This window comes from Pelecanus crispus, chromosome W (assembly GCF_030463565.1).
Source record: "Pelecanus crispus isolate bPelCri1 chromosome W, bPelCri1.pri, whole genome shotgun sequence".
Lineage (NCBI taxonomy): Eukaryota > Metazoa > Chordata > Aves > Pelecaniformes > Pelecanidae > Pelecanus > Pelecanus crispus.
The window spans coordinates 20,168,261-20,237,057 of record NC_134675.1 but is presented as its reverse complement, the minus strand read 5'-3'; positions in this window follow the sequence as shown (position 1 = coordinate 20,237,057).

The following is a 68,797-nucleotide window of genomic DNA, read 5'->3' as shown; positions in this document are numbered from 1 at the left end:
CAGCGCTTTCGCAGCATAACACACACTGGTGAACTGCACTTGCCTTTCCTCCAGGCACTTCGAATACACATTCTCAAGCTCCCTCTCATTCTCGGCAGAGAGCAGCTCCCAAAGTGCAAACGACCAGCGATTTCTCCACACGATAGGTCTAAAGGCTTAGTGCTCTTGCTGTTCCTCCCCTTCCCTTACCAGCGCTTGCACAGCTAAACACACACTGCGGATCTGCCCTTGCCTTGCCTCCCAGCACTCCCAATACACATTCTCAAGCTCACTCTCACTCTCGGCACAGACTAGCTCCCAAAGTGAAAACGTCGGGCAATTTCTCCCACCCCTTATTCTAAGGCCTTAGTTCTGTGAAAGCGCTGGCACGGGACGGTGAGGAGCAGCAAGAGCTTCCAGTGCGGGCACCTGTGGTGTGGGAGAAAGCGCTGGACGTTTGCATCGTCGCAGCAGGGCTCTGCCGATCGGGACAGTGAGACAGAGTGCTGGCAGTTCTAGGAGCTGGGCAAGCTGGGAGCCCCAGTGTGTATTTGGCTGTAAATGAAGTGGCAAGCGAAGCCGAAGAGCAGCAAGAGCTTTGGGGGCTTTCACCTTTGCTGTGGGAGAACTCGCCGGACGTTTGCAGTGTCGCAGCAGGGCTCTGCCCATCGGGCCAGTGAGACAGAGTGCTGGCAGGGTTCGGAGCTGGGCAAGCACGCAGCTGCAGCGTGTGTTTGGCTGTGAAAGCGGTGGTGAGGGAAGGTGGGGAGCAGCAGCTTTCTGTGCTGTCCCCTTTGCTGTGGGCAAAATGGCTGGACGTTTGCACTTTGCGAGCCAATCTGTGCCGAGAGTGAGAGTGAGCCTGAGACTGTGTATTCAGAGTGCGTGGAGGAAAAGCAAGTGCAGTTCACCAGCGTGTGTGTGTGTCTCGCTATGAAAGCGCTGGCAAAGGAAGGTGAGGAAGAGCGAGAGCTTTCCGTGGTGGTACCTTTGCTGTGGGAGAACGAGCTGGACGTTTGCAGTGTCGGAGCAGGGCTCTGGCCATCGTGAGAGTGAGAGAGAGTGTTGGCAGCGTTCGGAGTTAAGCAAGGACGGAGCGCCGCTGTGCGCGATCGGCAGAGCCCTGCTCCGACACGGCAAACGTCCAGCTCGTTCTCCCACACCAACAGCGCCAGCACTGAAAGTGCTTGCTGCTCCTCACCCTGCCTTGCCAGCGCTTTCGCAGCATAACACACACTGGTGAACTGCACTTGCCTTTTTTCCAGGCACTTCGAATACACATTCTCAAGCTCCCTCTCATTCTCGGCAGAGAGCAGCTCCCAAAGTGCAAACGACCAGCGATTTCTCCACACGATAGGTCTAAAGGCTTAGTGCTCTTGCTGTTCCTCCCCTTCCCTTACCAGCGCTTGCACAGCTAAACACACACTGCGGATCTGCCCTTGCCTTGCCTCCCAGCACTCCCAATACACATTCTCAAGCTCACTCTCACTCTCGGCACAGACTAGCTCCCAAAGTGAAAACGTCGGGCAATTTCTCCCACCCCTTATTCTAAGGCCTTAGTTCTGTGAAAGCGCTGGCACGGGACGGTGAGGAGCAGCAAGAGCTTCCAGTGCGGGCACCTGTGGTGTGGGAGAAAGCGCTGGACGTTTGCATCGTCGCAGCAGGGCTCTGCCGATCGGGACAGTGAGACAGAGTGCTGGCAGTTCTAGGAGCTGGGCAAGCTCGGAGCCCCAGTGTGTATTTGGCTGTAAGTGAAGTGGCAAGCGAAGCCGAAGAGCAGCAAGAGCTTTGGGGGCTTTCACCTTTGCTGTGGGAGAACTCGCCGGACGTTTGCAGTGTCGCAGCAGGGCTCTGCCCATCGGGCCAGTGAGACAGAGTGCTGGCAGGGTTCGGAGCTGGGCAAGCACGCAGCTGCAGCGTGTGTTTGGCTGTGAAAGCGGTGGTGAGGGAAGGTGGGGAGCAGCAGCTTTCTGTGCTGTCCCCTTTGCTGTGGGCAAAATGGCTGGACGTTTGCACTTTGCGAGCCAATCTGTGCCGAGAGTGAGAGTGAGCCTGAGACTGTGTATTCAGAGTGCGTGGAGGAAAAGCAAGTGCAGTTCACCAGCGTGTGTGTGTGTCTCGCTATGAAAGCGCTGGCAAAGGAAGGTGAGGAAGAGCGAGAGCTTTCCGTGGTGGTACCTTTGCTGTGGGAGAACGAGCTGGACGTTTGCAGTGTCGGAGCAGGGCTCTGGCCATCGTGAGAGTGAGAGAGAGTGTTGGCAGCGTTCGGAGTTAAGCAAGGACGGAGCGCCGCTGTGCGCGATCGGCAGAGCCCTGCTCCGACACGGCAAACGTCCAGCTCGTTCTCCCACACCAACAGCGCCAGCACTGAAAGTGCTTGCTGCTCCTCACCCTGCCTTGCCAGCGCTTTCGCAGCATAACACACACTGGTGAACTGCACTTGCCTTTTTTCCAGGCACTTCGAATACACATTCTCAAGCTCCCTCTCATTCTCGGCAGAGAGCAGCTCCCAAAGTGCAAACGACCAGCGATTTCTCCACACGATAGGTCTAAAGGCTTAGTGCTCTTGCTGTTCCTCCCCTTCCCTTACCAGCACTTGCACAGCTAAACACACACTGCGGATCTGCCCTCGCCTTGCCTCCCAGCACTCCCAATACACATTCTCAAGCTCACTCTCACTCTCGGCACAGACTAGCTCCCAAAGTGAAAACGTCGGGCAATTTCTCCCACCCCTTATTCTAAGGCCTTAGTTCTGTGAAAGCGCTGGCACGGGACGGTGAGGAGCAGCAAGAGCTTCCAGTGCGGGCACCTGTGGTGTGGGAGAAAGCGCTGGACGTTTGCATCGTCGCAGCAGGGCTCTGCCCATCGGGACAGTGACACAGAGTGCTGGCAGTTCTAGGAGCTGGGCAAGCTCGGAGCCCCAGTGTGTATTTGGCTGTAAGTGAAGTGGCAAGCGAAGCCGAAGAGCAGCAAGAGCTTTGGGGGCTTTCACCTTTGCTGTGGGAGAACTCGCCGGACGTTTGCAGTGTCGCAGCAGGGCTCTGCCCATCGGGCCAGTGAGACAGAGCGCTGGCAGGGTTCGGAGCTGGGCAAGCACGCAGCTGCAGCGTGTGTTTGGCTGTGAAAGCGGTGGTGAGGGAAGGTGGGGAGCAGCAGCTTTCTGTGCTGTCCCCTTTGCTGTGGGCAAAATGGCTGGACGTTTGCACTTTGCGAGCCAATCTGTGCCGAGAGTGAGAGTGAGCCTGAGACTGTGTATTCAGAGTGCGTGGAGGAAAAGCAAGTGCAGTTCACCAGCGTGTGTGTGTGTCTCGCTATGAAAGCGCTGGCAAAGGAAGGTGAGGAAGAGCGAGAGCTTTCCGTGGTGGTACCTTTGCTGTGGGAGAACGAGCTGGACGTTTGCAGTGTCGGAGCAGGGCTCTGGCCATCGTGAGAGTGAGAGAGAGTGTTGGCAGCGTTCGGAGTTAAGCAAGGACGGAGCGCCGCTGTGCGTGATCGGCAGAGCCCTGCTCCGACACGGCAAACGTCCAGCTCGTTCTCCCACACCAACAGCGCCAGCACTGAAAGTGCTTGCTGCTCCTCACCCTGCCTTGCCAGCGCTTTCGCAGCATAACACACACTGGTGAACTGCACTTGCCTTTCCTCCAGGCACTTCGAATACACATTCTCAAGCTCCCTCTCATTCTCGGCAGAGAGCAGCTCCCAAAGTGCAAACGACCAGCGATTTCTCCACACGATAGGTCTAAAGGCTTAGTGCTCTTGCTGTTCCTCCCCTTCCCTTACCAGCGCTTGCACAGCTAAGCACACACTGCGGATCTGCCCTTGCCTTGCCTCCCAGCACTCCCAATACACATTCTCAAGCTCACTCTCACTCTCGGCACAGACTAGCTCCCAAAGTGAAAACGTCGGGCAATTTCTCCCACCCCTTATTCTAAGGCCTTAGTTCTGTGAAAGCGCTGGCACGGGACGGTGAGGAGCAGCAAGAGCTTCCAGTGCGGGCACCTGTGGTGTGGGAGAAAGCGCTGGACGTTTGCATCGTCGCAGCAGGGCTCTGCCGATCGGGACAGTGAGACAGAGTGCTGGCAGTTCTAGGAGCTGGGCAAGCTCGGAGCCCCAGTGTGTATTTGGCTGTAAATGAAGTGGCAAGCGAAGCCGAAGAGCAGCAAGAGCTTTGGGGGCTTTCACCTTTGCTGTGGGAGAACTCGCCGGACGTTTGCAGTGTCGCAGCAGGGCTCTGCCCATCGGGCCAGTGAGACAGAGTGCTGGCAGGGTTCGGAGCTGGGCAAGCACGCAGCTGCAGCGTGTGTTTGGCTGTGAAAGCGGTGGTGAGGGAAGGTGGGGAGCAGCAGCTTTCTGTGCTGTCCCCTTTGCTGTGGGCAAAATGGCTGGACGTTTGCACTTTGCGAGGCAATCTGTGCCGAGAGTGAGAGTGAGCCTGAGACTGTGTATTCAGAGTGCGTGGAGGAAAAGCAAGTGCAGTTCACCAGCGTGTGTGTGTGTCTCGCTATGAAAGCGCTGGCAAAGGAAGGTGAGGAAGAGCGAGAGCTTTCCGTGGTGGTACCTTTGCTGTGGGAGAACGAGCTGGACGTTTGCAGTGTCGGAGCAGGGCTCTGGCCATCGTGAGAGTGAGAGAGAGTGTTGGCAGCGTTCGGAGTTAAGCAAGGACGGAGCGCCGCTGTGTGCGATCGGCAGAGCCCTGCTCCGACACGTCAAACGTCCAGCTCGTTCTCCCACACCAATAGCGCCAGCACTGAAAGTGCTTGCTGCTCCTCACCCTGCCTTGCCAGCGCTTTCGCAGCATAACACACACTGGTGAACTGCACTTGCCTTTCCTCCCTGCACTTGCCTTTCCTCCAGGCACTTCGAATACACATTCTCAAGCTCCCTCTCATTCTCGGCAGAGAGGAGCTCCCAAAGTGCAAACGACCAGCGATTTCTCCACACGATAGCTCTAAAGGCTTAGTGCTCTTGCTGTTCCTCCCCTTCCCTTACCAGCGCTTGCACAGCTAAACACACACTGCGGCTCTGCCCTTGCCTTGCCTCCCAGCACTCCCAATACACATTCTCAAGCTCACTCTCACTCTCGGCACAGACTAGCTCCCAAAGTGAAAACGTCGGGCAATTTCTCCCACCCCTTATTCTAAGGCCTTAGTTCTGTGAAAGCGCTGGCACGGGACGGTGAGGAGCAGCAAGAGCTTCCAGTGCGGGCACCTGTGGTGTGGGAGAAAGCGCTGGACGTTTGCAGTGTCGCAGCAGGGCTCTGCCCATCGGGCCAGTGAGACAGAGTGCTGGCAGGGTTCGGAGCTGGGCAAGCACGCAGCTGCAGCGTGTGTTTGGCTGTGAAAGCGGTGGTGAGGGAAGGTGGGGAGCAGCAGCTTTCTGTGCTGTCCCCTTTGCTGTGGGCAAAATGGCTGGACGTTTGCACTTTGCGAGCCAATCTGTGCCGAGAGTGAGAGTGAGCCTGAGACTGAGTATTCAGCGTGCGTGGAGGAAAAGCAAGTGCAGTTCACCAGCGTGTGTGTGTGTCTCGCTATGAAAGCGCTGGCAAAGGAAGGTGAGGAAGAGCGAGAGCTTTCCGTGGTGGTACCTTTGCTGTGGGAGAACGAGCTGGACGTTTGCAGTGTCGGAGCAGGGCTCTGGCCATCGTGAGAGTGAGAGAGAGTGTTGGCAGCGTTCGGAGTTAAGCAAGGACGGAGCGCCGCTGTGTGCGATCGGCAGAGCCCTGCTCCGACACGGCAAACGTCCAGCTCGTTCTCCCACACCAACAGCGCCAGCACTGAAAGTGCTTGCTGCTCCTCACCCTGCCTTGCCAGCGCTTTCGCAGCATAACACACACTGGTGAACTGCACTTGCCTTTTTTCCAGGCACTTCGAATACACATTCTCAAGCTCCCTCTCATTCTCGGCAGAGAGCAGCTCCCAAAGTGCAAACGACCAGCGATTTCTCCACACGATAGGTCTAAAGGCTTAGTGCTCTTGCTGTTCCTCCCCTTCCCTTACCAGCGCTTGCACAGCTAAACACACACTGCGGATCTGCCCTTGCCTTGCCTCCCAGCACTCCCAATACACATTCTCAAGCTCACTCTCACTCTCGGCACAGACTAGCTCCCAAAGTGAAAACGTCGGGCAATTTCTCCCACCCCTTATTCTAAGGCCTTAGTTCTGTGAAAGCGCTGGCACGGGACGGTGAGGAGCAGCAAGAGCTTCCAGTGCGGGCACCTGTGGTGTGGGATAAAGCGCTGGACGTTTGCATCGTCGCAGCAGGGCTCTGCCGATCGGGACAGTGAGACAGAGTGCTGGCAGTTCTAGGAGCTGGGCAAGCTCGGAGCCCCAGTGTGTATTTGGCTGTAAGTGAAGTGGCAAGCGAAGCCGAAGAGCAGCAAGAGCTTTGGGGGCTTTCACCTTTGCTGTGGGAGAACTCGCCGGACGTTTGCAGTGTCGCAGCAGGGCTCTGCCCATCGGGCCAGTGAGACAGAGCGCTGGCAGGGTTCGGAGCTGGGCAAGCACGCAGCTGCAGCGTGTGTTTGGCTGTGAAAGCGGTGGTGAGGGAAGGTGGGGAGCAGCAGCTTTCTGTGCTGTCCCCTTTGCTGTGGGCAAAATGGCTGGACGTTTGCACTTTGCGAGCCAATCTGTGCCGAGAGTGAGAGTGAGCCTGAGACTGTGTATTCAGAGTGCGTGGAGGAAAAGCAAGTGCAGTTCACCAGCGTGTGTGTGTGTCTCGCTATGAAAGCGCTGGCAAAGGAAGGTGAGGAAGAGCGAGAGCTTTCCGTGGTGGTACCTTTGCTGTGGGAGAACGAGCTGGACGTTTGCAGTGTCGGAGCAGGGCTCTGGCCATCGTGAGAGTGAGAGAGCGTGTTGGCAGCGTTCGGAGTTAAGCAAGGACGGAGCGCCGCTGTGCGCGATCGGCAGAGCCCTGCTCCGACACAGCAAACGTCCAGCTCGTTCTCCCACACCAATAGCGCCAGCACTGAAAGTGCTTGCTGCTCCTCACCCTGCCTTGCCAGCGCTTTCGCAGCATAACACACACTGGTGAACTGCACTTGCCTTTCCTCCAGGCACTTCGAATACACATTCTCAAGCTCCCTCTCATTCTCGGCAGAGAGCAGCTCCCAAAGCGCAAACGACCAGCGATTTCTCCACACGATAGGTCTAAAGGCTTAGTGCTCTTGCTGTTCCTCCCCTTCCCTTACCAGCGCTTGCACAGCTAAACACACACTGCGGCTCTGCCCTTGCCTTGCCTCCCAGCACTCCCAATACACATTCTCAAGCTCACTCTCACTCTCGGCACAGACTAGCTCCCAAAGTGAAAACGTCGGGCAATTTCTCCCACCCCTTTTCTAAGGCCTTAGTTCTGTGAAAGCGCTGGCACGGGACGGTGAGGAGCAGCAAGAGCTTCCAGTGCGGGCACCTGTGGTGTGGGAGAAAGCGCTGGACGTTTGCATCGTCGCAGCAGGGCTCTGCCGATCGGGACAGTGAGACAGAGTGCTGGCAGTTCTAGGAGCTGGGCAAGCTCGGAGCCCCAGTGTGTATTTGGCTGTAAGTGAAGTGGCAAGCGAAGCCGAAGAGCAGCAAGAGCTTTGGGGGCTTTCACCTTTGCTGTGGGAGAAGTCGCCGGACGTTTGCAGTGTCGCAGCAGGGCTCTGCCCATCGGGCCAGTGAGACAGAGCGCTGGCAGGGTTCGGAGCTGGGCAAGCACGCAGCTGCAGCGTGTGTTTGGCTGTGAAAGCGGTGGTGAGGGAAGGTGGGGAGCAGCAGCTTTCTGTGCTGTCCCCTTTGCTGTGGGCAAAATGGCTGGACGTTTGCACTTTGCGAGGCAATCTGTGCCGAGAGTGAGAGTGAGCCTGAGACTGTGTATTCAGAGTGCGTGGAGGAAAAGCAAGTGCAGTTCACCAGCGTGTGTGTGTGTCTCGCTATGAAAGCGCTGGCAAAGGAAGGTGAGGAAGAGCGAGAGCTTTCCGTGGTGGTACCTTTGCTGTGGGAGAACGAGCTGGACGTTTGCAGTGTCGGAGCAGGGCTCTGGCCATCCTGAGAGTGAGAGAGAGTGTTGGCAGCGTTCGGAGTTAAGCAAGGACGGAGCGCCGCTGTGCGCGATCGGCAGAGCCCTGCTCCGACACGGCAAACGTCCAGCTCGTTCTCCCACACCAACAGCGCCAGCACTGAAAGTGCTTGCTGCTCCTCACCCTGCCTTGCCAGCGCTTTCGCAGCATAACACACACTGGTGAACTGCACTTGCCTTTCCTCCAGGCACTTCGAATACACATTCTCAAGCTCCCTCTCATTCTCGGCAGAGAGCAGCTCCCAAAGTGCAAACGACCAGCGATTTCTCCACACGATAGGTCTAAAGGCTTAGTGCTCTTGCTGTTCCTCCCCTTCCCTTACCAGCGCTTGCACAGCTAAACACACACTGCGGATCTGCCCTTGCCTTGCCTCCCAGCACTCCCAATACACATTCTCAAGCTCACTCTCGCTCTCGGCACAGACTAGCTCCCAAAGTGAAAACGTCGGGCAATTTCTCCCACCCCTTATTCTAAGGCCTTAGTTCTGTGAAAGCGCTGGCACGGGACGGTGAGGAGCAGCAAGAGCTTCCAGTGCGGGCTCCTGTGGTGTGGGAGAAAGCGCTGGACGTTTGCATCGTCGCAGCAGGGCTCTGCCCATCGGGACAGTGAGACAGAGTGCTGGCAGTTCTAGGAGCTGGGCAAGCTCGGAGCCCCAGTGTGTATTTGGCTGTAAGTGAGGTGGCAAGCGAAGCCGAAGAGCAGCAAGAGCTTTGGGGGCTTTCACCTTTGCTGTGGGAGAACTCGCCGGACGTTTGCAGTGTCGCAGCAGGGCTCTGCCCATCGGGCCAGTGAGACAGAGTGCTGGCAGGGTTCGGAGCTGGGCAAGCACGCAGCTGCAGCGTGTGTTTGGCTGTGAAAGCGGTGGTGAGGGAAGGTGGGGAGCAGCAGCTTTCTGTGCTGTCCCCTTTGCTGTGGGCAAAATGGCTGGACGTTTGCACTTTGCGAGCCAATCTGTGCCGAGAGTGAGAGTGAGCCTGAGACTGTGTATTCAGAGTGCGTGGAGGAAAAGCAAGTGCAGTTCACCAGCGTGTGTGTGTGTCTCGCTATGAAAGCGCTGGCAAAGGAAGGTGAGGAAGAGCGAGAGCTTTCCGTGGTGGTACCTTTGCTGTGGGAGAACGAGCTGGACGTTTGCAGTGTCGCAGCAGGGCTCTGGCCATCGTGAGAGTGAGAGAGAGTGTTGGCAGCGTTCGGAGTTAAGCAAGGACGGAGCGCCGCTGTGCGCGATCTGCAGAGCCCTGCTCCGACACGGCAAACGTCCAGCTCGTTCTCCCACACCAACAGCGCCAGCACTGAAAGTGCTTGCTGCTCCTCACCCTGCCTTGCCAGCGCTTTCGCAGCATAACACACAGTGGTGAACTGCACTTGCCTTTCCTCCAGGCACTTCGAATACACATTCTCAAGCTCCCTCTCATTCTCGGCAGAGAGCAGCTCCCAAAGTGCAAACGACCAGCGATTTCTCCACACGATAGGTCTAAAGGCTTAGTGCTCTTGCTGTTCCTCCCCTTCCCTTACCAGCGCTTGCACAGCTAAACACACACTGCGGCTCTGCCCTTGCCTTGCCTCCCAGCACTCCCAATACACATTCTCAAGCTCACTCTCGCTCTCGGCACAGACTAGCTCCCAAAGTGAAAACGTCGGGCAATTTCTCCCACCCCTTATTCTAAGGCCTTAGTTCTGTGAAAGCGCTGGCACGGGACGGTGAGGAGCAGCAAGAGCTTCCAGTGCGGGCTCCTGTGGTGTGGGAGAAAGCGCTGGACGTTTGCATCGTCGCAGCAGGGCTCTGCCGATCGGGACAGTGAGACAGAGTGCTGGCAGTTCTAGGAGCTGGGCAAGCTCGGAGCCCCAGTGTGTATTTGGCTGTAAGTGAAGTGGCAAGCGAAGCCGAAGAGCAGCAAGAGCTTTGGGGGCTTTCACCTTTGCTGTGGGAGAACTCGCCGGACGTTTGCAGTGTCGCAGCAGGGCTCTGCCCATCGGGCCAGTGAGACAGAGCGCTGGCAGGGTTCGGAGCTGGGCAAGCACGCAGCTGCAGCGTGTGTTTGGCTGTGAAAGCGGTGGTGAGGGAAGGTGGGGAGCAGCAGCTTTCTGTGCTGTCCCCTTTGCTGTGGGCAAAATGGCTGGACGTTTGCACTTTGCGAGCCAATCTGTGCCGAGAGTGAGAGTGAGCCTGAGACTGTGTATTCAGAGTGCATGGAGGAAAAGCAAGTGCAGTTCACCAGCGTGTGTGTGTGTCTCGCTATGAAAGCGCTGGCAAAGGAAGGTGAGGAAGAGCGAGAGCTTTCCGTGGTGGTACCTTTGCTGTGGGAGAACGAGCTGGACGTTTGCAGTGTCGGAGCAGGGCTCTGGCCATCGTGAGAGTGAGAGAGAGTGTTGGCAGCGTTCGGAGTTAAGCAAGGACGGAGCGCCGCTGTGTGCGATCGGCAGAGCCCTGCTCCGACACGGCAAACGTCCAGCTCGTTCTCCCACACCAATAGCGCCAGCACTGAAAGTGCTTGCTGCTCCTCACCCTGCCTTGCCAGCGCTTTCGCAGCATAACACACACTGGTGAACTGCACTTGCCTTTCCTCCAGGCACTTCGAATACACATTCTCAAGCTCCCTCTCATTCTCGGCAGAGAGGAGCTCCCAAAGTGCAAACGACCAGCGATTTCTCCACACGATAGATCTAAAGGCTTAGTGCTCTTGCTGTTCCTCCCCTTCCCTTACCAGCGCTTGCACAGCTAAGCACACACTGCGGATCTGCCCTTGCCTTGCCTCCCAGCACTCCCAATACACATTCTCAAGCTCACTCTTGCTCTCGGCACAGACTAGCTCCCAAAGTGAAAACGTCGGGCAATTTCTCCCACCCCTTATTCTAAGGCCTTAGTTCTGTGAAAGCGCTGGCACGGGACGGTGAGGAGCAGCAAGAGCTTCCAGTGCGGGCACCTGTGGTGTGGGAGAAAGCGCTGGACGTTTGCATCGTCGCAGCAGGGCTCTGCCGATCGGGACAGTGAGACAGAGTGCTGGCAGTTCTAGGAGCTGGGCAAGCTGGGAGCCCCAGTGTGTATTTGGCTGTAAATGAAGTGGCAAGCGAAGCCGAAGAGCAGCAAGAGCTTTGGGGGCTTTCACCTTTGCTGTGGGAGAACTCGCCGGACGTTTGCAGTGTCGCAGCAGGGCTCTGCCCATCGGGCCAGTGAGACAGACTGCTGGCAGGGTTTGGAACTGGGCAAGCACGCAGCTGCAGCGTGTGTTTGGCTGTGAAAGCGGTGGTGAGGGAAGGTGGGGAGCAGCAGCTTTCTGTGCTGTCCCCTTTGCTGTGGGCAAAATGGCTGGACGTTTGCCCTTTGCGAGCCAATCTGTGCCGAGAGTGAGAGTGAGCCTGAGACTGTGTATTCAGAGTGCGTGGAGGAAAAGCAAGTGCAGTTCACCAGCGTGTGTGTGTCTCGCTATGAAAGCGCTGGCAAAGGAAGGTGAGGAAGAGCGAGAGCTTTCTGTGGTGGTACCTTTGCTGTGGGAGAACGAGCTGGACGTTTGCAGTGTCGGAGCAGGGCTCTGGCCATCGTGAGAGTGAGAGAGAGTGTTGGCAGCGTTCGGAGTTAAGCAAGGACGGAGCGCCGCTGTGCGCGATCGGCAGAGCCCTGCTCCGACACGGCAAACGTCCAGCTCGTTCTCCCACACCAATAGCGCCAGCACTGAAAGTGCTTGCTGCTCCTCACCCTGCCTTGCCAGCGCTTTCGCAGCATAACACACACTGGTGAACTGCACTTGCCTTTCCTCCAGGCACTTCGAATACACATTCTCAAGCTCCCTCTCATTCTCGGCAGAGAGCAGCTCCCAAAGTGCAAACGACCAGCGATTTCTCCACACGATAGGTCTAAAGGCTTAGTGCTCTTGCTGTTCCTCCCCTTCCCTTACCAGCGCTTGCACAGCTAAGCACACACTGCGGATCTGCCCTTGCCTTGCCTCCCAGCACTCCCAATACACATTCTCAAGCTCACTCTCACTCTCGGCACAGACTAGCTCCCAAAGTGAAAACGTCGGGCAATTTCTCCCACCCCTTATTCTAAGGCCTTCGTTCTGTGAAAGCGCTGGCACGGGACGGTGAGGAGCAGCAAGAGCTTCCAGTGCGGGCACCTGTGGTGTGGGAGAAAGCGCTGGACGTTTGCATCGTCGCAGCAGGGCTCTGCCGATCGGGACAGTGAGACCGAGTGCTGGCAGTTCTAGGAGCTGGGCAAGCTCGGAGCCCCAGTGTGTATTTGGCTGTAAATGAAGTGGCAAGCGAAGCCGAAGAGCAGCAAGAGCTTTGGGGGCTTTCACCTTTGCTGTGGGAGAACTCGCCGGACGTTTGCAGTGTCGCAGCAGGGCTCTGCCCATCGGGCCAGTGAGACAGAGTGCTGGCAGGGTTCGGAGCTGGGCAAGCACGCAGCTGCAGCGTGTGTTTGGCTGTGAAAGCGGTGGTGAGGGAAGGTGGGGAGCAGCAGCTTTCTGTGCTGTCCCCTTTGCTGTGGGCAAAATGGCTGGACGTTTGCACTTTGCGAGCCAATCTGTGCCGAGAGTGAGAGTGAGCCTGAGACTGTGTATTCAGAGTGCGTGGAGGAAAAGCAAGTGCAGTTCACCAGCGTGTGTGTGTGTCTCGCTATGAAAGCGCTGGCAAAGGAAGGTGAGGAAGAGCGAGAGCTTTCCGTGGTGGTACCTTTGCTGTGGGAGAACGAGCTGGACGTTTGCAGTGTCGGAGCAGGGCTCTGGCCATCGTGAGAGTGAGAGAGAGTGTTGGCAGCGTTCGGAGTTAAGCAAGGACGGAGCGCCGCTGTGCGCGATCGGCAGAGCCCTGCTCCGACACGGCAAACGTCCAGCTCGTTCTCCCACACCAATAGCGCCAGCAATGAAAGTGCTTGCTGCTCCTCACCCTGCCTTGCCAGCGCTTTCGCAGCATAACACACACTGGTGAACTGCACTTGCCTTTCCTCCAGGCACTTCGAATACACATTCTCAAGCTCCCTCTCATTCTCGGCAGAGAGCAGCTCCCAAAGTGCAAACGACCAGCGATTTCTCCACACGATAGGTCTAAAGGCTTAGTGCTCTTGCTGTTCCTCCCCTTCCCTTACCAGCGCTTGCACAGCTAAGCACACACTGCGGATCTGCCCTTGCCTTGCCTCCCAGCACTCCCAATACACATTCTCAAGCTCACTCTCACTCTCGGCACAGACTAGCTCCCAAAGTGAAAACGTCGGGCAATTTCTCCCACCCCTTATTCTAAGGCCTTAGTTCTGTGAAAGCGCTGGCACGGGACGGTGAGGAGCAGCAAGAGCTTCCAGTGCGGGCACCTGTGGTGTGGGAGAAAGCGCTGGACGTTTGCATCGTCGCAGCAGGGCTCTGCCGATCGGGCCAGTGAGACAGAGTGCTGGCAGTTCTAGGAGCTGGGCAAGCTCGGAGCCCCAGTGTGTATTTGGCTGTAAGTGAAGTGGCAAGCGAAGCCGAAGAGCAGCAAGAGCTTTGGGGGCTTTCACCTTTGCTGTGGGAGAACTCGCCGGACGTTTGCAGTGTCGCAGCAGGGCTCTGCCCATCGGGCCAGTGAGACAGAGTGCTGGCAGGGTTCGGAGCTGGGCAAGCACGCAGCTGCAGCGTGTGTTTGGCTGTGAAAGCGGTGGTGAGGGAAGGTGGGGAGCAGCAGCTTTCTGTGCTGTCCCCTTTGCTGTGGGCAAAATGGCTGGACGTTTGCACTTTGCGAGCCAATCTGTGCCGAGAGTGAGAGTGAGCCTGAGACTGTGTATTCAGAGTGCGTGGAGGAAAAGCAAGTGCAGTTCACCAGCGTGTGTGTGTGTCTCGCTATGAAAGCGCTGGCAAAGGAAGGTGAGGAAGAGCGAGAGCTTTCCGTGGTGGTACCTTTGCTGTGGGAGAACGAGCTGGACGTTTGCAGTGTCGGAGCAGGGCTCTGGCCATCGTGAGAGTGAGAGAGAGTGTTGGCAGCGTTCGGAGTTAAGCAAGGACGGAGCGCCGCTGTGCGCGATCGGCAGAGCCCTGCTCCGACACGGCAAACGTCCAGCTCGTTCTCCCACACCAATAGCCCCAGCACTGAAAGTGCTTGCTGCTCCTCACCCTGCCTTGCCAGCGCTTTCGCAGCATAACACACACTGGTGAACTGCACTTGCCTTTCCTCCAGGCACTTCGAATACACATTCTCAAGCTCCCTCTCATTCTCGGCAGAGAGGAGCTCCCAAAGTGCAAACGACCAGCGATTTCTCCACACGATAGATCTAAAGGCTTAGTGCTCTTGCTGTTCCTCCCCTTCCCTTACCAGCGCTTGCACAGCTAAGCACACACTGCGGATCTGCCCTTGCCTTGCCTCCCAGCACTCCCAATACACATTCTCAAGCTCACTCTCGCTCTCGGCACAGACTAGCTCCCAAAGTGAAAACGTCGGGCAATTTCTCCCACCCCTTATTCTAAGGCCTTAGTTCTGTGAAAGCGCTGGCACGGGACGGTGAGGAGCAGCAAGAGCTTCCAGTGCGGGCACCTGTGGTGTGGGAGAAAGCGCTGGACGTTTGCATCGTCGCAGCAGGGCTCTGCCCATCGGGACAGTGACACAGAGTGCTGGCAGTTCTAGGAGCTGGGCAAGCTCGGAGCCCCAGTGTGTATTTGGCTGTAAATGAAGTGGCAAGCGAAGCCGACGAGCAGCAAGAGCTTTGGGGGCTTTCACCTTTGCTGTGGGAGAACTCGCCGGACGTTTGCAGTGTCGCAGCAGGGCTCTGCCCATCGGGCCAGTGAGACAGAGTGCTGGCAGGGTTCGGAGCTGGGCAAGCACGCAGCTGCAGCGTGTGTTTGGCTGTGAAAGCGGTGGTGAGGGAAGGTGGGGAGCAGCAGCTTTCTGTGCTGTCCCCTTTGCTGTGGGCAAAATGGCTGGACGTTTGCACTTTGCGAGCCAATCTGTGCCGAGAGTGAGAGTGAGCCTGAGACTGTGTATTCAGAGTGCGTGGAGGAAAAGCAAGTGCAGTTCACCAGCGTGTGTGTGTGTCTCGCTATGAAAGCGCTGGCAAAGGAAGGTGAGGAAGAGCGAGAGCTTTCCGTGGTGGTACCTTTGCTGTGGGAGAACGAGCTGGACGTTTGCAGTGTCGGAGCAGGGCTCTGGCCATCGTGAGAGTGAGAGAGAGTGTTGGCAGCGTTCGGAGTTAAGCAAGGACGGAGCGCCGCTGTGTGCGATCGGCAGAGCCCTGCTCCGACACGGCAAACGTCCAGCTCGTTCTCCCACACCAATAGCGCCAGCAATGAAAGTGCTTGCTGCTCCTCACCCTGCCTTGCCAGCGCTTTCGCAGCATAACACACACTGGTGAACTGCACTTGCCTTTCCTCCAGGCACTTCGAATACACATTCTCAAGCTCCCTCTCATTCTCGGCAGAGAGCAGCTCCCAAAGTGCAAACGACCAGCGATTTCTCCACACGATAGGTCTAAAGGCTTAGTGCTCTTGCTGTTCCTCCCCTTCCCTTACCAGCGCTTGCACAGCTAAGCACACACTGCGGATCTGCCCTTGCCTTGCCTCCCAGCACTCCCAATACACATTCTCAAGCTCACTCTCACTCTCGGCACAGACTAGCTCCCAAAGTGAAAACGTCGGGCAATTTCTCCCACCCCTTATTCTAAGGCCTTAGTTCTGTGAAAGCGCTGGCACGGGACGGTGAGGAGCAGCAAGAGCTTCCAGTGCGGGCACCTGTGGTGTGGGAGAAAGCGCTGGACGTTTGCATCGTCGCAGCAGGGCTCTGCCGATCGGGCCAGTGAGACAGAGTGCTGGCAGTTCTAGGAGCTGGGCAAGCTCGGAGCCCCAGTGTGTATTTGGCTGTAAGTGAAGTGGCAAGCGAAGCCGAAGAGCAGCAAGAGCTTTGGGGGCTTTCACCTTTGCTGTGGGAGAACTCGCCGGACGTTTGCAGTGTCGCAGCAGGGCTCTGCCCATTAGGCCAGTGAGACAGAGCGCTGGCAGGGTTCGGAGCTGGGCAAGCACGCAGCTGCAGCGTGTGTTTGGCTGTGAAAGCGGTGGTGAGGGAAGGTGGGGAGCAGCAGCTTTCTGTGCTGTCCCCTTTGCTGTGGGCAAAATGGCTGGACGTTTGCACTTTGCGAGCCAATCTGTGCCGAGAGTGAGAGTGAGCCTGAGACTGTGTATTCAGAGTGCGTGGAGGAAAAGCAAGTGCAGTTCACCAGCGTGTGTGTGTGTCTCGCTATGAAAGCGCTGGCAAAGGAAGGTGAGGAAGAGCGAGAGCTTTCCGTGGTGGTACCTTTGCTGTGGGAGAACGAGCTGGACGTTTGCAGTGTCGGAGCAGGGCTCTGGCCATCGTGAGAGTGAGAGAGCGTGTTGGCAGCGTTCGGAGTTAAGCAAGGACGGAGCGCCGCTGTGCGCGATCGGCAGAGCCCTGCTCCGACACGGCAAAGGTCCAGCTCGTTCTCCCACACCAATAGCGCCAGCACTGAAAGTGCTTGCTGCTCCTCACCCTGCCTTGCCAGCGCTTTCGCAGCATAACACACACTGGTGAACTGCACTTGCCTTTCCTCCAGGCACTTCGAATACACATTCTCAAGCTCCCTCTCATTCTCGGCAGAGAGCAGCTCCCAAAGTGCAAACGACCAGCGATTTCTCCACACGATAGGTCTAAAGGCTTAGTGCTCTTGCTGTTCCTCCCCTTCCCTTACCAGCGCTTGCACAGCTAAACACACACTGCGGATCTGCCCTTGCCTTGCCTCCCAGCACTCCCAATACACATTCTCAAGCTCACTCTCACTCTCGGCACAGACTAGCTCCCAAAGTGAAAACGTCGGGCAATTTCTCCCACCCCTTATTCTAAGGCCTTAGTTCTGTGAAAGCGCTGGCACGGGACGGTGAGGAGCAGCAAGAGCTTCCAGTGCGGGCACCTGTGGTGTGGGAGAAAGCGCTGGACGTTTGCAGTGTCGCAGCAGGGCTCTGCCCATCGGGCCAGTGAGACAGAGTTCTGGCAGGGTTCGGAGCTGGGCAAGCACGCAGCTGCAGCGTGTGTTTGGCTGTGAAAGCGGTGGTGAGGGAAGGTGGGGAGCAGCAGCTTTCTGTGCTGTCCCCTTTGCTGTGGGCAAAATGGCTGGACGTTTGCACTTTGCGAGCCAATCTGTGCCGAGAGTGAGAGTGAGCCTGAGACTGTGTATTCAGAGTGCGTGGAGGAAAAGCAAGTGCAGTTCACCAGCGTGTGTGTGTGTCTCGCTATGAAAGCGCTGGCAAAGGAAGGTGAGGAAGAGCGAGAGCTTTCCGTGGTGGTACCTTTGCTGTGGGAGAACGAGCTGGACGTTTGCAGTGTCGGAGCAGGGCTCTGGCCATCGTGAGAGTGAGAGAGAGTGTTGGCAGCGTTCGGAGTTAAGCAAGGACGGAGCGCCGCTGTGCGCGATCGGCAGAGCCCTGCTCCGACACGGCAAACGTCCAGCTCGTTCTCCCACACCAATAGCCCCAGCACTGAAAGTGCTTGCTGCTCCTCACCCTGCCTTGCCAGCGCTTTCGCAGCATAACACACACTGGTGAACTGCACTTGCCTTTCCTCCAGGCACTTCGAATACACATTCTCAAGCTCCCTCTCATTCTCGGCAGAGAGGAGCTCCCAAAGTGCAAACGACCAGCGATTTCTCCACACGATAGATCTAAAGGCTTAGTGCTCTTGCTGTTCCTCCCCTTCCCTTACCAGCGCTTGCACAGCTAAGCACACACTGCGGATCTGCCCTTGCCTTGCCTCCCAGCACTCCCAATACACATTCTCAAGCTCACTCTCGCTCTCGGCACAGACTAGCTCCCAAAGTGAAAACGTCGGGCAATTTCTCCCACCCCTTATTCTAAGGCCTTAGTTCTGTGAAAGCGCTGGCACGGGACGGTGAGGAGCAGCAAGAGCTTCCAGTGCGGGCACCTGTGGTGTGGGAGAAAGCGCTGGACGTTTGCATCGTCGCAGCAGGGCTCTGCCCATCGGGACAGTGACACAGAGTGCTGGCAGTTCTAGGAGCTGGGCAAGCTCGGAGCCCCAGTGTGTATTTGGCTGTAAATGAAGTGGCAAGCGAAGCCGACGAGCAGCAAGAGCTTTGGGGGCTTTCACCTTTGCTGTGGGAGAACTCGCCGGACGTTTGCAGTGTCGCAGCAGGGCTCTGCCCATCGGGCCAGTGAGACAGAGTGCTGGCAGGGTTCGGAGCTGGGCAAGCACGCAGCTGCAGCGTGTGTTTGGCTGTGAAAGCGGTGGTGAGGGAAGGTGGGGAGCAGCAGCTTTCTGTGCTGTCCCCTTTGCTGTGGGCAAAATGGCTGGACGTTTGCACTTTGCGAGCCAATCTGTGCCGAGAGTGAGAGTGAGCCTGAGACTGTGTATTCAGAGTGCGTGGAGGAAAAGCAAGTGCAGTTCACCAGCGTGTGTGTGTGTCTCGCTATGAAAGCGCTGGCAAAGGAAGGTGAGGAAGAGCGAGAGCTTTCCGTGGTGGTACCTTTGCTGTGGGAGAACGAGCTGGACGTTTGCAGTGTCGGAGCAGGGCTCTGGCCATCGTGAGAGTGAGAGAGAGTGTTGGCAGCGTTCGGAGTTAAGCAAGGACGGAGCGCCGCTGTGTGCGATCGGCAGAGCCCTGCTCCGACACGGCAAACGTCCAGCTCGTTCTCCCACACCAACAGCGCCAGCACTGAAAGTGCTTGCTGCTCCTCACCCTGCCTTGCCAGCGCTTTCGCAGCATAACACACACTGGTGAACTGCACTTGCCTTTTTTCCAGGCACTTCGAATACACATTCTCAAGCTCCCTCTCATTCTCGGCAGAGAGCAGCTCCCAAAGTGCAAACGACCAGCGATTTCTCCACACGATAGCTCTAAAGGCTTAGTGCTCTTGCTGTTCCTCCCCTTCCCTTACCAGCGCTTGCACAGCTAAGCACACACTGCGGATCTGCCCTTGCCTTGCCTCCCAGCACTCCCAATACACATTCTCAAGCTCACTCTCACTCTCGGCACAGACTAGCTCCCAAAGTGAAAACGTCGGGCAATTTCTCCCACCCCTTATTCTAAGGCCTTCGTTCTGTGAAAGCGCTGGCACGGGACGGTGAGGAGCAGCAAGAGCTTCCAGTGCGGGCTCCTGTGGTGTGGGAGAAAGCGCTGGACGTTTGCATCGTCGCAGCAGGGCTCTGCCGATCGGGCCAGTGAGACAGAGTGCTGGCAGTTCTAGCAGCTGGGCAAGCTCGGAGCCCCAGTGTGTATTTGGCTGTAAATGAAGTGGCAAGCGAAGCCGAAGAGCAGCAAGAGCTTTGGGGGCTTTCACCTTTGCTGTGGGAGAACTCGCCGGACGTTTGCAGTGTCGCAGCAGGGCTCTGCCCATCGGGCCAGTGAGACAGAGTGCTGGCAGGGTTCGGAGCTGGGCAAGCACGCAGCTTCAGCGTGTGTTTGGCTGTGAAAGCGGTGGTGAGGGAAGGTGGGGAGCAGCAGCTTTCTGTGCTGTCCCCTTTGCTGTGGGCAAAATGGCTGGACGTTTGCCCTTTGCGAGCCAATCTGTGCCGAGAGTGAGAGTGAGCCTGAGACTGTGTATTCAGAGTGCGTGGAGGAAAAGCAAGTGCAGTTCACCAGCGTGTGTGTGTGTCTCGCTATGAAAGCGCTGGCAAAGGAAGGTGAGGAAGAGCGAGAGCTTTCCGTGGTGGTACCTTTGCTGTGGGAGAACGAGCTGGACGTTTGCAGTGTCGGAGCAGGGCTCTGGCCATCGTGAGAGTGAGAGAGAGTGTTGGCAGCGTTCGGAGTTAAGCAAGGACGGAGCGCCGCTGTGTGCGATCGGCAGAGCCCTGCTCCGACACGGCAAACGTCCAGCTCGTTCTCCCACACCAATAGCGCCAGCAATGAAAGTGCTTGCTGCTCCTCACCCTGCCTTGCCAGCGCTTTCGCAGCATAACACACACTGGTGAACTGCACTTGCCTTTCCTCCAGGCACTTCGAATACACATTCTCAAGCTCCCTCTCATTCTCGGCAGAGAGCAGCTCCCAAAGTGCAAACGACCAGCGATTTCTCCACACGATAGATCTAAAGGCTTAGTGCTCTTGCTGTTCCTCCCCTTCCCTTACCAGCGCTTGCACAGCTAAGCACACACTGCGGATCTGCCCTTGCCTTGCCTCCCAGCACTCCCAATACACATTCTCAAGCTCACTCTCACTCTCGGCACAGACTAGCTCCCAAAGTGAAAACGTCGGGCAATTTCTCCCACCCCTTATTCTAAGGCCTTAGTTCTGTGAAAGCGCTGGCACGGGACGGTGAGGAGCAGCAAGAGCTTCCAGTGCGGGCACCTGTGGTGTGGGAGAAAGCGCTGGACGTTTGCATCGTCGCAGCAGGGCTCTGCCGATCGGGCCAGTGAGACAGAGTGCTGGCAGTTCTAGGAGCTGGGCAAGCTCGGAGCCCCAGTGTGTATTTGGCTGTAAGTGAAGTGGCAAGCGAAGCCGAAGAGCAGCAAGAGCTTTGGGGGCTTTCACCTTTGCTGTGGGAGAACTCGCCGGACGTTTGCAGTGTCGCAGCAGGGCTCTGCCCATTAGGCCAGTGAGACAGAGCGCTGGCAGGGTTCGGAGCTGGGCAAGCACGCAGCTGCAGCGTGTGTTTGGCTGTGAAAGCGGTGGTGAGGGAAGGTGGGGAGCAGCAGCTTTCTGTGCTGTCCCCTTTGCTGTGGGCAAAATGGCTGGACGTTTGCACTTTGCGAGCCAATCTGTGCCGAGAGTGAGAGTGAGCCTGAGACTGTGTATTCAGAGTGCGTGGAGGAAAAGCAAGTGCAGTTCACCAGCGTGTGTGTGTGTCTCGCTATGAAAGCGCTGGCAAAGGAAGGTGAGGAAGAGCGAGAGCTTTCCGTGGTGGTACCTTTGCTGTGGGAGAACGAGCTGGACGTTTGCAGTGTCGGAGCAGGGCTCTGGCCATCGTGAGAGTGAGAGAGCGTGTTGGCAGCGTTCGGAGTTAAGCAAGGACGGAGCGCCGCTGTGCGCGATCGGCAGAGCCCTGCTCCGACACGGCAAACGTCCAGCTCGTTCTCCCACACCAATAGCGCCAGCACTGAAAGTGCTTGCTGCTCCTCACCCTGCCTTGCCAGCGCTTTCGCAGCATAACACACACTGGTGAACTGCACTTGCCTTTCCTCCAGGCACTTCGAATACACATTCTCAAGCTCCCTCTCATTCTCGGCAGAGAGCAGCTCCCAAAGTGCAAACGACCAGCGATTTCTCCACACGATAGGTCTAAAGGCTTAGTGCTCTTGCTGTTCCTCCCCTTCCCTTACCAGCGCTTGCACAGCTAAACACACACTGCGGATCTGCCCTTGCCTTGCCTCCCAGCACTCCCAATACACATTCTCAAGCTCACTCTCACTCTCGGCACAGACTAGCTCCCAAAGTGAAAACGTCGGGCAATTTCTCCCACCCCTTATTCTAAGGCCTTAGTTCTGTGAAAGCGCTGGCACGGGACGGTGAGGAGCAGCAAGAGCTTCCAGTGCGGGCACCTGTGGTGTGGGAGAAAGCGCTGGACGTTTGCAGTGTCGCAGCAGGGCTCTGCCCATCGGGCCAGTGAGACAGAGTTCTGGCAGGGTTCGGAGCTGGGCAAGCACGCAGCTGCAGCGTGTGTTTGGCTGTGAAAGCGGTGGTGAGGGAAGGTGGGGAGCAGCAGCTTTCTGTGCTGTCCCCTTTGCTGTGGGCAAAATGGCTGGACGTTTGCACTTTGCGAGCCAATCTGTGCCGAGAGTGAGAGTGAGCCTGAGACTGTGTATTCAGAGTGCGTGGAGGAAAAGCAAGTGCAGTTCACCAGCGTGTGTGTGTGTCTCGCTATGAAAGCGCTGGCAAAGGAAGGTGAGGAAGAGCGAGAGCTTTCCGTGGTGGTACCTTTGCTGTGGGAGAACGAGCTGGACGTTTGCAGTGTCGGAGCAGGGCTCTGGCCATCGTGAGAGTGAGAGAGAGTGTTGGCAGCGTTCGGAGTTAAGCAAGGACGGAGCGCCGCTGTGCGCGATCGGCAGAGCCCTGCTCCGACACGGCAAACGTCCAGCTCGTTCTCCCACACCAACAGCGCCAGCACTGAAAGTGCTTGCTGCTCCTCACCCTGCCTTGCCAGCGCTTTCGCAGCATAACACACACTGGTGAACTGCACTTGCCTTTCCTCCAGGCACTTCGAATACACATTCTCAAGCTCCCTCTCATTCTCGGCAGAGAGCAGCTCCCAAAGTGCAAACGACCAGCGATTTCTCCACACGATAGGTCTAAAGGCTTAGTGCTCTTGCTGTTCCTCCCCTTCCCTTACCAGCGCTTGCACAGCTAAACACACACTGCGGCTCTGCCCTTGCCTTGCCTCCCAGCACTCCCAATACACATTCTCAAGCTCACTCTCGCTCTCGGCACAGACTAGCTCCCAAAGTGAAAACGTCGGGCAATTTCTCCCACCCCTTATTCTAAGGCCTTAGTTCTGTGAAAGCGCTGGCACGGGACGGTGAGGAGCAGCAAGAGCTTCCAGTGCGGGCTCCTGTGGTGTGGGAGAAAGCGCTGGACGTTTGCATCGTCGCAGCAGGGCTCTGCCCATCGGGACAGTGACACAGAGTGCTGGCAGTTCTAGGAGCTGGGCAAGCTCGGAGCCCCAGTGTGTATATGGCTGTAAGTGAAGTGGCAAGCGAAGCCGAAGAGCAGCAAGAGCTTTGGGGGCTTTCACCTTTGCTGTGGGAGAACTCGCCGGACGTTTGCAGTGTCGCAGCAGGGCTCTGCCCATCGGGCCAGTGAGACAGAGTGCTGGCAGGGTTCGGAGCTGGGCAAGCACGCAGCTGCAGCGTGTGTTTGGCTGTGAAAGCGGTGGTGAGGGAAGGTGGGGAGCAGCAGCTTTCTGTGCTGTCCCCTTTGCTGTGGGCAAAATGGCTGGACGTTTGCACTTTGCGAGCCAATCTGTGCCGAGAGTGAGAGTGAGCCTGAGACTGTGTATTCAGAGTGCGTGGAGGAAAAGCAAGTGCAGTTCACCAGCGTGTGTGTGTGTCTCGCTATGAAAGCGCTGGCAAAGGAAGGTGAGGAAGAGCGAGAGCTTTCCGTGGTGGTACCTTTGCTGTGGGAGAACGAGCTGGACGTTTGCAGTGTCGGAGCAGGGCTCTGGCCATCGTGAGAGTGAGAGAGAGTGTTGGCAGCGTTCGGAGTTAAGCAAGGACGGAGCGCCGCTGTGTGCGATCGGCAGAGCCCTGCTCCGACACGGCAAACGTCCAGCTCGTTCTCCCACACCAACAGCGCCAGCACTGAAAGTGCTTGCTGCTCCTCACCCTGCCTTGCCAGCGCTTTCGCAGCATAACACACACTGGTGAACTGCACTTGCCTTTTTTCCAGGCACTTCGAATACACATTCTCAAGCTCCCTCTCATTCTCGGCAGAGAGCAGCTCCCAAAGTGCAAACGACCAGCGATTTCTCCACACGATAGGTCTAAAGGCTTAGTGCTCTTGCTGTTCCTCCCCTTCCCTTACCAGCGCTTGCACAGCTAAACACACACTGCGGATCTGCCCTTGCCTTGCCTCCCAGCACTCCCAATACACATTCTCAAGCTCACTCTCACTCTCGGCACAGACTAGCTCCCAAAGTGAAAACGTCGGGCAATTTCTCCCACCCCTTATTCTAAGGCCTTAGTTCTGTGAAAGCGCTGGCACGGGACGGTGAGGAGCAGCAAGAGCTTCCAGTGCGGGCACCTGTGGTGTGGGAGAAAGCGCTGGACGTTTGCATCGTCGCAGCAGGGCTCTGCCGATCGGGCCAGTGAGACAGAGTGCTGGCAGTTCTAGGAGCTGGGCAAGCTCGGAGCCCCAGTGTGTATTTGGCTGTAAATGAAGTGGCAAGCGAAGCCGAAGAGCAGCAAGAGCTTTGGGGGCTTTCACCTTTGCTGTGGGAGAACTCGCCGGACGTTTGCAGTGTCGCAGCAGGGCTCTGCCCATTAGGCCAGTGAGACAGAGCGCTGGCAGGGTTCGGAGCTGGGCAAGCACGCAGCTTCAGCGTGTGTTTGGCTGTGAAAGCGGTGGTGAGGGAAGGTGGGGAGCAGCAGCTTTCTGTGCTGTCCCCTTTGCTGTGGGCAAAATGGCTGGACGTTTGCCCTTTGCGAGCCAATCTGTGCCGAGAGTGAGAGTGAGCCTGAGACTGTGTATTCAGAGTGCGTGGAGGAAAAGCAAGTGCAGTTCACCAGCGTGTGTGTGTGTCTCGCTATGAAAGCGCTGGCAAAGGAAGGTGAGGAAGAGCGAGAGCTTTCCGTGGTGGTACCTTTGCTGTGGGAGAACGAGCTGGACGTTTGCAGTGTCGGAGCAGGGCTCTGGCCATCGTGAGAGTGAGAGAGCGTGTTGGCAGCGTTCGGAGTTAAGCAAGGACGGAGCGCCGATGTGCGCGATCGGCAGAGCCCTGCTCCGACACGGCAAACGTCCAGCTCGTTCTCCCACACCAATAGCGCCAGCACTGAAAGTGCTTGCTGCTCCTCACCCTGCCTTGCCAGCGCTTTCGCAGCATAACACACACTGGTGAACTGCACTTGCCTTTCCTCCAGGCACTTCGAATACACATTCTCAAGCTCCCTCTCATTCTCGGCAGAGAGCAGCTCCCAAAGTGCAAACGACCAGCGATTTCTCCACACGATAGGTCTAAAGGCTTAGTGCTCTTGCTGTTCCTCCCCTTCCCTTACCAGCGCTTGCACAGCTAAGCACACACTGCGGATCTGCCCTTGCCTTGCCTCCCAGCACTCCCAATACACATTCTCAAGCTCACTCTCACTCTCGGCACAGACTAGCTCCCAAAGTGAAAACGTCGGGCAATTTCTCCCACCCCTTATTCTAAGGCCTTAGTTCTGTGAAAGCGCTGGCACGGGACGGTGAGGAGCAGCAAGAGCTTCCAGTGCGGGCTCCTGTGGTGTGGGAGAAAGCGCTGGACGTTTGCATCGTCGCAGCAGGGCTCTGCCGATCGGGACAGTGAGACAGAGTGCTGGCAGTTCTAGGAGCTGGGCAAGCTCGGAGCCCCAGTGTGTATTTGGCTGTAAGTGAAGTGGCAAGCGAAGCCGAAGAGCAGCAAGAGCTTTGGGGGCTTTCACCTTTGCTGTGGGAGAACTCGCCGGACGTTTGCAGTGTCGCAGCAGGGCTCTGCCCATCGGGCCAGTGAGACAGAGCGCTGGCAGGGTTCGGAGCTGGGCAAGCACGCAGCTGCAGCGTGTGTTTGGCTGTGAAAGCGGTGGTGAGGGAAGGTGGGGAGCAGCAGCTTTCTGTGCTGTCCCCTTTGCTGTGGGCAAAATGGCTGGACGTTTGCACTTTGCGAGCCAATCTGTGCCGAGAGTGAGAGTGAGCCTGAGACTGTGTATTCAGAGTGCGTGGAGGAAAAGCAAGTGCAGTTCACCAGCGTGTGTGTGTGTCTCGCTATGAAAGCGCTGGCAAAGGAAGGTGAGGAAGAGCGAGAGCTTTCCGTGGTGGTACCTTTGCTGTGGGAGAACGAGCTGGACGTTTGCAGTGTCGGAGCAGGGCTCTGGCCATCGTGAGAGTGAGAGAGAGTGTTGGCAGCGTTCGGAGTTAAGCAAGGACGGAGCGCCGCTGTGTGCGATCGGCAGAGCCCTGCTCCGACACGGCAAACGTCCAGCTCGTTCTCCCACACCAATAGCGCCAGCACTGAAAGTGCTTGCTGCTCCTCACCCTGCCTTGCCAGCGCTTTCGCAGCATAACACACACTGGTGAACTGCACTTGCCTTTCCTCCAGGCACTTCGAATACACATTCTCAAGCTCCCTCTCATTCTCGGCAGAGAGGAGCTCCCAAAGTGCAAACGACCAGCGATTTCTCCACACGATAGATCTAAAGGCTTAGTGCTCTTGCTGTTCCTCCCCTTCCCTTACCAGCGCTTGCACAGCTAAGCACACACTGCGGATCTGCCCTTGCCTTGCCTCCCAGCACTCCCAATACACATTCTCAAGCTCACTCTCGCTCTCGGCACAGACTAGCTCCCAAAGTGAAAACGTCGGGCAATTTCTCCCACCCCTTATTCTAAGGCCTTAGTTCTGTGAAAGCGCTGGCACGGGACGGTGAGGAGCAGCAAGAGCTTCCAGTGCGGGCACCTGTGGTGTGGGAGAAAGCGCTGGACGTTTGCATCGTCGCAGCAGGGCTCTGCCGATCGGGACAGTGACACAGAGTGCTGGCAGTTCTAGGAGCTGGGCAAGCTCGGAGCCCCAGTGTGTATTTGGCTGTAAATGAAGTGGCAAGCGAAGCCGACGAGCAGCAAGAGCTTTGGGGGCTTTCACCTTTGCTGTGGGAGAACTCGCCGGACGTTTGCAGTGTCGCAGCAGGGCTATGCCCATCGGGCCAGTGAGACAGAGTGCTGGCAGGGTTCGGAGCTGGGCAAGCACGCAGCTGCAGCGTGTGTTTGGCTGTGAAAGCGGTGGTGAGGGAAGGTGGGGAGCAGCAGCTTTCTGTGCTGTCCCCTTTGCTGTGGGCAAAATGGCTGGACGTTTGCCCTTTGCGAGCCAATCTGTGCCGAGAGTGAGAGTGAGCCTGAGACTGTGTATTCAGAGTGCGTGGAGGAAAAGCAAGTGCAGTTCACCAGCGTGTGTGTGTCTCGCTATGAAAGCGCTGGCAAAGGAAGGTGAGGAAGAGCGAGAGCTTTCTGTGGTGGTACCTTTGCTGTGGGAGAACGAGCTGGACGTTTGCAGTGTCGGAGCAGGGCTCTGGCCATCGTGAGAGTGAGAGAGAGTGTTGGCAGCGTTCGGAGTTAAGCAAGGACGGAGCGCCGCTGTGCGCGATCGGCAGAGCCCTGCTCCGACACGGCAAACGTCCAGCTCGTTCTCCCACACCAATAGCGCCAGCACTGAAAGTGCTTGCTGCTCCTCACCCTGCCTTGCCAGCGCTTTCGCAGCATAACACACACTGGTGAACTGCACTTGCCTTTCCTCCAGGCACTTCGAATACACATTCTCAAGCTCCCTCTCATTCTCGGCAGAGAGCAGCTCCCAAAGTGCAAACGACCAGCGATTTCTCCACACGATAGGTCTAAAGGCTTAGTGCTCTTGCTGTTCCTCCCCTTCCCTTACCAGCGCTTGCACAGCTAAGCACACACTGCGGATCTGCCCTTGCCTTGCCTCCCAGCACTCCCAATACACATTCTCAAGCTCACTCTCACTCTCGGCACAGACTAGCTCCCAAAGTGAAAACGTCGGGCAATTTCTCCCACCCCTTATTCTAAGGCCTTCGCTCTGTGAAAGCGCTGGCACGGGACGGTGAGGAGCAGCAAGAGCTTCCAGTGCGGGCACCTGTGGTGTGGGAGAAAGCGCTGGACGTTTGCATCGTCGCAGCAGGGCTCTGCCGATCGGGACAGTGAGACCGAGTGCTGGCAGTTCTAGGAGCTGGGCAAGCTCGGAGCCCCAGTGTGTATTTGGCTGTAAATGAAGTGGCAAGCGAAGCCGAAGAGCAGCAAGAGCTTTGGGGGCTTTCACCTTTGCTGTGGGAGAACTCGCCGGACGTTTGCAGTGTCGCAGCAGGGCTCTGCCCATCGGGCCAGTGAGACAGAGTGCTGGCAGGGTTCGGAGCTGGGCAAGCACGCAGCTGCAGCGTGTGTTTGGCTGTGAAAGCGGTGGTGAGGGAAGGTGGGGAGCAGCAGCTTTCTGTGCTGTCCCCTTTGCTGTGGGCAAAATGGCTGGACGTTTGCACTTTGCGAGCCAATCTGTGCCGAGAGTGAGAGTGAGCCTGAGACTGTGTATTCAGAGTGCGTGGAGGAAAAGCAAGTGCAGTTCACCAGCGTGTGTGTGTGTCTCGCTATGAAAGCGCTGGCAAAGGAAGGTGAGGAAGAGCGAGAGCTTTCCGTGGTGGTACCTTTGCTGTGGGAGAACGAGCTGGACGTTTGCAGTGTCGGAGCAGGGCTCTGGCCATCGTGAGAGTGAGAGAGAGTGTTGGCAGCGTTCGGAGTTAAGCAAGGACGGAGCGCCGCTGTGTGCGATCGGCAGAGCCCTGCTCCGACACGGCAAACGTCCAGCTCGTTCTCCCACACCAATAGCGCCAGCACTGAAAGTGCTTGCTGCTCCTCACCCTGCCTTGCCAGCGCTTTCGCAGCATAACACACACTGGTGAACTGCACTTGCCTTTCCTCCAGGCACTTCGAATACACATTCTCAAGCTCCCTCTCATTCTCGGCAGAGAGCAGCTCCCAAAGTGCAAACGACCAGCGATTTCTCCACACGATAGGTCTAAAGGCTTAGTGCTCTTGCTGTTCCTCCCCTTCCCTTACCAGCGCTTGCACAGCTAAGCACACACTGCGGATCTGCCCTTGCCTTGCCTCCCAGCACTCCCAATACACATTCTCAAGCTCACTCTCACTCTCGGCACAGACTAGCTCCCAAAGTGAAAACGTCGGGCAATTTCTCCCACCCCTTATTCTAAGGCCTTAGTTCTGTGAAAGCGCTGGCACGGGACGGTGAGGAGCAGCAAGAGCTTCCAGTGCGGGCACCTGTGGTGTGGGAGAAAGCGCTGGACGTTTGCATCGTCGCAGCAGGGCTCTGCCGATCGGGCCAGTGAGACAGAGTGCTGGCAGTTCTAGGAGCTGGGCAAGCTCGGAGCCCCAGTGTGTATTTGGCTGTAAGTGAAGTGGCAAGCGAAGCCGAAGAGCAGCAAGAGCTTTGGGGGCTTTCACCTTTGCTGTGGGAGAACTCGCCGGACGTTTGCAGTGTCGCAGCAGGGCTCTGCCCATCGGGCCAGTGAGACAGAGCGCTGGCAGGGTTCGGAGCTGGGCAAGCACGCAGCTGCAGCGTGTGTTTGGCTGTGAAAGCGGTGGTGAGGGAAGGTGGGGAGCAGCAGCTTTCTGTGCTGTCCCCTTTGCTGTGGGCAAAATGGCTGGACGTTTGCACTTTGCGAGCCAATCTGTGCCGAGAGTGAGAGTGAGCCTGAGACTGTGTATTCAGAGTGCGTGGAGGAAAAGCAAGTGCAGTTCACCAGCGTGTGTGTGTGTCTCGCTATGAAAGCGCTGGCAAAGGAAGGTGAGGAAGAGCGAGAGCTTTCCGTGGTGGTACCTTTGCTGTGGGAGAACGAGCTGGACGTTTGCAGTGTCGGAGCAGGGCTCTGGCCATCGTGAGAGTGAGAGAGAGTGTTGGCAGCGTTCGGAGTTAAGCAAGGACGGAGCGCCGCTGTGCGCGATCGGCAGAGCCCTGCTCCGACACGGCAAACGTCCAGCTCGTTCTCCCACACCAATAGCCCCAGCACTGAAAGTGCTTGCTGCTCCTCACCCTGCCTTGCCAGCGCTTTCGCAGCATAACACACACTGGTGAACTGCACTTGCCTTTCCTCCAGGCACTTCGAATACACATTCTCAAGCTCCCTCTCATTCTCGGCAGAGAGGAGCTCCCAAAGTGCAAACGACCAGCGATTTCTCCACACGATAGATCTAAAGGCTTAGTGCTCTTGCTGTTCCTCCCCTTCCCTTACCAGCGCTTGCACAGCTAAACACACACTGCGGATCTGCCCTTGCCTTGCCTCCCAGCACTCCCAATACACATTCTCAAGCTCACTCTCGCTCTCGGCACAGACTAGCTCCCAAAGTGAAAACGTCGGGCAATTTCTCCCACCCCTTATTCTAAGGCCTTAGTTCTGTGAAAGCGCTGGCACGGGACGGTGAGGAGCAGCAAGAGCTTCCAGTGCGGGCTCCTGTGGTGTGGGAGAAAGAGCTGGACGTTTGCATCGTCGCAGCAGGGCTCTGCCCATCGGGACAGTGACACAGAGTGCTGGCAGTTCTAGGAGCTGGGCAAGCTCGGAGCCCCAGTGTGTATTTGGCTGTAAATGAAGTGGCAAGCGAAGCCGACGAGCAGCAAGAGCTTTGGGGGCTTTCACCTTTGCTGTGGGAGAACTCGCCGGACGTTTGCAGTGTCGCAGCAGGGCTCTGCCCATCGGGCCAGTGAGACAGAGTGCTGGCAGGGTTCGGAGCTGGGCAAGCACGCAGCTGCAGCGTGTGTTTGGCTGTGAAAGCGGTGGTGAGGGAAGGTGGGGAGCAGCAGCTTTCTGTGCTGTCCCCTTTGCTGTGGGCAAAATGGCTGGACGTTTGCACTTTGCGAGCCAATCTGTGCCGAGAGTGAGAGTGAGCCTGAGACTGTGTATTCAGAGTGCGTGGAGGAAAAGCAAGTGCAGTTCACCAGCGTGTGTGTGTGTCTCGCTATGAAAGCGCTGGCAAAGGAAGGTGAGGAAGAGCGAGAGCTTTCCGTGGTGGTACCTTTGCTGTGGGAGAACGAGCTGGACGTTTGCAGTGTCGGAGCAGGGCTCTGGCCATCGTGAGAGTGAGAGAGAGTGTTGGCAGCGTTCGGAGTTAAGCAAGGACGGAGCGCCGCTGTGCGCGATCGGCAGAGCCCTGCTCCGACACGGCAAACGTCCAGCTCGTTCTCCCACACCAATAGCGCCAGCACTGAAAGTGCTTGCTGCTCCTCACCCTGCCTTGCCAGCGCTTTCGCAGCATAACACACACTGGTGAACTGCACTTGCCTTTCCTCCAGGCACTTCGAATACACATTCTCAAGCTCCCTCTCATTCTCGGCAGAGAGCAGCTCCCAAAGTGCAAACGACCAGCGATTTCTCCACACGATAGGTCTAAAGGCTTAGTGCTCTTGCTGTTCCTCCCCTTCCCTTACCAGCGCTTGCACAGCTAAGCACACACTGCGGATCTGCCCTTGCCTTGCCTCCCAGCACTCCCAATACACATTCTCAAGCTCACTCTCACTCTCGGCACAGACTAGCTCCCAAAGTGAAAACGTCGGGCAATTTCTCCCACCCCTTATTCTAAGGCCTTAGTTCTGTGAAAGCGCTGGCACGGGACGGTGAGGAGCAGCAAGAGCTTCCAGTGCGGGCACCTGTGGTGTGGGAGAAAGCGCTGGACGTTTGCATCGTCGCAGCAGGGCTCTGCCGATCGGGACAGTGAGACAGAGTGCTGGCAGTTCTAGGAGCTGGGCAAGCTCGGAGCCCCAGTGTGTATTTGGCTGTAAGTGAAGTGGCAAGCGAAGCCGAAGAGCAGCAAGAGCTTTGGGGGCTTTCACCTTTGCTGTGGGAGAACTCGCCGGACGTTTGCAGTGTCGCAGCAGGGCTCTGCCCATCGGGCCAGTGAGACAGAGTGCTGGCAGGGTTCGGAGCTGGGCAAGCACGCAGCTGCAGCGTGTGTTTGGCTGTGAAAGCGGTGGTGAGGGAAGGTGGGGAGCAGCAGCTTTCTGTGCTGTCCCCTTTGCTGTGGGCAAAATGGCTGGACGTTTGCACTTTGCGAGCCAATCTGTGCCGAGAGTGAGAGTGAGCCTGAGACTGTGTATTCAGAGTGCGTGGAGGAAAAGCAAGTGCAGTTCACCAGCGTGTGTGTGTGTCTCGCTATGAAAGCGCTGGCAAAGGAAGGTGAGGAAGAGCGAGAGCTTTCCGTGGTGGTACCTTTGCTGTGGGAGAACGAGCTGGACGTTTGCAGTGTCGGAGCAGGGCTCTGGCCATCGTGAGAGTGAGAGAGAGTGTTGGCAGCGTTCGGAGTTAAGCAAGGACGGAGCGCCGCTGTGTGCGATCGGCAGAGCCCTGCTCCGACACGGCAAACGTCCAGCTCGTTCTCCCACACCAACAGCGCCAGCACTGAAAGTGCTTGCTGCTCCTCACCCTGCCTTGCCAGCGCTTTCGCAGCATAACACACACTGCTGAACTGCACTTGCCTTTTTTCCAGGCACTTCGAATACACATTCTCAAGCTCCCTCTCATTCTCGGCAGAGAGCAGCTCCCAAAGTGCAAACGACCAGCGATTTCTCCACACGATAGGTCTAAAGGCTTAGTGCTCTTGCTGTTCCTCCCCTTCCCTTACCAGCGCTTGCACAGCTAAACACACACTGCGGATCTGCCCTTGCCTTGCCTCCCAGCACTCCCAATACACATTCTCAAGCTCACTCTCGCTCTCGGCACAGACTAGCTCCCAAAGTGAAAACGTCGGGCAATTTCTCCCACCCCTTATTCTAAGGCCTTAGTTCTGTGAAAGCGCTGGCACGGGACGGTGAGGAGCAGCAAGAGCTTCCAGTGCGGGCTCCTGTGGTGTGGGAGAAAGCGCTGGACGTTTGCATCGTCGCAGCAGGGCTCTGCCGATCGGGACAGTGAGACAGAGTGCTGGCAGTTCTAGGAGCTGGGCAAGCTCGGAGCCCCAGTGTGTATTTGGCTGTAAGTGAAGTGGCAAGCGAAGCCGAAGAGCAGCAAGAGCTTTGGGGGCTTTCACCTTTGCTGTGGGAGAACTCGCCGGACGTTTGCAGTGTCGCAGCAGGGCTCTGCCCATCGGGCCAGTGAGACAGAGTGCTGGCAGGGTTCGGAGCTGGGCAAGCACGCAGCTGCAGCGTGTGTTTGGCTGTGAAAGCGGTGGTGAGGGAAGGTGGGGAGCAGCAGCTTTCTGTGCTGTCCCCTTTGCTGTGGGCAAAATGGCTGGACGTTTGCCCTTTGCGAGCCAATCTGTGCCGAGAGTGAGAGTGAGCCTGAGACTGTGTATTCAGAGTGCGTGGAGGAAAAGCAAGTGCAGTTCACCAGCGTGTGTGTGTGTCTCGCTATGAAAGCGCTGGCAAAGGAAGGTGAGGAAGAGCGAGAGCTTTCCGTGGTGGTACCTTTGCTGTGGGAGAACGAGCTGGACGTTTGCAGTGTCGGAGCAGGGCTCTGGCCATCGTGAGAGTGAGAGAGAGTGTTGGCAGCGTTCGGAGTTAAGCAAGGACGGAGCGCCGCTGTGCGCGATCGGCAGAGCCCTGCTCCGACACGGCAAACGTCCAGCTCGTTCTCCCACACCAATAGCGCCAGCAATGAAAGTGCTTGCTGCTCCTCACCCTGCCTTGCCAGCGCTTTCGCAGCATAACACACACTGGTGAACTGCACTTGCCTTTCCTCCAGGCACTTCGAATACACATTCTCAAGCTCCCTCTCATTCTCGGCAGAGAGCAGCTCCCAAAGTGCAAACGACCAGCGATTTCTCCACACGATAGGTCTAAAGGCTTAGTGCTCTTGCTGTTCCTCCCCTTCCCTTACCAGCGCTTGCACAGCTAAACACACACTGCGGATCTGCCCTTGCCTTGCCTCCCAGCACTCCCAATACACATTCTCAAGCTCACTCTCACTCTCGGCACAGACTAGCTCCCAAAGTGAAAACGTCGGGCAATTTCTCCCACCCCTTATTCTAAGGCCTTAGTTCTGTGAAAGCGCTGGCACGGGACGGTGAGGAGCAGCAAGAGCTTCCAGTGCGGGCACCTGTGGTGTGGGAGAAAGCGCTGGACGTTTGCATCGTCGCAGCAGGGCTCTGCCGATCGGGCCAGTGAGACAGAGTGCTGGCAGTTCTAGGAGCTGGGCAAGCTCGGAGCCCCAGTGTGTATTTGGCTGTAAGTGAAGTGGCAAGCGAAGCCGAAGAGCAGCAAGAGCTTTGGGGGCTTTCACCTTTGCTGTGGGAGAACTCGCCGGACGTTTGCAGTGTCGCAGCAGGGCTCTGCCCATCGGGCCAGTGAGACAGAGTGCTGGCAGGGTTCGGAGCTGGGCAAGCACGCAGCTGCAGCGTGTGTTTGGCTGTGAAAGCGGTGGTGAGGGAAGGTGGGGAGCAGCAGCTTTCTGTGCTGTCCCCTTTGCTGTGGGCAAAATGGCTGGACGTTTGCCCTTTGCGAGCCAATCTGTGCCGAGAGTGAGAGTGAGCCTGAGACTGTGTATTCAGAGTGCGTGGAGGAAAAGCAAGTGCAGTTCACCAGCGTGTGTGTGTGTCTCGCTATGAAAGCGCTGGCAAAGGAAGGTGAGGAAGAGCGAGAGCTTTCCGTGGTGGTACCTTTGCTGTGGGAGAACGAGCTGGACGTTTGCAGTGTCGGAGCAGGGCTCTGGCCATCGTGAGAGTGAGAGAGAGTGTTGGCAGCGTTCGGAGTTAAGCAAGGACGGAGCGCCGCTGTGCGCGATCGGCAGAGCCCTGCTCCGACACGGCAAACGTCCAGCTCGTTCTCCCACACCAATAGCGCCAGCACTGAAAGTGCTTGCTGCTCCTCACCCTGCCTTGCCAGCGCTTTCGCAGCATAACACACACTGGTGAACTGCACTTGCCTTTCCTCCAGGCACTTCGAATACACATTCTCAAGCTCCCTCTCATTCTCGGCAGAGAGCAGCTCCCAAAGTGCAAACGACCAGCGATTTCTCCACACGATAGGTCTAAAGGCTTAGTGCTCTTGCTGTTCCTCCCCTTCCCTTACCAGCGCTTGCACAGCTAAGCACACACTGCGGATCTGCCCTTGCCTTGCCTCCCAGCACTCCCAATACACATTCTCAAGCTCACTCTCACTCTCGGCACAGACTAGCTCCCAAAGTGAAAACGTCGGGCAATTTCTCCCACCCCTTATTCTAAGGCCTTCGTTCTGTGAAAGCGCTGGCACGGGACGGTGAGGAGCAGCAAGAGCTTCCAGTGAGGGCACCTGTGGTGTGGGAGAAAGCGCTGGACGTTTGCATCGTCGCAGCAGGGCTCTGCCGATCGGGACAGTGACACAGAGTGCTGGCAGTTCTAGGAGCTGGGCAAGCTCGGAGCCCCAGTGTGTATTTGGCTGTAAATGAAGTGGCAAGCGAAGCCGAAGAGCAGCAAGAGCTTTGGGGGCTTTCACCTTTGCTGTGGGAGAACTCGCCGGACGTTTGCAGTGTCGCAGCAGGGCTCTGCCCATCGGGCCAGTGAGACAGAGTGCTGGCAGGGTTCGGAGCTGGGCAAGCACGCAGCTGCAGCGTGTGTTTGGCTGTGAAAGCGGTGGTGAGGGAAGGTGGGGAGCAGCAGCTTTCTGTGCTGTCCCCTTTGCTGTGGGCAAAATGGCTGGACGTTTGCACTTTGCGAGCCAATCTGTGCCGAGAGTGAGAGTGAGCCTGAGACTGTGTATTCAGAGTGCGTGGAGGAAAAGCAAGTGCAGTTCACCAGCGTGTGTGTGTGTCTCGCTATGAAAGCGCTGGCAAAGGAAGGTGAGGAAGAGCGAGAGCTTTCCGTGGTGGTACCTTTGCTGTGGGAGAACGAGCTGGACGTTTGCAGTGTCGGAGCAGGGCTCTGGCCATCGTGAGAGTGAGAGAGAGTGTTGGCAGCGTTCGGAGTTAAGCAAGGACGGAGCGCCGCTGTGTGCGATCGGCAGAGCCCTGCTCCGACACGGCAAACGTCCAGCTCGTTCTCCCACACCAATAGCGCCAGCACTGAAAGTGCTTGCTGCTCCTCACCCTGCCTTGCCAGCGCTTTCGCAGCATAACACACACTGGTGAACTGCACTTGCCTTTCCTCCAGGCACTTCGAATACACATTCTCAAGCTCCCTCTCATTCTCGGCAGAGAGGAGCTCCCAAAGTGCAAACGACCAGCGATTTCTCCACACGATAGATCTAAAGGCTTAGTGCTCTTGCTGTTCCTCCCCTTCCCTTACCAGCGCTTGCACAGCTAAGCACACACTGCGGATCTGCCCTTGCCTTGCCTCCCAGCACTCCCAATACACATTCTCAAGCTCACTCTCGCTCTCGGCACAGACTAGCTCCCAAAGTGAAAACGTCGGGCAATTTCTCCCACCCCTTATTCTAAGGCCTTAGTTCTGTGAAAGCGCTGGCACGGGACGGTGAGGAGCAGCAAGAGCTTCCAGTGCGGGCACCTGTGGTGTGGGAGAAAGCGCTGGACGTTTGCATCGTCGCAGCAGGGCTCTGCCGATCGGGACAGTGACACAGAGTGCTGGCAGTTCTAGGAGCTGGGCAAGCTCGGAGCCCCAGTGTGTATTTGGCTGTAAATGAAGTGGCAAGCGAAGCCGACGAGCAGCAAGAGCTTTGGGGGCTTTCACCTTTGCTGTGGGAGAACTCGCCGGACGTTTGCAGTGTCGCAGCAGGGCTCTGCCCATCGGGCCAGTGAGACAGAGTGCTGGCAGGGTTCGGAGCTGGGCAAGCACGCAGCTGCAGCGTGTGTTTGGCTGTGAAAGCGGTGGTGAGGGAAGGTGGGGAGCAGCAGCTTTCTGTGCTGTCCCCTTTGCTGTGGGCAAAATGGCTGGACGTTTGCCCTTTGCGAGCCAATCTGTGCCGAGAGTGAGAGTGAGCCTGAGACTGTGTATTCAGAGTGCGTGGAGGAAAAGCAAGTGCAGTTCACCAGCGTGTGTGTGTCTCGCTATGAAAGCGCTGGCAAAGGAAGGTGAGGAAGAGCGAGAGCTTTCTGTGGTGGTACCTTTGCTGTGGGAGAACGAGCTGGACGTTTGCAGTGTCGGAGCAGGGCTCTGGCCATCGTGAGAGTGAGAGAGAGTGTTGGCAGCGTTCGGAGTTAAGCAAGGACGGAGCGCCGCTGTGCGCGATCGGCAGAGCCCTGCTCCGACACGGCAAACGTCCAGCTCGTTCTCCCACACCAATAGCGCCAGCACTGAAAGTGCTTGCTGCTCCTCACCCTGCCTTGCCAGCGCTTTCGCAGCATAACACACACTGGTGAACTGCACTTGCCTTTCCTCCAGGCACTTCGAATACACATTCTCAAGCTCCCTCTCATTCTCGGCAGAGAGCAGCTCCCAAAGTGCAAACGACCAGCGATTTCTCCACACGATAGGTCTAAAGGCTTAGTGCTCTTGCTGTTCCTCCCCTTCCCTTACCAGCGCTTGCACAGCTAAGCACACACTGCGGATCTGCCCTTGCCTTGCCTCCCAGCACTCCCAATACACATTCTCAAGCTCACTCTCACTCTCGGCACAGACTAGCTCCCAAAGTGAAAACGTCGGGCAATTTCTCCCACCCCTTATTCTAAGGCCTTCGCTCTGTGAAAGCGCTGGCACGGGACGGTGAGGAGCAGCAAGAGCTTCCAGTGCGGGCACCTGTGGTGTGGGAGAAAGCGCTGGACGTTTGCATCGTCGCAGCAGGGCTCTGCCGATCGGGACAGTGAGACCGAGTGCTGGCAGTTCTAGGAGCTGGGCAAGCTCGGAGCCCCAGTGTGTATTTGGCTGTAAATGAAGTGGCAAGCGAAGCCGAAGAGCAGCAAGAGCTTTGGGGGCTTTCACCTTTGCTGTGGGAGAACTCGCCGGACGTTTGCAGTGTCGCAGCAGGGCTCTGCCCATCGGGCCAGTGAGACAGAGTGCTGGCAGGGTTCGGAGCTGGGCAAGCACGCAGCTGCAGCGTGTGTTTGGCTGTGAAAGCGGTGGTGAGGGAAGGTGGGGAGCAGCAGCTTTCTGTGCTGTCCCCTTTGCTGTGGGCAAAATGGCTGGACGTTTGCACTTTGCGAGCCAATCTGTGCCGAGAGTGAGAGTGAGCCTGAGACTGTGTATTCAGAGTGCGTGGAGGAAAAGCAAGTGCAGTTCACCAGCGTGTGTGTGTGTCTCGCTATGAAAGCGCTGGCAAAGGAAGGTGAGGAAGAGCGAGAGCTTTCCGTGGTGGTACCTTTGCTGTGGGAGAACGAGCTGGACGTTTGCAGTGTCGGAGCAGGGCTCTGGCCATCGTGAGAGTGAGAGAGAGTGTTGGCAGCGTTCGGAGTTAAGCAAGGACGGAGCGCCGCTGTGTGCGATCGGCAGAGCCCTGCTCCGACACGGCAAACGTCCAGCTCGTTCTCCCACACCAATAGCGCCAGCACTGAAAGTGCTTGCTGCTCCTCACCCTGCCTTGCCAGCGCTTTCGCAGCATAACACACACTGGTGAACTGCACTTGCCTTTCCTCCAGGCACTTCGAATACACATTCTCAAGCTCCCTCTCATTCTCGGCAGAGAGCAGCTCCCAAAGTGCAAACGACCAGCGATTTCTCCACACGATAGGTCTAAAGGCTTAGTGCTCTTGCTGTTCCTCCCCTTCCCTTACCAGCGCTTGCACAGCTAAGCACACACTGCGGATCTGCCCTTGCCTTGCCTCCCAGCACTCCCAATACACATTCTCAAGCTCACTCTCACTCTCGGCACAGACTAGCTCCCAAAGTGAAAACGTCGGGCAATTTCTCCCACCCCTTATTCTAAGGCCTTAGTTCTGTGAAAGCGCTGGCACGGGACGGTGAGGAGCAGCAAGAGCTTCCAGTGCGGGCACCTGTGGTGTGGGAGAAAGCGCTGGACGTTTGCATCGTCGCAGCAGGGCTCTGCCGATCGGGCCAGTGAGACAGAGTGCTGGCAGTTCTAGGAGCTGGGCAAGCTCGGAGCCCCAGTGTGTATTTGGCTGTAAGTGAAGTGGCAAGCGAAGCCGAAGAGCAGCAAGAGCTTTGGGGGCTTTCACCTTTGCTGTGGGAGAACTCGCCGGACGTTTGCAGTGTCGCAGCAGGGCTCTGCCCATCGGGCCAGTGAGACAGAGCGCTGGCAGGGTTCGGAGCTGGGCAAGCACGCAGCTGCAGCGTGTGTTTGGCTGTGAAAGCGGTGGTGAGGGAAGGTGGGGAGCAGCAGCTTTCTGTGCTGTCCCCTTTGCTGTGGGCAAAATGGCTGGACGTTTGCACTTTGCGAGCCAATCTGTGCCGAGAGTGAGAGTGAGCCTGAGACTGTGTATTCAGAGTGCGTGGAGGAAAAGCAAGTGCAGTTCACCAGCGTGTGTGTGTGTCTCGCTATGAAAGCGCTGGCAAAGGAAGGTGAGGAAGAGCGAGAGCTTTCCGTGGTGGTACCTTTGCTGTGGGAGAACGAGCTGGACGTTTGCAGTGTCGGAGCAGGGCTCTGGCCATCGTGAGAGTGAGAGAGAGTGTTGGCAGCGTTCGGAGTTAAGCAAGGACGGAGCGCCGCTGTGCGCGATCGGCAGAGCCCTGCTCCGACACGGCAAACGTCCAGCTCGTTCTCCCACACCAATAGCCCCAGCACTGAAAGTGCTTGCTGCTCCTCACCCTGCCTTGCCAGCGCTTTCGCAGCATAACACACACTGGTGAACTGCACTTGCCTTTCCTCCAGGCACTTCGAATACACATTCTCAAGCTCCCTCTCATTCTCGGCAGAGAGGAGCTCCCAAAGTGCAAACGACCAGCGATTTCTCCACACGATAGATCTAAAGGCTTAGTGCTCTTGCTGTTCCTCCCCTTCCCTTACCAGCGCTTGCACAGCTAAACACACACTGCGGATCTGCCCTTGCCTTGCCTCCCAGCACTCCCAATACACATTCTCAAGCTCACTCTCGCTCTCGGCACAGACTAGCTCCCAAAGTGAAAACGTCGGGCAATTTCTCCCACCCCTTATTCTAAGGCCTTAGTTCTGTGAAAGCGCTGGCACGGGACGGTGAGGAGCAGCAAGAGCTTCCAGTGCGGGCTCCTGTGGTGTGGGAGAAAGAGCTGGACGTTTGCATCGTCGCAGCAGGGCTCTGCCCATCGGGACAGTGACACAGAGTGCTGGCAGTTCTAGGAGCTGGGCAAGCTCGGAGCCCCAGTGTGTATTTGGCTGTAAATGAAGTGGCAAGCGAAGCCGACGAGCAGCAAGAGCTTTGGGGGCTTTCACCTTTGCTGTGGGAGAACTCGCCGGACGTTTGCAGTGTCGCAGCAGGGCTCTGCCCATCGGGCCAGTGAGACAGAGTGCTGGCAGGGTTCGGAGCTGGGCAAGCACGCAGCTGCAGCGTGTGTTTGGCTGTGAAAGCGGTGGTGAGGGAAGGTGGGGAGCAGCAGCTTTCTGTGCTGTCCCCTTTGCTGTGGGCAAAATGGCTGGACGTTTGCACTTTGCGAGCCAATCTGTGCCGAGAGTGAGAGTGAGCCTGAGACTGTGTATTCAGAGTGCGTGGAGGAAAAGCAAGTGCAGTTCACCAGCGTGTGTGTGTGTCTCGCTATGAAAGCGCTGGCAAAGGAAGGTGAGGAAGAGCGAGAGCTTTCCGTGGTGGTACCTTTGCTGTGGGAGAACGAGCTGGACGTTTGCAGTGTCGGAGCAGGGCTCTGGCCATCGTGAGAGTGAGAGAGAGTGTTGGCAGCGTTCGGAGTTAAGCAAGGACGGAGCGCCGCTGTGCGCGATCGGCAGAGCCCTGCTCCGACACGGCAAACGTCCAGCTCGTTCTCCCACACCAATAGCGCCAGCACTGAAAGTGCTTGCTGCTCCTCACCCTGCCTTGCCAGCGCTTTCGCAGCATAACACACACTGGTGAACTGCACTTGCCTTTCCTCCAGGCACTTCGAATACACATTCTCAAGCTCCCTCTCATTCTCGGCAGAGAGCAGCTCCCAAAGTGCAAACGACCAGCGATTTCTCCACACGATAGGTCTAAAGGCTTAGTGCTCTTGCTGTTCCTCCCCTTCCCTTACCAGCGCTTGCACAGCTAAGCACACACTGCGGATCTGCCCTTGCCTTGCCTCCCAGCACTCCCAATACACATTCTCAAGCTCACTCTCACTCTCGGCACAGACTAGCTCCCAAAGTGAAAACGTCGGGCAATTTCTCCCACCCCTTATTCTAAGGCCTTAGTTCTGTGAAAGCGCTGGCACGGGACGGTGAGGAGCAGCAAGAGCTTCCAGTGCGGGCACCTGTGGTGTGGGAGAAAGCGCTGGACGTTTGCATCGTCGCAGCAGGGCTCTGCCGATCGGGACAGTGAGACAGAGTGCTGGCAGTTCTAGGAGCTGGGCAAGCTCGGAGCCCCAGTGTGTATTTGGCTGTAAGTGAAGTGGCAAGCGAAGCCGAAGAGCAGCAAGAGCTTTGGGGGCTTTCACCTTTGCTGTGGGAGAACTCGCCGGACGTTTGCAGTGTCGCAGCAGGGCTCTGCCCATCGGGCCAGTGAGACAGAGTGCTGGCAGGGTTCGGAGCTGGGCAAGCACGCAGCTGCAGCGTGTGTTTGGCTGTGAAAGCGGTGGTGAGGGAAGGTGGGGAGCAGCAGCTTTCTGTGCTGTCCCCTTTGCTGTGGGCAAAATGGCTGGACGTTTGCACTTTGCGAGCCAATCTGTGCCGAGAGTGAGAGTGAGCCTGAGACTGTGTATTCAGAGTGCGTGGAGGAAAAGCAAGTGCAGTTCACCAGCGTGTGTGTGTGTCTCGCTATGAAAGCGCTGGCAAAGGAAGGTGAGGAAGAGCGAGAGCTTTCCGTGGTGGTACCTTTGCTGTGGGAGAACGAGCTGGACGTTTGCAGTGTCGGAGCAGGGCTCTGGCCATCGTGAGAGTGAGAGAGAGTGTTGGCAGCGTTCGGAGTTAAGCAAGGACGGAGCGCCGCTGTGTGCGATCGGCAGAGCCCTGCTCCGACACGGCAAACGTCCAGCTCGTTCTCCCACACCAACAGCGCCAGCACTGAAAGTGCTTGCTGCTCCTCACCCTGCCTTGCCAGCGCTTTCGCAGCATAACACACACTGCTGAACTGCACTTGCCTTTTTTCCAGGCACTTCGAATACACATTCTCAAGCTCCCTCTCATTCTCGGCAGAGAGCAGCTCCCAAAGTGCAAACGACCAGCGATTTCTCCACACGATAGGTCTAAAGGCTTAGTGCTCTTGCTGTTCCTCCCCTTCCCTTACCAGCGCTTGCACAGCTAAACACACACTGCGGATCTGCCCTTGCCTTGCCTCCCAGCACTCCCAATACACATTCTCAAGCTCACTCTCGCTCTCGGCACAGACTAGCTCCCAAAGTGAAAACGTCGGGCAATTTCTCCCACCCCTTATTCTAAGGCCTTAGTTCTGTGAAAGCGCTGGCACGGGACGGTGAGGAGCAGCAAGAGCTTCCAGTGCGGGCTCCTGTGGTGTGGGAGAAAGCGCTGGACGTTTGCATCGTCGCAGCAGGGCTCTGCCGATCGGGACAGTGAGACAGAGTGCTGGCAGTTCTAGGAGCTGGGCAAGCTCGGAGCCCCAGTGTGTATTTGGCTGTAAGTGAAGTGGCAAGCGAAGCCGAAGAGCAGCAAGAGCTTTGGGGGCTTTCACCTTTGCTGTGGGAGAACTCGCCGGACGTTTGCAGTGTCGCAGCAGGGCTCTGCCCATCGGGCCAGTGAGACAGAGTGCTGGCAGGGTTCGGAGCTGGGCAAGCACGCAGCTTCAGCGTGTGTTTGGCTGTGAAAGCGGTGGTGAGGGAAGGTGGGGAGCAGCAGCTTTCTGTGCTGTCCCCTTTGCTGTGGGCAAAATGGCTGGACGTTTGCCCTTTGCGAGCCAATCTGTGCCGAGAGTGAGAGTGAGCCTGAGACTGTGTATTCAGAGTGCGTGGAGGAAAAGCAAGTGCAGTTCACCAGCGTGTGTGTGTGTCTCGCTATGAAAGCGCTGGCAAAGGAAGGTGAGGAAGAGCGAGAGCTTTCCGTGGTGGTACCTTTGCTGTGGGAGAACGAGCTGGACGTTTGCAGTGTCGGAGCAGGGCTCTGGCCATCGTGAGAGTGAGAGAGAGTGTTGGCAGCGTTCGGAGTTAAGCAAGGACGGAGCGCCGCTGTGCGCGATCGGCAGAGCCCTGCTCCGACACGGCAAACGTCCAGCTCGTTCTCCCACACCAATAGCGCCAGCAATGAAAGTGCTTGCTGCTCCTCACCCTGCCTTGCCAGCGCTTTCGCAGCATAACACACACTGGTGAACTGCACTTGCCTTTCCTCCAGGCACTTCGAATACACATTCTCAAGCTCCCTCTCATTCTCGGCAGAGAGCAGCTCCCAAAGTGCAAACGACCAGCGATTTCTCCACACGATAGGTCTAAAGGCTTAGTGCTCTTGCTGTTCCTCCCCTTCCCTTACCAGCGCTTGCACAGCTAAACACACACTGCGGATCTGCCCTTGCCTTGCCTCCCAGCACTCCCAATACACATTCTCAAGCTCACTCTCACTCTCGGCACAGACTAGCTCCCAAAGTGAAAACGTCGGGCAATTTCTCCCACCCCTTATTCTAAGGCCTTAGTTCTGTGAAAGCGCTGGCACGGGACGGTGAGGAGCAGCAAGAGCTTCCAGTGCGGGCACCTGTGGTGTGGGAGAAAGCGCTGGACGTTTGCATCGTCGCAGCAGGGCTCTGCCGATCGGGCCAGTGAGACAGAGTGCTGGCAGTTCTAGGAGCTGGGCAAGCTCGGAGCCCCAGTGTGTATTTGGCTGTAAGTGAAGTGGCAAGCGAAGCCGAAGAGCAGCAAGAGCTTTGGGGGCTTTCACCTTTGCTGTGGGAGAACTCGCCGGACGTTTGCAGTGTCGCAGCAGGGCTCTGCCCATCGGGCCAGTGAGACAGAGTGCTGGCAGGGTTCGGAGCTGGGCAAGCACGCAGCTGCAGCGTGTGTTTGGCTGTGAAAGCGGTGGTGAGGGAAGGTGGGGAGCAGCAGCTTTCTGTGCTGTCCCCTTTGCTGTGGGCAAAATGGCTGGACGTTTGCCCTTTGCGAGCCAATCTGTGCCGAGAGTGAGAGTGAGCCTGAGACTGTGTATTCAGAGTGCGTGGAGGAAAAGCAAGTGCAGTTCACCAGCGTGTGTGTGTGTCTCGCTATGAAAGCGCTGGCAAAGGAAGGTGAGGAAGAGCGAGAGCTTTCCGTGGTGGTACCTTTGCTGTGGGAGAACGAGCTGGACGTTTGCAGTGTCGGAGCAGGGCTCTGGCCATCGTGAGAGTGAGAGAGAGTGTTGGCAGCGTTCGGAGTTAAGCAAGGACGGAGCGCCGCTGTGCGCGATCGGCAGAGCCCTGCTCCGACACGGCAAACGTCCAGCTCGTTCTCCCACACCAATAGCGCCAGCACTGAAAGTGCTTGCTGCTCCTCACCCTGCCTTGCCAGCGCTTTCGCAGCATAACACACACTGGTGAACTGCACTTGCCTTTCCTCCAGGCACTTCGAATACACATTCTCAAGCTCCCTCTCATTCTCGGCAGAGAGCAGCTCCCAAAGTGCAAACGACCAGCGATTTCTCCACACGATAGGTCTAAAGGCTTAGTGCTCTTGCTGTTCCTCCCCTTCCCTTACCAGCGCTTGCACAGCTAAGCACACACTGCGGATCTGCCCTTGCCTTGCCTCCCAGCACTCCCAATACACATTCTCAAGCTCACTCTCACTCTCGGCACAGACTAGCTCCCAAAGTGAAAACGTCGGGCAATTTCTCCCACCCCTTATTCTAAGGCCTTCGTTCTGTGAAAGCGCTGGCACGGGACGGTGAGGAGCAGCAAGAGCTTCCAGTGAGGGCACCTGTGGTGTGGGAGAAAGCGCTGGACGTTTGCATCGTCGCAGCAGGGCTCTGCCGATCGGGACAGTGACACAGAGTGCTGGCAGTTCTAGGAGCTGGGCAAGCTCGGAGCCCCAGTGTGTATTTGGCTGTAAATGAAGTGGCAAGCGAAGCCGAAGAGCAGCAAGAGCTTTGGGGGCTTTCACCTTTGCTGTGGGAGAACTCGCCGGACGTTTGCAGTGTCGCAGCAGGGCTCTGCCCATCGGGCCAGTGAGACAGAGTGCTGGCAGGGTTCGGAGCTGGGCAAGCACGCAGCTGCAGCGTGTGTTTGGCTGTGAAAGCGGTGGTGAGGGAAGGTGGGGAGCAGCAGCTTTCTGTGCTGTCCCCTTTGCTGTGGGCAAAATGGCTGGACGTTTGCACTTTGCGAGCCAATCTGTGCCGAGAGTGAGAGTGAGCCTGAGACTGTGTATTGAGAGTGCCTGGAGGAAAAGCAAGTGCAGTTCACCAGCGTGTGTGTGTGTCTCGCTATGAAAGCGCTGGCAAAGGAAGGTGAGGAAGAGCGAGAGCTTTCCGTGGTGGTACCTTTGCTGTGGGAGAACGAGCTGGACGTTTGCAGTGTCGGAGCAGGGCTCTGGCCATCGTGAGAGTGAGAGAGAGTGTTGGCAGCGTTCGGAGTTAAGCAAGGACGGAGCGCCGCTGTGTGCGATCGGCAGAGCCCTGCTCCGACACGGCAAACGTCCAGCTCGTTCTCCCACACCAATAGCCCCAGCACTGAAAGTGCTTGCTGCTCCTCACCCTGCCTTGCCAGCGCTTTCGCAGCATAACACACACTGGTGAACTGCACTTGCCTTTCCTCCAGGCACTTCGAATACACATTCTCAAGCTCCCTCTCATTCTCGGCAGAGAGGAGCTCCCAAAGTGCAAACGACCAGCGATTTCTCCACACGATAGATCTAAAGGCTTAGTGCTCTTGCTGTTCCTCCCCTTCCCTTACCAGCGCTTGCACAGCTAAACACACACTGCGGATCTGCCCTTGCCTTGCCTCCCAGCACTCCCAATACACATTCTCAAGCTCACTCTCGCTCTCGGCACAGACTAGCTCCCAAAGTGAAAACGTCGGGCAATTTCTCCCACCCCTTATTCTAAGGCCTTAGTTCTGTGAAAGCGCTGGCACGGGACGGTGAGGAGCAGCAAGAGCTTCCAGTGCGGGCACCTGTGGTGTGGGAGAAAGCGCTGGACGTTTGCATCGTCGCAGCAGGGCTCTGCCCATCGGGACAGTGACACAGAGTGCTGGCAGTTCTAGGAGCTGGGCAAGCTCGGAGCCCCAGTGTGTATTTGGCTGTAAATGAAGTGGCAAGCGAAGCCGACGAGCAGCAAGAGCTTTGGGGGCTTTCACCTTTGCTGTGGGAGAACTCGCCGGACGTTTGCAGTGTCGCAGCAGGGCTCTGCCCATCGGGCCAGTGAGACAGAGTGCTGGCAGGGTTCGGAGCTGGGCAAGCACGCAGCTGCAGCGTGTGTTTGGCTGTGAAAGCGGTGGTGAGGGAAGGTGGGGAGCAGCAGCTTTCTGTGCTGTCCCCTTTGCTGTGGGCAAAATGGCTGGACGTTTGCACTTTGCGAGCCAATCTGTGCCGAGAGTGAGAGTGAGCCTGAGACTGTGTATTGAGAGTGCCTGGAGGAAAAGCAAGTGCAGTTCACCAGCGTGTGTGTGTGTCTCGCTATGAAAGCGCTGGCAAAGGAAGGTGAGGAAGAGCGAGAGCTTTCCGTGGTGGTACCTTTGCTGTGGGAGAACGAGCTGGACGTTTGCAGTGTCGGAGCAGGGCTCTGGCCATCGTGAGAGTGAGAGAGAGTGTTGGCAGCGTTCGGAGTTAAGCAAGGACGGAGCGCCGCTGTGCGCGATTGGCAGAGCCCTGCTCCGACACGGCAAACGTCCAGCTCGTTCTCCCACACCAATAGCGCCAGTACTGAAAGTGCTTGCTGCTCCTCACCCTGCCTTGCCAGCGCTTTCGCAGCATAACACACACTGGTGAACTGCACTTGCCTTTCCTCCAGGCACTTCGAATACACATTCTCAAGCTCCCTCTCATTCTCGGCAGAGAGCAGCTCCCAAAGTGCAAACGACCAGCGATTTCTCCACACGATAGGTCTAAAGGCTTAGTGCTCTTGCTGTTCCTCCCCTTCCCTTACCAGCGCTTGCACAGCTAAGCACACACTGCGGATCTGCCCTTGCCTTGCCTCCCAGCACTCCCAATACACATTCTCAAGCTCACTCTCACTCTCGGCACAGACTAGCTCCCAAAGTGAAAACGTCGGGCAATTTCTCCCACCCCTTATTCTAAGGCCTTCGTTCTGTGAAAGCGCTGGCACGGGACGGTGAGGAGCAGCAAGAGCTTCCAGTGCGGGCACCTGTGGTGTGGGAGAAAGCGCTGGACGTTTGTATCGTCGCAGCAGGGCTCTGCCGATCGGGCCAGTGAGACAGAGTGCTGGCAGTTCTAGGAGCTGGGCAAGCTCGGAGCCCCAGTGTGTATTTGGCTGTAAATGAAGTGGCAAGCGAAGCCGAAGAGCAGCAAGAGCTTTGGGGGCTTTCACCTTTGCTGTGGGAGAACTCGCCGGACGTTTGCAGTGTCGCAGCAGGGCTCTGCCCATCGGGCCAGTGAGACAGAGTGCTGGCAGGGTTCGGAGCTGGGCAAGCACGCAGCTGCAGCGTGTGTTTGGCTGTGAAAGCGGTGGTGAGGGAAGGTGGGGAGCAGCAGCTTTCTGTGCTGTCCCCTTTGCTGTGGGCAAAATGGCTGGACGTTTGCACTTTGCGAGCCAATCTGTGCCGAGAGTGAGAGTGAGCCTGAGACTGTGTATTGAGAGTGCCTGGAGGAAAAGCAAGTGCAGTTCACCAGCGTGTGTGTGTGTCTCGCTATGAAAGCGCTGGCAAAGGAAGGTGAGGAAGAGCGAGAGCTTTCCGTGGTGGTACCTTTGCTGTGGGAGAACGAGCTGGACGTTTGCAGTGTCGGAGCAGGGCTCTGGCCATCGTGAGAGTGAGAGAGAGTGTTGGCAGCGTTCGGAGTTAAGCAAGGACGGAGCGCCGCTGTGTGCGATCGGCAGAGCCCTGCTCCGACACGGCAAACGTCCAGCTCGTTCTCCCACACCAATAGCCCCAGCACTGAAAGTGCTTGCTGCTCCTCACCCTGCCTTGCCAGCGCTTTCGCAGCATAACACACACTGGTGAACTGCACTTGCCTTTCCTCCAGGCACTTCGAATACACATTCTCAAGCTCCCTCTCATTCTCGGCAGAGAGCAGCTCCCAAAGTGCAAACGACCAGCGATTTCTCCACACGATAGATCTAAAGGCTTAGTGCTCTTGCTGTTCCTCCCCTTCCCTTACCAGCGCTTGCACAGCTAAACACACACTGCGGATCTGCCCTTGCCTTGCCTCCCAGCACTCCCAATACACATTCTCAAGCTCACTCTCGCTCTCGGCACAGACTAGCTCCCAAAGTGAAAACGTCGGGCAATTTCTCCCACCCCTTATTCTAAGGCCTTAGTTCTGTGAAAGCGCTGGCACGGGACGGTGAGGAGCAGCAAGAGCTTCCAGTGCGGGCACCTGTGGTGTGGGAGAAAGCGCTGGACGTTTGCATCGTCGCAGCAGGGCTCTGCCCATCGGGACAGTGACACAGAGTGCTGGCAGTTCTAGGAGCTGGGCAAGCTCGGAGCCCCAGTGTGTATTTGGCTGTAAATGAAGTGGCAAGCGAAGCCGACGAGCAGCAAGAGCTTTGGGGGCTTTCACCTTTGCTGTGGGAGAACTCGCCGGACGTTTGCAGTGTCGCAGCAGGGCTCTGCCCATCGGGCCAGTGAGACAGAGTGCTGGCAGGGTTCGGAGCTGGGCAAGCACGCAGCTGCAGCGTGTGTTTGGCTGTGAAAGCGGTGGTGAGGGAAGGTGGGGAGCAGCAGCTTTCTGTGCTGTCCCCTTTGCTGTGGGCAAAATGGCTGGACGTTTGCACTTTGCGAGCCAATCTGTGCCGAGAGTGAGAGTGAGCCTGAGACTGTGTATTGAGAGTGCCTGGAGGAAAAGCAAGTGCAGTTCACCAGCGTGTGTGTGTGTCTCGCTATGAAAGCGCTGGCAAAGGAAGGTGAGGAAGAGCGAGAGCTTTCCGTGGTGGTACCTTTGCTGTGGGAGAACGAGCTGGACGTTTGCAGTGTCGGAGCAGGGCTCTGGCCATCGTGAGAGTGAGAGAGAGTGTTGGCAGCGTTCGGAGTTAAGCAAGGACGGAGCGCCGCTGTGCGCGATTGGCAGAGCCCTGCTCCGACACGGCAAACGTCCAGCTCGTTCTCCCACACCAATAGCGCCAGTACTGAAAGTGCTTGCTGCTCCTCACCCTGCCTTGCCAGCGCTTTCGCAGCATAACACACACTGGTGAACTGCACTTGCCTTTCCTCCAGGCACTTCGAATACACATTCTCAAGCTCCCTCTCATTCTCGGCAGAGAGCAGCTCCCAAAGTGCAAACGACCAGCGATTTCTCCACACGATAGGTCTAAAGGCTTAGTGCTCTTGCTGTTCCTCCCCTTCCCTTACCAGCGCTTGCACAGCTAAGCACACACTGCGGATCTGCCCTTGCCTTGCCTCCCAGCACTCCCAATACACATTCTCAAGCTCACTCTCACTCTCGGCACAGACTAGCTCCCAAAGTGAAAACGTCGGGCAATTTCTCCCACCCCTTATTCTAAGGCCTTCGTTCTGTGAAAGCGCTGGCACGGGACGGTGAGGAGCAGCAAGAGCTTCCAGTGCGGGCACCTGTGGTGTGGGAGAAAGCGCTGGACGTTTGTATCGTCGCAGCAGGGCTCTGCCGATCGGGCCAGTGAGACAGAGTGCTGGCAGTTCTAGGAGCTGGGCAAGCTCGGAGCCCCAGTGTGTATTTGGCTGTAAATGAAGTGGCAAGCGAAGCCGAAGAGCAGCAAGAGCTTTGGGGGCTTTCACCTTTGCTGTGGGAGAACTCGCCGGACGTTTGCAGTGTCGCAGCAGGGCTCTGCCCATCGGGCCAGTGAGACAGAGTGCTGGCAGGGTTCGGAGCTGGGCAAGCACGCAGCTGCAGCGTGTGTTTGGCTGTGAAAGCGGTGGTGAGGGAAGGTGGGGAGCAGCAGCTTTCTGTGCTGTCCCCTTTGCTGTGGGCAAAATGGCTGGACGTTTGCACTTTGCGAGCCAATCTGTGCCGAGAGTGAGAGTGAGCCTGAGACTGTGTATTGAGAGTGCCTGGAGGAAAAGCAAGTGCAGTTCACCAGCGTGTGTGTGTGTCTCGCTATGAAAGCGCTGGCAAAGGAAGGTGAGGAAGAGCGAGAGCTTTCCGTGGTGGTACCTTTGCTGTGGGAGAACGAGCTGGACGTTTGCAGTGTCGGAGCAGGGCTCTGGCCATCGTGAGAGTGAGAGAGAGTGTTGGCAGCGTTCGGAGTTAAGCAAGGACGGAGCGCCGCTGTGTGCGATCGGCAGAGCCCTGCTCCGACACGGCAAACGTCCAGCTCGTTCTCCCACACCAACAGCGCCAGCACTGAAAGTGCTTGCTGCTCCTCACCCTGCCTTGCCAGCGCTTTCGCAGCATAACACACACTGGTGAACTGCACTTGCCTTTTTTCCAGGCACTTCGAATACACATTCTCAAGCTCCCTCTCATTCTCGGCAGAGAGCAGCTCCCAAAGTGCAAACGACCAGCGATTTCTCCACACGATAGGTCTAAAGGCTTAGTGCTCTTGCTGTTCCTCCCCTTCCCTTACCAGCGCTTGCACAGCTAAACACACACTGCGGATCTGCCCTTGCCTTGCCTCCCAGCACTCCCAATACACATTCTCAAGCTCACTCTCACTCTCGGCACAGACTAGCTCCCAAAGTGAAAACGTCGGGCAATTTCTCCCACCCCTTATTCTAAGGCCTTAGTTCTGTGAAAGCGCTGGCACGGGACGGTGAGGAGCAGCAAGAGCTTCCAGTGCGGGCACCTGTGGTGTGGGAGAAAGCGCTGGACGTTTGCATCGTCGCAGCAGGGCTCTGCCGATCGGGCCAGTGAGACAGAGTGCTGGCAGTTCTAGGAGCTGGGCAAGCTCGGAGCCCCAGTGTGTATTTGGCTGTAAGTGAAGTGGCAAGCGAAGCCGAAGAGCAGCAAGAGCTTTGGGGGCTTTCACCTTTGCTGTGGGAGAACTCGCCGGACGTTTGCAGTGTCGCAGCAGGGCTCTGCCCATCGGGCCAGTGAGACAGAGTGCTGGCAGGGTTCGGAGCTGGGCAAGCACGCAGCTTCAGCGTGTGTTTGGCTGTGAAAGCGGTGGTGAGGGAAGGTGGGGAGCAGCAGCTTTCTGTGCTGTCCCCTTTGCTGTGGGCAAAATGGCTGGACGTTTGCCCTTTGCGAGCCAATCTGTGCCGAGAGTGAGAGTGAGCCTGAGACTGTGTATTCAGAGTGCGTGGAGGAAAAGCAAGTGCAGTTCACCAGCGTGTGTGTGTCTCGCTATGAAAGCGCTGGCAAAGGAAGGTGAGGAAGAGCGAGAGCTTTCTGTGGTGGTACCTTTGCTGTGGGAGAACGAGCTGGACGTTTGCAGTGTCGGAGCAGGGCTCTGGCCATCGTGAGAGTGAGAGAGAGTGTTGGCAGCGTTCGGAGTTAAGCAAGGACGGAGCGCCGCTGTGCGCGATCGGCAGAGCCCTGCTCGACACGGCAAACGTCCAGCTCGTTCTCCCACACCAATAGCGCCAGCACTGAAAGTGCTTGCTGCTCCTCACCCTGCCTTGCCAGCGCTTTCGCAGCATAACACACGCTGGTGAACTGCACTTGCCTTTCCTCCAGGCACTTCGAATACACATTCTCAAGCTCCCTCTCATTCTCGGCAGAGAGCAGCTCCCAAAGCGCAAACGACCAGCGATTTCTCCACACGATAGGTCTAAAGGCTTAGTGCTCTTGCTGTTCCTCCCCTTCCCTTACCAGCGCTTGCACAGCTAAGCACACACTGCGGATCTGCCCTTGCCTTGCCTCCCAGCACTCCCAATACACATTCTCAAGCTCACTCTCACTCTCGGCACAGACTAGCTCCCAAAGTGAAAACGTCGGGCAATTTCTCCCACCCCTTATTCTAAGGCCTTCGTTCTGTGAAAGCGCTGGCACGGGACGGTGAGGAGCAGCAAGAGCTTCCAGTGCGGGCACCTGTGGTGTGGGAGAAAGCGCTGGACGTTTGCATCGTCGCAGCAGGGCTCTGCCGATCGGGACAGTGAGACAGAGTGCTGGCAGTTCTAGGAGCTGGGCAAGCTCGGAGCCCCAGTGTGTATTTGGCTGTAAGTGAAGTGGCAAGCGAAGCCGAAGAGCAGCAAGAGCTTTGGGGGCTTTCACCTTTGCTGTGGGAGAACTCGCCGGACGTTTGCAGTGTCGCAGCAGGGCTCTGCCCATTAGGCCACTGAGACAGAGTGCTGGCAGGGTTCGGAGCTGGGCAAGCACGCAGCTGCAGCGTGTGTTTGGCTGTGAAAGCGGTGGTGAGGGAAGGTGGGGAGCAGCAGCTTTCTGTGCTGTCCCCTTTGCTGTGGGCAAAATGGCTGGACGTTTGCACTTTGCGAGCCAATCTGTGCCGAGAGTGAGAGTGAGCCTGAGACTGTGTATTCAGAGTGCGTGGAGGAAAAGCAAGTGCAGTTCACCAGCGTGTGTGTGTGTCTCGCTATGAAAGCGCTGGCAAAGGAAGGTGAGGAAGAGCGAGAGCTTTCCGTGGTGGTACCTTTGCTGTGGGAGAACGAGCTGGACGTTTGCAGTGTCGGAGCAGGGCTCTGGCCATCGTGAGAGTGAGAGAGAGTGTTGGCAGCGTTCGGAGTTAAGCAAGGACGGAGCGCCGCTGTGCGCGATCGGCAGAGCCCTGCTCCGACACGGCAAACGTCCAGCTCGTTCTCCCACACCAATAGCCCCAGCACTGAAAGTGCTTGCTGCTCCTCACCCTGCCTTGCCAGCGCTTTCGCAGCATAACACACACTGGTGAACTGCACTTGCCTTTCCTCCAGGCACTTCGAATACACATTCTCAAGCTCCCTCTCATTCTCGGCAGAGAGGAGCTCCCAAAGTGCAAACGACCAGCGATTTCTCCACACGATAGATCTAAAGGCTTAGTGCTCTTGCTGTTCCTCCCCTTCCCTTACCAGCGCTTGCACAGCTAAGCACACACTGCGGATCTGCCCTTGCCTTGCCTCCCAGCACTCCCAATACACATTCTCAAGCTCACTCTCGCTCTCGGCACAGACTAGCTCCCAAAGTGAAAACGTCGGGCAATTTCTCCCATCCCTTATTCTAAGGCCTTAGTTCTGTGAAAGCGCTGGCACGGGACGGTGAGGAGCAGCAAGAGCTTCCAGTGCGGGCACCTGTGGTGTGGGAGAAAGCGCTGGACGTTTGCATCGTCGCAGCAGGGCTCTGCCGATCGGGCCAGTGAGACAGAGTGCTGGCAGTTCTAGGAGCTGGGCAAGCTCGGAGCCCCAGTGTGTATTTGGCTGTAAGTGAAGTGGCAAGCGAAGCCGAAGAGCAGCAAGAGCTTTGGGGGCTTTCACCTTTGCTGTGGGAGAACTCGCCGGACGTTTGCAGTGTCGCAGCAGGGCTCTGCCCATCGGGCCAGTGAGACAGAGTGCTGGCAGGGTTCGGAGCTGGGCAAGCACGCAGCTTCAGCGTGTGTTTGGCTGTGAAAGCGGTGGTGAGGGAAGGTGGGGAGCAGCAGCTTTCTGTGCTGTCCCCTTTGCTGTGGGCAAAATGGCTGGACGTTTGCACTTTGCGAGCCAATCTGTGCCGAGAGTGAGAGTGAGCCTGAGACTGTGTATTCAGAGTGCGTGGAGGAAAAGCAAGTGCAGTTCACCAGCGTGTGTGTGTGTCTCGCTATGAAAGCGCTGGCAAAGGAAGGTGAGGAAGAGCGAGAGCTTTCCGTGGTGGTACCTTTGCTGTGGGAGAACGAGCTGGACGTTTGCAGTGTCGGAGCAGGGCTCTGGCCATCGTGAGAGTGAGAGAGAGTGTTGGCAGCGTTCGGAGTTAAGCAAGGACGGAGCGCCGCTGTGCGCGATCGGCAGAGCCCTGCTCCGACACGGCAAACGTCCAGCTCGTTCTCCCACACCAATAGCGCCAGCACTGAAAGTGCTTGCTGCTCCTCACCCTGCCTTGCCAGCGCTTTCGCAGCATAACACACACTGGTGAACTGCACTTGCCTTTCCTCCAGGCACTTCGAATACACATTCTCAAGCTCCCTCTCATTCTCGGCAGAGAGCAGCTCCCAAAGTGCAAACGACCAGCGATTTCTCCACACGATAGGTCTAAAGGCTTAGTGCTCTTGCTGTTCCTCCCCTTCCCTTACCAGCGCTTGCACAGCTAAGCACACACTGCGGCTCTGCCCTTGCCTTGCCTCCCAGCACTCCCAATACACATTCTCAAGCTCACTCTCACTCTCGGCACAGACTAGCTCCCAAAGTGAAAACGTCGGGCAATTTCTCCCACCCCTTATTCTAAGGCCTTAGTTCTGTGAAAGCGCTGGCACGGGACGGTGAGGAGCAGCAAGAGCTTCCAGTGCGGGCACCTGTGGTGTGGGAGAAAGCGCTGGACGTTTGCATCGTCGCAGCAGGGCTCTGCCGATCGGGCCAGTGAGACAGAGTGCTGGCAGTTCTAGGAGCTGGGCAAGCTCGGAGCCCCAGTGTGTATTTGGCTGTAAGTGAAGTGGCAAGCGAAGCCGAAGAGCAGCAAGAGCTTTGGGGGCTTTCACCTTTGCTGTGGGAGAACTCGCCGGACGTTTGCAGTGTCGCAGCAGGGCTCTGCCCATTAGGCCAGTGAGACAGAGCGCTGGCAGGGTTCGGAGCTGGGCAAGCACGCAGCTGCAGCGTGTGTTTGGCTGTGAAAGCGGTGGTGAGGGAAGGTGGGGAGCAGCAGCTTTCTGTGCTGTCCCCTTTGCTGTGGGCAAAATGGCTGGACGTTTGCACTTTGCGAGCCAATCTGTGCCGAGAGTGAGAGTGAGCCTGAGACTGTGTATTCAGAGTGCGTGGAGGAAAAGCAAGTGCAGTTCACCAGCGTGTGTGTGTGTCTCGCTATGAAAGCGCTGGCAAAGGAAGGTGAGGAAGAGCGAGAGCTTTCCGTGGTGGTACCTTTGCTGTGGGAGAACGAGCTGGACGTTTGCAGTGTCGGAGCAGGGCTCTGGCCATCGTGAGAGTGAGAGAGAGTGTTGGCAGCGTTCGGAGTTAAGCAAGGACGGAGCGCCGCTGTGCGCGATCGGCAGAGCCCTGCTCCGACACGGCAAACGTCCAGCTCGTTCTCCCACACCAATAGCCCCAGCACTGAAAGTGCTTGCTGCTCCTCACCCTGCCTTGCCAGCGCTTTCGCAGCATAACACACACTGGTGAACTGCACTTGCCTTTCCTCCAGGCACTTCGAATACACATTCTCAAGCTCCCTCTCATTCTCGGCAGAGAGCAGCTCCCAAAGCGCAAACGACCAGCGATTTCTCCACACGATAGATCTAAAGGCTTAGTGCTCTTGCTGTTCCTCCCCTTCCCTTACCAGCGCTTGCACAGCTAAGCACACACTGCGGATCTGCCCTTGCCTTGCCTCCCAGCACTCCCAATACACATTCTCAAGCTCACTCTCGCTCTCGGCACAGACTAGCTCCCAAAGTGAAAACGTCGGGCAATTTCTCCCACCCCTTATTCTAAGGCCTTAGTTATGTGAAAGCGCTGGCACGGGACGGTGAGGAGCAGCAAGAGCTTCCAGTGCGGGCTCCTGTGGTGTGGGAGAAAGCGCTGGACGTTTGCATAGTCGCAGCAGGGCTCTGCCCATCGGGACAGTGACACAGAGTGCTGGCAGTTCTAGGAGCTGGGCAAGCTCGGAGCCCCAGTGTGTATTTGGCTGTAAATGAAGTGGCAAGCGAAGCCGAAGAGCAGCAAGAGCTTTGGGGGCTTTCACCTTTGCTGTGGGAGAACTCGCCGGACGTTTGCAGTGTCGCAGCAGGGCTCTGCCCATCGGGCCAGTGAGACAGAGTGCTGGCAGGGTTCGGAGCTGGGCAAGCACGCAGCTGCAGCGTGTGTTTGGCTGTGAAAGCGGTGGTGAGGGAAGGTGGGGAGCAGCAGCTTTCTGTGCTGTCCCCTTTGCTGTGGGCAAAATGGCTGGACGTTTGCACTTTGCGAGCCAATCTGTGCCGAGAGTGAGAGTGAGCCTGAGACTGTGTATTCAGCGTGCATGGAGGAAAAGCAAGTGCAGTTCACCAGCGTGTGTGTGTGTCTCGCTATGAAAGCGCTGGCAAAGGAAGGTGAGGAAGAGCGAGAGCTTTCCGTGGTGGTACCTTTGCTGTGGGAGAACGAGCTGGACGTTTGCAGTGTCGGAGCAGGGCTCTGGCGATCGTGAGAGTGAGAGAGAGTGTTGGCAGCGTTCGGAGTTAAGCAAGGACGGAGCGCCGCTGTGTGCGATCTGCATAGCCCTGCTCCGACACGGCAAACGTCCAGCTCGTTCTCCCACACCAATAGCGCCAGCACTGAAAGTGCTTGCTGCTCCTCACCCTGCCTTGCCAGCGCTTTCGCAGCATAACACACACTGGTGAACTGCACTTGCCTTTCCTCCAGGCACTTCGAATACACATTCTCAAGCTCCCTCTCATTCTCGGCAGAGAGCAGCTCCCAAAGTGCAAACGACCAGCGATTTCTCCACACGATAGGTCTAAAGGCTTAGTGCTCTTGCTGTTCCTCCCCTTCCCTTACCAGCGCTTGCACAGCTAAGCACACACTGCGGATCTGCCCTTGCCTTGCCTCCCAGCACTCCCAATACACATTCTCAAGCTCACTCTCACTCTCGGCACAGACTAGCTCCCAAAGTGAAAACGTCGGGCAATTTCTCCCACCCCTTATTCTAAGGCCTTAGTTCTGTGAAAGCGCTGGCACGGGACGGTGAGGAGCAGCAAGAGCTTCCAGTGCGGGCTCCTGTGGTGTGGGAGAAAGCGCTGGACGTTTGCATCGTCGCAGCAGGGCTCTGCCGATCGGGCCAGTGAGACAGAGTGCTGGCAGTTCTAGGAGCTGGGCAAGCTCGGAGCCCCAGTGTGTATTTGGCTGTAAATGAAGTGGCAAGCGAAGCCGAAGAGCAGCAAGAGCTTTGGGGGCTTTCACCTTTGCTGTGGGAGAACTCGCCGGACGTTTGCAGTGTCGCAGCAGGGCTCTGCCCATCGGGCCAGTGAGACAGAGTGCTGGCAGGGTTCGGAGCTGGGCAAGCACGCAGCTGCAGCGTGTGTTTGGCTGTGAAAGCGGTGGTGAGGGAAGGTGGGGAGCAGCAGCTTTCTGTGCTGTCCCCTTTGCTGTGGGCAAAATGGCTGGACGTTTGCACTTTGCGAGCCAATCTGTGCCGAGAGTGAGAGTGAGCCTGAGACTGTGTATTCAGAGTGCGTGGAGGAAAAGCAAGTGCAGTTCACCAGCGTGTGTGTGTGTCTCGCTATGAAAGCGCTGGCAAAGGAAGGTGAGGAAGAGCGAGAGCTTTCCGTGGTGGTACCTTTGCTGTGGGAGAACGAGCTGGACGTTTGCAGTGTCGGAGCAGGGCTCTGGCCATCGTGAGAGTGAGAGAGAGTGTTGGCAGCGTTCGGAGTTAAGCAAGGACGGAGCGCCGCTGTGCGCGATCGGCAGAGCCCTGCTCCGACACGGCAAACGTCCAGCTCGTTCTCCCACACCAATAGCGCCAGCACTGAAAGTGCTTGCTGCTCCTCACCCTGCCTTGCCAGCGCTTTCGCAGCATAACACACACTGGTGAACTGCACTTGCCTTTCCTCCAGGCACTTCGAATACACATTCTCAAGCTCCCTCTCATTCTCGGCAGAGAGCAGCTCCCAAAGTGCAAACGACCAGCGATTTCTCCACACGATAGGTCTAAAGGCTTAGTGCTCTTGCTGTTCCTCCCCTTCCCTTACCAGCGCTTGCACAGCTAAGCACACACTGCGGATCTGCCCTTGCCTTGCCTCCCAGCACTCCCAATATACATTCTCAAGCTCACTCTCACTCTCGGCACAGACTAGCTCCCAAAGTGAAAACGTCGGGCAATTTCTCCCACCCCTTATTCTAAGGCCTTAGTTCTGTGAAAGCGCTGGCACGGGACGGTGAGGAGCAGCAAGAGCTTCCAGTGAGGGCACCTGTGGTGTGGGAGAAAGCGCTGGACGTTTGCATCGTCGCAGCAGGGCTCTGCCGATCGGGCCAGTGAGACAGAGTGCTGGCAGTTCTAGGAGCTGGGCAAGCTCGGAGCCCCAGTGTGTATTTGGCTGTAAATGAAGTGGCAAGCGAAGCCGAAGAGCAGCAAGAGCTTTGGGGGCTTTCACCTTTGCTGTGGGAGAACTCGCCGGACGTTTGCAGTGTCGCAGCAGGGCTCTGCCCATCGGGCCAGTGAGACAGAGTGCTGGCAGGGTTCGGAGCTGGGCAAGCACGCAGCTGCAGCGTGTGTTTGGCTGTGAAAGCGGTGGTGAGGGAAGGTGGGGAGCAGCAGCTTTCTGTGCTGTCCCCTTTGCTGTGGGCAAAATGGCTGGACGTTTGCACTTTGCGAGCCAATCTGTGCCGAGAGTGAGAGTGAGCCTGAGACTGTGTATTCAGAGTGCGTGGAGGAAAAGCAAGTGCAGTTCATCAGCGTGTGTGTGTGTCTCGCTATGAAAGCGCTGGCAAAGGAAGGTGAGGAAGAGCGAGAGCTTTCCGTGGTGGTACCTTTGCTGTGGGAGAACGAGCTGGACGTTTGCAGTGTCGGAGCAGGGCTCTGGCCATCGTGAGAGTGAGAGAGAGTGTTGGCAGCGTTCGGAGTTAAGCAAGGACGGAGCGCCGCTGTGTGCGATCGGCAGAGCCCTGCTCCGACACGGCAAACGTCCAGCTCGTTCTCCCACACGAACAGCGCCAGCACTGAAAGTGCTTGCTGCTCCTCACCCTGCCTTGCCAGCGCTTTCGCAGCATAACACACACTGGTGAACTGCACTTGCCTTTTTTCCAGGCACTTCGAATACACATTCTCAAGCTCCCTCTCATTCTCGGCAGAGAGCAGCTCCCAAAGTGCAAACGACCAGCGATTTCTCCACACGATAGGTCTAAAGGCTTAGTGCTCTTGCTGTTCCTCCCCTTCCCTTACCAGCGCTTGCACAGCTAAACACACACTGCGGATCTGCCCTTGCCTTGCCTCCCAGCACTCCCAATACACATTCTCAAGCTCACTCTCACTCTCGGCACAGACTAGCTCCCAAAGTGAAAACGTCGGGCAATTTCTCCCACCCCTTATTCTAAGGCCTTAGTTCTGTGAAAGCGCTGGCACGGGACGGTGAGGAGCAGCAAGAGCTTCCAGTGCGGGCTCCTGTGGTGTGGGAGAAAGCGCTGGACGTTTGCATCGTCGCAGCAGGGCTCTGCCGATCGGGACAGTGAGACAGAGTGCTGGCAGTTCTAGGAGCTGGGCAAGCTCGGAGCCCCAGTGTGTATTTGGCTGTAAATGAAGTGGCAAGCGAAGCCGAAGAGCAGCAAGAGCTTTGGGGGCTTTCACCTTTGCTGTGGGAGAACTCGCCGGACGTTTGCAGTGTCGCAGCAGGGCTCTGCCCATCGGGCCAGTGAGACAGAGTGCTGGCAGGGTTCGGAGCTGGGCAAGCACGCAGCTGCAGCGTGTGTTTGGCTGTGAAAGCGGTGGTGAGGGAAGGTGGGGAGCAGCAGCTTTCTGTGCTGTCCCCTTTGCTGTGGGCAAAATGGCTGGACGTTTGCACTTTGCGAGCCAATCTGTGCCGAGAGTGAGAGTGAGCCTGAGACTGTGTATTCAGCGTGCATGGAGGAAAAGCAAGTGCAGTTCACCAGCGTGTGTGTGTGTCTCGCTATGAAAGCGCTGGCAAAGGAAGGTGAGGAAGAGCGAGAGCTTTCCGTGGTGGTACCTTTGCTGTGGGAGAACGAGCTGGACGTTTGCAGTGTCGGAGCAGGGCTCTGGCGATCGTGAGAGTGAGAGAGAGTGTTGGCAGCGTTCGGAGTTAAGCAAGGACGGAGCGCCGCTGTGTGCGATCTGCATAGCCCTGCTCCGACACGGCAAACGTCCAGCTCGTTCTCCCACACCAATAGCGCCAGCACTGAAAGTGCTTGCTGCTCCTCACCCTGCCTTGCCAGCGCTTTCGCAGCATAACACACACTGGTGAACTGCACTTGCCTTTCCTCCAGGCACTTCGAATACACATTCTCAAGCTCCCTCTCATTCTCGGCAGAGAGCAGCTCCCAAAGTGCAAACGACCAGCGATTTCTCCACACGATAGGTCTAAAGGCTTAGTGCTCTTGCTGTTCCTCCCCTTCCCTTACCAGCGCTTGCACAGCTAAGCACACACTGCGGATCTGCCCTTGCCTTGCCTCCCAGCACTCCCAATACACATTCTCAAGCTCACTCTCACTCTCGGCACAGACTAGCTCCCAAAGTGAAAACGTCGGGCAATTTCTCCCACCCCTTATTCTAAGGCCTTAGTTCTGTGAAAGCGCTGGCACGGGACGGTGAGGAGCAGCAAGAGCTTCCAGTGCGGGCACCTGTGGTGTGGGAGAAAGCGCTGGACGTTTGCATCGTCGCAGCAGGGCTCTGCCGATCGGGACAGTGAGACAGAGTGCTGGCAGTTCTAGGAGCTGGGCAAGCTCGGAGCCCCAGTGTGTATTTGGCTGTAAGTGAAGTGGCAAGCGAAGCCGAAGAGCAGCAAGAGCTTTGGGGGCTTTCACCTTTGCTGTGGGAGAACTCGCCGGACGTTTGCAGTGTCGCAGCAGGGCTCTGCCCATCGGGCCAGTGAGACAGAGCGCTGGCAGGGTTCGGAGCTGGGCAAGCACGCAGCTGCAGCGTGTGTTTGGCTGTGAAAGCGGTGGTGAGGGAAGGTGGGGAGCAGCAGCTTTCTGTGCTGTCCCCTTTGCTGTGGGCAAAATGGCTGGACGTTTGCACTTTGCGAGCCAATCTGTGCCGAGAGTGAGAGTGAGCCTGAGACTGTGTATTCAGAGTGCGTGGAGGAAAAGCAAGTGCAGTTCACCAGCGTGTGTGTGTGTCTCGCTATGAAAGCGCTGGCAAAGGAAGGTGAGGAAGAGCGAGAGCTTTCCGTGGTGGTACCTTTGCTGTGGGAGAACGAGCTGGACGTTTGCAGTGTCGGAGCAGGGCTCTGGCCATCGTGAGAGTGAGAGAGAGTGTTGGCAGCGTTCGGAGTTAAGCAAGGACGGAGCGCCGCTGTGCGCGATCGGCAGAGCCCTGCTCCGACACGGCAAACGTCCAGCTCGTTCTCCCACACCAACAGCGCCAGCACTGAAAGTGCTTGCTGCTCCTCACCCTGCCTTGCCAGCGCTTTCGCAGCATAACACACACTGGTGAACTGCACTTGCCTTTCCTCCAGGCACTTCGAATACACATTCTCAAGCTCCCTCTCATTCTCGGCAGAGAGCAGCTCCCAAAGTGCAAACGACCAGCGATTTCTCCACACGATAGGTCTAAAGGCTTAGTGCTCTTGCTGTTCCTCCCCTTCCCTTACCAGCGCTTGCACAGCTAAACACACACTGCGGATCTGCCCTTGCCTTGCCTCCCAGCACTCCCAATACACATTCTCAAGCTCACTCTCGCTCTCGGCACAGACTAGCTCCCAAAGTGAAAACGTCGGGCAATTTCTCCCACCCCTTATTCTAAGGCCTTAGTTCTGTGAAAGCGCTGGCACGGGACGGTGAGGAGCAGCAAGAGCTTCCAGTGCGGGCTCCTGTGGTGTGGGAGAAAGCGCTGGACGTTTGCATCGTCGCAGCAGGGCTCTGCCGATCGGGACAGTGAGACAGAGTGCTGGCAGTTCTAGGAGCTGGGCAAGCTCGGAGCCCCAGTGTGTATTTGGCTGTAAGTGAGGTGGCAAGCGAAGCCGAAGAGCAGCAAGAGCTTTGGGGGCTTTCACCTTTGCTGTGGGAGAACTCGCCGGACGTTTGCAGTGTCGCAGCAGGGCTCTGCCCATCGGGCCAGTGAGACAGAGCGCTGGCAGGGTTCGGAGCTGGGCAAGCACGCAGCTGCAGCGTGTGTTTGGCTGTGAAAGCGGTGGTGAGGGAAGGTGGGGAGCAGCAGCTTTCTGTGCTGTCCCCTTTGCTGTGGGCAAAATGGCTGGACGTTTGCACTTTGCGAGCCAATCTGTGCCGAGAGTGAGAGTGAGCCTGAGACTGTGTATTCAGCGTGCATGGAGGAAAAGCAAGTGCAGTTCACCAGCGTGTGTGTGTGTCTCGCTATGAAAGCGCTGGCAAAGGAAGGTGAGGAAGAGCGAGAGCTTTCCGTGGTGGTACCTTTGCTGTGGGAGAACGAGCTGGACGTTTGCAGTGTCGGAGCAGGGCTCTGGCCATCGTGAGAGTGAGAGAGAGTGTTGGCAGCGTTCGGAGTTAAGCAAGGACGGAGCGCCGCTGTGTGCGATCTGCATAGCCCTGCTCCGACACGGCAAACGTCCAGCTCGTTCTCCCACACCAATAGCGCCAGCACTGAAAGTGCTTGCTGCTCCTCACCCTGCCTTGCCAGCGCTTTCGCAGCATAACACACACTGGTGAACTGCACTTGCCTTTTTTCCAGGCACTTCGAATACACATTCTCAAGCTCCCTCTCATTCTCGGCAGAGAGCAGCTCCCAAAGTGCAAACGACCAGCGATTTCTCCACACGATAGGTCTAAAGGCTTAGTGCTCTTGCTGTTCCTCCCCTTCCCTTACCAGCGCTTGCACAGCTAAACACACACTGCGGATCTGCCCTTGCCTTGCCTCCCAGCACTCCCAATACACATTCTCAAGCTCACTCTCACTCTCGGCACAGACTAGCTCCCAAAGTGAAAACGTCGGGCAATTTCTCCCACCCCTTATTCTAAGGCCTTAGTTCTGTGAAAGCGCTGGCACGGGACGGTGAGGAGCAGCAAGAGCTTCCAGTGCGGGCACCTGTGGTGTGGGAGAAAGCGCTGGACGTTTGCATCGTCGCAGCAGGGCTCTGCCGATCGGGACAGTGAGACAGAGTGCTGGCAGTTCTAGGAGCTGGGCAAGCTCGGAGCCCCAGTGTGTATTTGGCTGTAAGTGAAGTGGCAAGCGAAGCCGAAGAGCAGCAAGAGCTTTGGGGGCTTTCACCTTTGCTGTGGGAGAACTCGCCGGACGTTTGCAGTGTCGCAGCAGGGCTCTGCCCATCGGGCCAGTGAGACAGAGCGCTGGCAGGGTTCGGAGCTGGGCAAGCACGCAGCTGCAGCGTGTGTTTGGCTGTGAAAGCGGTGGTGAGGGAAGGTGGGGAGCAGCAGCTTTCTGTGCTGTCCCCTTTGCTGTGGGCAAAATGGCTGGACGTTTGCACTTTGCGAGCCAATCTGTGCCGAGAGTGAGAGTGAGCCTGAGACTGTGTATTCAGAGTGCGTGGAGGAAAAGCAAGTGCAGTTCACCAGCGTGTGTGTGTGTCTCGCTATGAAAGCGCTGGCAAAGGAAGGTGAGGAAGAGCGAGAGCTTTCCGTGGTGGTACCTTTGCTGTGGGAGAACGAGCTGGACGTTTGCAGTGTCGGAGCAGGGCTCTGGCCATCGTGAGAGTGAGAGAGAGTGTTGGCAGCGTTCGGAGTTAAGCAAGGACGGAGCGCCGCTGTGCGCGATCGGCAGAGCCCTGCTCCGACACGGCAAACGTCCAGCTCGTTCTCCCACACCAACAGCGCCAGCACTGAAAGTGCTTGCTGCTCCTCACCCTGCCTTGCCAGCGCTTTCGCAGCATAACACACACTGGTGAACTGCACTTGCCTTTCCTCCAGGCACTTCGAATACACATTCTCAAGCTCCCTCTCATTCTCGGCAGAGAGCAGCTCCCAAAGTGCAAACGACCAGCGATTTCTCCACACGATAGGTCTAAAGGCTTAGTGCTCTTGCTGTTCCTCCCCTTCCCTTACCAGCGCTTGCACAGCTAAACACACACTGCGGATCTGCCCTTGCCTTGCCTCCCAGCACTCCCAATACACATTCTCAAGCTCACTCTCGCTCTCGGCACAGACTAGCTCCCAAAGTGAAAACGTCGGGCAATTTCTCCCACCCCTTATTCTAAGGCCTTAGTTCTGTGAAAGCGCTGGCACGGGACGGTGAGGAGCAGCAAGAGCTTCCAGTGCGGGCTCCTGTGGTGTGGGAGAAAGCGCTGGACGTTTGCATCGTCGCAGCAGGGCTCTGCCGATCGGGACAGTGAGACAGAGTGCTGGCAGTTCTAGGAGCTGGGCAAGCTCGGAGCCCCAGTGTGTATTTGGCTGTAAGTGAAGTGGCAAGCGAAGCCGAAGAGCAGCAAGAGCTTTGGGGGCTTTCACCTTTGCTGTGGGAGAACTCGCCGGACGTTTGCAGTGTCGCAGCAGGGCTCTGCCCATCGGGCCAGTGAGACAGAGCGCTGGCAGGGTTCGGAGCTGGGCAAGCACGCAGCTGCAGCGTGTGTTTGGCTGTGAAAGCGGTGGTGAGGGAAGGTGGGGAGCAGCAGCTTTCTGTGCTGTCCCCTTTGCTGTGGGCAAAATGGCTGGACGTTTGCACTTTGCGAGCCAATCTGTGCCGAGAGTGAGAGTGAGCCTGAGACTGTGTATTCAGAGTGCGTGGAGGAAAAGCAAGTGCAGTTCACCAGCGTGTGTGTGTGTCTCGCTATGAAAGCGCTGGCAAAGGAAGGTGAGGAAGAGCGAGAGCTTTCCGTGGTGGTACCTTTGCTGTGGGAGAACGAGCTGGACGTTTGCAGTGTCGGAGCAGGGCTCTGGCCATCGTGAGAGTGAGAGAGAGTGTTGGCAGCGTTCGGAGTTAAGCAAGGACGGAGCGCCGCTGTGCGCGATCGGCAGAGCCCTGCTCCGACACGGCAAACGTCCAGCTCGTTCTCCCACACCAACAGCGCCAGCACTGAAAGTGCTTGCTGCTCCTCACCCTGCCTTGCCAGCGCTTTCGCAGCATAACACACACTGGTGAACTGCACTTGCCTTTCCTCCAGGCACTTCGAATACACATTCTCAAGCTCCCTCTCATTCTCGGCAGAGAGCAGCTCCCAAAGTGCAAACGACCAGCGATTTCTCCACACGATAGGTCTAAAGGCTTAGTGCTCTTGCTGTTCCTCCCCTTCCCTTACCAGCGCTTGCACAGCTAAACACACACTGCGGATCTGCCCTTGCCTTGCCTCCCAGCACTCCCAATACACATTCTCAAGCTCACTCTCGCTCTCGGCACAGACTAGCTCCCAAAGTGAAAACGTCGGGCAATTTCTCCCACCCCTTATTCTAAGGCCTTAGTTCTGTGAAAGCGCTGGCACGGGACGGTGAGGAGCAGCAAGAGCTTCCAGTGCGGGCTCCTGTGGTGTGGGAGAAAGCGCTGGACGTTTGCATCGTCGCAGCAGGGCTCTGCCGATCGGGACAGTGAGACAGAGTGCTGGCAGTTCTAGGAGCTGGGCAAGCTCGGAGCCCCAGTGTGTATTTGGCTGTAAGTGAGGTGGCAAGCGAAGCCGAAGAGCAGCAAGAGCTTTGGGGGCTTTCACCTTTGCTGTGGGAGAACTCGCCGGACGTTTGCAGTGTCGCAGCAGGGCTCTGCCCATCGGGCCAGTGAGACAGAGCGCTGGCAGGGTTCGGAGCTGGGCAAGCACGCAGCTGCAGCGTGTGTTTGGCTGTGAAAGCGGTGGTGAGGGAAGGTGGGGAGCAGCAGCTTTCTGTGCTGTCCCCTTTGCTGTGGGCAAAATGGCTGGACGTTTGCACTTTGCGAGCCAATCTGTGCCGAGAGTGAGAGTGAGCCTGAGACTGTGTATTCAGCGTGCATGGAGGAAAAGCAAGTGCAGTTCACCAGCGTGTGTGTGTGTCTCGCTATGAAAGCGCTGGCAAAGGAAGGTGAGGAAGAGCGAGAGCTTTCCGTGGTGGTACCTTTGCTGTGGGAGAACGAGCTGGACGTTTGCAGTGTCGGAGCAGGGCTCTGGCCATCGTGAGAGTGAGAGAGAGTGTTGGCAGCGTTCGGAGTTAAGCAAGGACGGAGCGCCGCTGTGTGCGATCTGCATAGCCCTGCTCCGACACGGCAAACGTCCAGCTCGTTCTCCCACACCAATAGCGCCAGCACTGAAAGTGCTTGCTGCTCCTCACCCTGCCTTGCCAGCGCTTTCGCAGCATAACACACACTGGTGAACTGCACTTGCCTTTTTTCCAGGCACTTCGAATACACATTCTCAAGCTCCCTCTCATTCTCGGCAGAGAGCAGCTCCCAAAGTGCAAACGACCAGCGATTTCTCCACACGATAGGTCTAAAGGCTTAGTGCTCTTGCTGTTCCTCCCCTTCCCTTACCAGCGCTTGCACAGCTAAGCACACACTGCGGATCTGCCCTTGCCTTGCCTCCCAGCACTCCCAATACACATTCTCAAGCTCACTCTCACTCTCGGCACAGACTAGCTCCCAAAGTGAAAACGTCGGGCAATTTCTCCCACCCCTTATTCTAAGGCCTTAGTTCTGTGAAAGCGCTGGCACGGGACGGTGAGGAGCAGCAAGAGCTTCCAGTGCGGGCACCTGTGGTGTGGGAGAAAGCGCTGGACGTTTGCATCGTCGCAGCAGGGCTCTGCCGATCGGGACAGTGAGACAGAGTGCTGGCAGTTCTAGGAGCTGGGCAAGCTCGGAGCCCCAGTGTGTATTTGGCTGTAAGTGAAGTGGCAAGCGAAGCCGAAGAGCAGCAAGAGCTTTGGGGGCTTTCACCTTTGCTGTGGGAGAACTCGCCGGACGTTTGCAGTGTCGCAGCAGGGCTCTGCCCATCGGGCCAGTGAGACAGAGCGCTGGCAGGGTTCGGAGCTGGGCAAGCACGCAGCTGCAGCGTGTGTTTGGCTGTGAAAGCGGTGGTGAGGGAAGGTGGGGAGCAGCAGCTTTCTGTGCTGTCCCCTTTGCTGTGGGCAAAATGGCTGGACGTTTGCACTTTGCGAGCCAATCTGTGCCGAGAGTGAGAGTGAGCCTGAGACTGTGTATTCAGAGTGCGTGGAGGAAAAGCAAGTGCAGTTCACCAGCGTGTGTGTGTGTCTCGCTATGAAAGCGCTGGCAAAGGAAGGTGAGGAAGAGCGAGAGCTTTCCGTGGTGGTACCTTTGCTGTGGGAGAACGAGCTGGACGTTTGCAGTGTCGGAGCAGGGCTCTGGCCATCGTGAGAGTGAGAGAGAGTGTTGGCAGCGTTCGGAGTTAAGCAAGGACGGAGCGCCGCTGTGCGCGATCGGCAGAGCCCTGCTCCGACACGGCAAACGTCCAGCTCGTTCTCCCACACCAATAGCGCCAGCACTGAAAGTGCTTGCTGCTCCTCACCCTGCCTTGCCAGCGCTTTCGCAGCATAACACACACTGGTGAACTGCACTTGCCTTTCCTCCAGGCACTTCGAATACACATTCTCAAGCTCCCTCTCATTCTCGGCAGAGAGGAGCTCCCAAAGTGCAAACGACCAGCGATTTCTCCACACGATAGGTCTAAAGGCTTAGTGCTCTTGCTGTTCCTCCCCTTCCCTTACCAGCGCTTGCACAGCTAAACACACACTGCGGATCTGCCCTTGCCTTGCCTCCCAGCACTCCCAATACACATTCTCAAGCTCACTCTCGCTCTCGGCACAGACTAGCTCCCAAAGTGAAAACGTCGGGCAATTTCTCCCACCCCTTATTCTAAGGCCTTAGTTCTGTGAAAGCGCTGGCACGGGACGGTGAGGAGCAGCAAGAGCTTCCAGTGCGGGCTCCTGTGGTGTGGGAGAAAGCGCTGGACGTTTGCATCGTCGCAGCAGGGCTCTGCCCATCGGGACAGTGAGACAGAGTGCTGGCAGTTCTAGGAGCTGGGCAAGCTCGGAGCCCCAGTGTGTATTTGGCTGTAAGTGAGGTGGCAAGCGAAGCCGAAGAGCAGCAAGAGCTTTGGGGGCTTTCACCTTTGCTGTGGGAGAACTCGCCGGACGTTTGCAGTGTCGCAGCAGGGCTCTGCCCATCGGGCCAGTGAGACAGAGCGCTGGCAGGGTTCGGAGCTGGGCAAGCACGCAGCTGCAGCGTGTGTTTGGCTGTGAAAGCGGTGGTGAGGGAAGGTGGGGAGCAGCAGCTTTCTGTGCTGTCCCCTTTGCTGTGGGCAAAATGGCTGGACGTTTGCACTTTGCGAGCCAATCTGTGCCGAGAGTGAGAGTGAGCCTGAGACTGTGTATTCAGAGTGCGTGGAGGAAAAGCAAGTGCAGTTCACCAGCGTGTTTGTGTGTCTCGCTATGAAAGCGCTGGCAAAGGAAGGTGAGGAAGAGCGAGAGCTTTCCGTGGTGGTACCTTTGCTGTGGGAGAACGAGCTGGACGTTTGCAGTGTCGGAGCAGGGCTCTGGCCATCGTGAGAGTGAGAGAGAGTGTTGGCAGCGTTCGGAGTTAAGCAAGGACGGAGCGCCGCTGTGTGCGATCGGCAGAGCCCTGCTCCGACACGGCAAACGTCCAGCTCATTCTCCCACACCAATAGCGCCAGCACTGAAAGTGCTTGCTGCTCCTCACCCTGCCTTGCCAGCGCTTTCGCAGCATAACACACACTGGTGAACTGCACTTGCCTTTCCTCCAGGCACTTCGAATACACATTCTCAAGCTCCCTCTCATTCTCGGCAGAGAGGAGCTCCCAAAGTGCAAACGACCAGCGATTTCTCCACACGATAGATCTAAAGGCTTAGTGCTCTTGCTGTTCCTCCCCTTCCCTTACCAGCGCTTGCACAGCTAAACACACACTGCGGATCTGCCCTTGCCTTGCCTCCCAGCACTCCCAATACACATTCTCAAGCTCACTCTCGCTCTCGGCACAGACTAGCTCCCAAAGTGAAAACGTCGGGCAATTTCTCCCACCCCTTATTCTAAGGCCTTAGTTCTGTGAAAGCGCTGGCACGGGACGGTGAGGAGCAGCAAGAGCTTCCAGTGCGGGCACCTGTGGTGTGGGAGAAAGCGCTGGACGTTTGCATCGTCGCAGCAGGGCTCTGCCGATCGGGCCAGTGAGACAGAGTGCTGGCAGTTCTAGGAGCTGGGCAAGCTCGGAGCCCCAGTGTGTATTTGGCTGTAAATGAAGTGGCAAGCGAAGCCGAAGAGCAGCAAGAGCTTTGGGGGCTTTCACCTTTGCTGTGGGAGAACTCGCCGGACGTTTGCAGTGTCGCAGCAGGGCTCTGCCCATCGGGCCAGTGAGACAGAGTGCTGGCAGGGTTCGGAGCTGGGCAAGCACGCAGCTGCAGCGTGTGTTTGGCTGTGAAAGCGGTGGTGAGGGAAGGTGGGGAGCAGCAGCTTTCTGTGCTGTCCCCTTTGCTGTGGGCAAAATGGCTGGACGTTTGCACTTTGCGAGCCAATCTGTGCCGAGAGTGAGAGTGAGCCTGAGACTGTGTATTCAGAGTGCGTGGAGGAAAAGCAAGTGCAGTTCACCAGCGTGTGTGTGTGTCTCGCTATGAAAGCGCTGGCAAAGGAAGGTGAGGAAGAGCGAGAGCTTTCCGTGGTGGTACCTTTGCTGTGGGAGAACGAGCTGGACGTTTGCAGTGTCGGAGCAGGGCTCTGGCCATCCTGAGAGTGAGAGAGCGTGTTGGCAGCGTTCGGAGTTAAGCAAGGACGGAGCGCCGCTGTGCGCGATCGGCAGAGCCCTGCTCCGACACGGCAAACGTCCAGCTCGTTCTCCCACACCAATAGCGCCAGCACTGAAAGTGCTTGCTGCTCCTCACCCTGCCTTGCCAGCGCTTTCGCAGCATAACACACACTGGTGAACTGCACTTGCCTTTCCTCCAGGCACTTCGAATACACATTCTCAAGCTCCCTCTCATTCTCGGCAGAGAGCAGCTCCCAAAGTGCAAACGACCAGCGATTTCTCCACACGATAGGTCTAAAGGCTTAGTGCTCTTGCTGTTCCTCCCCTTCCCTTACCAGCGCTTGCACAGCTAAGCACACACTGCGGCTCTGCCCTTGCCTTGCCTCCCAGCACTCCCAATACACATTCTCAAGCTCACTCTCACTCTCGGCACAGACTAGCTCCCAAAGTGAAAACGTCGGGC